This window comes from Cupressus sempervirens, chromosome 7 (genome assembly GCF_028749045.1).
Source record: "Cupressus sempervirens isolate cs-2001-9-10 chromosome 7, ASM2874904v1, whole genome shotgun sequence".
NCBI classification, from domain to species: Eukaryota; Viridiplantae; Streptophyta; class Pinopsida; order Cupressales; family Cupressaceae; genus Cupressus; species Cupressus sempervirens.
This window is the reverse complement of record NC_143124.1, coordinates 309,777,363-309,849,451: the sequence shown is the minus strand read 5'-3', so window position 1 is coordinate 309,849,451 and position 72,089 is coordinate 309,777,363.

Sequence of the window (72,089 nt, the reverse complement as noted above, 5' to 3'; positions counted from 1 at the left end):
AGGATTCAGGAGTTGGACTTGAGAATTTATCTCCCCTCTCTTACCATTGAGATAGTGCAATAGGGTACGCTCATCCTGGCAATTCAAAAAAATTGATACCTAGTACCTGCAACATGCATAACATCCATGCATGTACATACATAATATATATATATGCTAAGCTAAATAGGCAATGGAAGGAAGTGGTGCATCATGCAGATCCCGACTAGTAGGTGATTATGACTCCCTTCCTTAACCACATGAGAAATGCCATACATAAAGAAAACAAACACACACACCATACGCATGTAGTATGGGGTAAGTATCCATAAGACAACACATATACTAATCCATTTAGGCAAATATCATCAATAACTAAGAATAATATAATAATCATCATGCATACATGAAATGTAGAGTCTAAGTAATCTCATAATTTATCAACTGAATCTGTAACACAATATTTGATAATCTCAAAATAATGCTACTAACCATCAACATAAAATTGGCCTAACAGAGTTTGGCAATTATCGAAACAATGTAACTAGAAAAATGTGAACTAGGGCAAGCACTACATCCACCACCCAAGATTAGGCTTACTCCTGGAAGCCTACAAAGAAGTAGGGATATAAATCCTATAATCTAGCTGCATCCTCCCATGTAGCTAAAGAGTCATCAGTAGGGTCCCATTGGACCCTTACATGCTCAATGGTTTGAGCCCTAAGGATCAACTCCTGGTACTCCAGAATATGAATTAGCTCCAAAGCCAGCTACCTATCCTGTACCTGCAATGCATTCCAATCAAGAACATGCACTAAATTATGGATATACTGTCTAAGTACGGAAACATGGAAAACATCATGAATGTGAGCTAGGCTGGGCAGTAAAACAAGGTGATAGGCAACTGGGCCAATCCTCTCAAGAATCTCAAATGGTCCCACAAAGAAAGGTGCCAGCTTTGAACCCTTTCCATAATGGATTGAACTCTTTCATAGATGCACTCTCAAGAATACCTTGTCTCCCACAGAAAACTTCTTATCTATCCTATGTGCATCAACATACTTTTTCTGTTTATCCTATGCCGTAGTCAAGTGCTCATGGATACACACTACTTGTTGCTCCATATCACGAACCATCTTAGAACCCAATAGGATGTGATCCTGAAGACTATCCCAACACAAAGGTGTATGACAAGGACGTCCATATAAAGCTTGGAATGGTGCCATGCCAATAGAATTTTGATACCCATTGTTGTAAGAAAACTCCACCAGGTAGAGATAGTCCTCCCAATGTGTCTACCTATCCATCACATACATCCTTAACATATCTTCTAGAACCTGATTCACTCTCTCTGTCTGACCATCTATCTCTAGATGATATGCCAAACTAAAATTCAATTGTGCTCCAAGCTCCTAATGTAGCAATGTCCAGAATGAGGATGTGAATATAGGATCCCTGTCTGAAATGATCTTTTAGGGAATACCATGTAGTCTCATGATGTCACACATGAACACATTAGCTATCAAATCTATCATGTAGCAAGACCTAATTGGTGAAAAATGTGCTACCTTAGTCAATTGATCAATGGTGACCATGATAGCATTATGATGATGAGTAGTCATAGGTAATCTTACTATGAAGTTCATAGAGATGATTTCCTACTTCCATGAAGGAGTGAGATTTAGTTGCAAGAGTCTTGTTGAATGCTGGTGTTCTGCCTTAACTCTTTGACACTCAAGAGACCTAGCCACATAATAAAAAATGTCACACTTCATCCCAGACCAATAGAATAAATATCACAAATTTTCATGCACCTTCTTGACACCTGGATGTGCCGAGCAAGGTCCACAATGGGCCTATACTAGAATCAAGGTGTGAAGCTCATCCAGTAGTGGCACATAAATCCTTCCTAAATGTCTCAAATGGCCATTTGACTCTAGGACATAGCTTGAAAACTTACCCTCCAAAGGTCTTCCTGAATCTATTTCTCTGCACACCTCCTGGTACCATGATTCTATAGGAAGTGCTTGAAGAATTTGACTCCTCAAATCAACACTAAGAGTCATAGATGACATTAAATGTCTCCTGTGACTCAAAGAATCTATCACCACATTCTCCTTCCCTTGAAGGTACTTTAGCTCAAAGTCATATTCACATAGAAATTCCATCCATTGCCTCTAGTGAGCATTCAAATTAGGTTGAGTGAAAATGTACTGAAGATTTTGATGATCACTATGTAATTCAAATTTGTGCCCCAAAAAGAAATATCTCCACCTTGTCAAAGCATGAACTATCACTGCTAACTCAAATTCATGTGTAGTATAATTCAACTCATGATCCTTGAGCTTACGTGAATCATATGCAATAACTTATCCATTCTCCATCAAAATCGCTCCAATCCCCTCAAGTGAAGCATCTGTACACACCATGAAATCACCTTCTAGATCAAGCACTGCTAAGATCCTTGCACTGGTCAAAAGCTCCTTCAGCTTCCAAACTACTTCCTCACATTTCCCTGTCCATATAAACTTCTTTCCTTTCCTCTGAAGGGAAGTGATAAGATGTGCTATTTTGGAGAAGTTTTGGACAAATATTCGATAATAACCACCTAGACCCATGAAACTATGAATCTCCAACTTAGTAGCAGGTGTAGGCCTATCTACTATTGCCTAGATCTTTGTAAGATCTATAGAAATACCATCACCTGATATGACATGCCCTAAATATTGTACCTCTAATTGGAAGAATTCACACTTACCCGCATTGGCATAAAGTTGATTATCTCTCAAGCACTGCAAAACCAATTGCAGATGTTCCTCATGCTCCTTCTAAGACTTCAAATATATCAATATATAATCAAGGAACACAAGTACAAATATATCAAGATAAGATTGGAATACCCTATTCATCAAGCTCATGAAAACTTATGGAGCATTTGCTAGCCCAAAAGGTACTGCTGTGAACTCATAGTGTCCATAATGAGTTCAGAAGGTGGTATTGTGAATGCCGATTTCCTTTATGTAAAGCTAATAGTATCCTGACTTAAGGTCAATATTGAAGAATACTGTAGCTCCTTTGATTTGATCAAATAAATAATTGATCCTTGGTAGAGGTTACTTGTTATTTATTGTCACCTTATTTAGTTGTCTATAATCAATACAAAGGCACAAAAAACCATTTTTTTTTCACAAAGAGCACTGGAGTTCCCCATGGTGATACACTAGGTCGGATACTCCCTTTGGAAAAAAGTTCCTCTAGCTGAAGATGTAACTCACCCAATTCCTATGTAGTCAAATGATAAGGAGCTCTAGAGATAGGCTCCACTCCTAGAATGAGGTCAATGCTGAAATCAATGTCCCTCTTTGGGGGCGTGCCCAAAATCTCACTTGAAAAAACATCTACATACTCCTATAAAAAAGGGTGATCTAAAGTCTTTCTCATAGGATCTTCCTCATAGGGCTCATTTACCATAGTATTAAATATCTAACATCCCTTATGGAAACTCTACTTCAATTGCATAGTAAAAATCATCCATAGAGATATAGGTCTCGGTATCCCAACAATCTTCACATCCTTCCCTTGGTCATCCTAACACATAATAATCTTCTTCTTACAGTTTATACTAGCCCTATGAGAGCCAAGCAAATCCATATGTAAAACCACATCATAGGAGGCAAGAGGTATAACCCGAAGGTCAACTACAATATCAAATCCTCCTATGCTAAGCCCACACTTATGAACTACAGAATCTATATAGACCTTAGTGCTTGAGGTTAGTTCCACTTGCCAAACATGATCTTGCTTAATCGCTTCTAGCTTACACTTAGCAACTAGAGATGGAGAAATAAAAGAATTTGTAGCACCTAAATCAAACAACACTGAGAGAGATGTACGTCGAATAGCTCCTGTGGTTTCAACCATCATCCCCTAATGGTTTTCCTGATGGTGATCTATTGCTGCAAACACTCTATGAGCTCTACCTACATCTCCAACTATGGGCTTTGATGCTATTGTCCTAGGACCTAAATACTGAGGTGCTCACTATGGACAGTGAGCTAAAAAATATCCAACCTACCCACATGTGAAATATAATGTACTTCTTCTAGATCCTCTCCCTATAGGTGGCACATTTGATTACTAGTACCTATCCCTATTAGCAAAAGATTGACAGCTCTGAGCAAGCTAAGTGTGCTGATTTTTTTTATTGCATCAAGTATTGCGGTTGTTCTTAGTGTTAGAACTTTTTCCACCACCTTGAGCCTGAGGGTATGATCTCTTCTACTATGTCTGCTAAGGCTGTTGCTAATATTGTTTCCCCTTAGGAAAAGGAGTCTTCATTTTTTCACTTGAGTTGTGGTTTCCCTGTGATCTTGATGTTGTAGGCACTCCCACAAAACCTCCTTGTCCAAGGTTGACACTTTGTTCTATAAGGATGGCTCATCATGCCGCATCCTTAAGGGTTTTAGGTTCAAATACCTTAACACCCCCAATTATATGGTTGTTCAAACCTCTAATGAAGTGCTATGTCAACTGAGATGAGTTGTCACTGAATCCCAAAAAGGACATGAGCTCATAAAATTTGCAGCCATACTCTGTTATAGTCATAGAGTACTATCTAGGGTTATTGAACTCATATGCTCTTTGCTACTTCCATTCCTCTGGTAGGAAATTCTCATGGAAGCTCTCGAAGAATAGCTCCCAAGTGACAATGTTCATATCTATGCCCAACTTCTTTTTCTTAATTGTCCACCAAGTGGCCCGAAAATTCTCTAGATTAGTAATGGAAAATCTTGCTTTAACATTACTATCAAAGTCTTGCATGGAAAAAATCTTATCAAGGGCAATAAGCCACTATTTGGCCACATATCTAGAACCTTACCTGTTAAAGGGCTTGACCTTGGATCCTAAAAGGTCCTTCATCTAAGCAGATACAATAGATCTATGTCAATCCCTTTGAGGCCTCCTAGACCTAGATCTATGCTCATATTCTGACTAATGTACTCTATGTTGATCATGAATAGGAAGTAGATAATCAAGAATGGTTTGCATCATCTGTCTCAAGTCAACCTCCTCAGACTTAGCTTGGTCCCCTCTAAGGTTCTCTTCCTGCTTGTCATGCCCAAAATATGAGGGTGAAAACACAATTTCTATTTATTTTTAAATAATAATTAGGTTCACAATAGTTTAAGAGCTGATTTGCGAGTGTAAAAATAGGTTCACTACATGTCATCTAGATCTTATAGCCACAAGGAATAATATGTTAAACTTAACTCTCATTATTAAATTGACAACGACACATATTCATTATTATATTATCAATATACTTAACATTATTCAAAATTGATTTCAAAAGAACTTACTAATTAATGTGTCAATACATTCATAATAATACTTTATTTCAAATTTATATGGTTCAAATCATAATTTATTTAATCCATAATTCTAATAAAACGTTCCTAAAGACAAAATCAATATAAATTCGATTAAACATGGTTTGATGATGAAATAAAAACAAACTATCACAATCTACCAATCCAACATTAAAATTGATAGAGTCGTTAACATCACTAAATAACTCATATTTGCAACATATAATTAACCTATAACTAATACCCAAGCACATATTAAATTAATAAAACAAAAGGACGTTTAATGTGAAAACTATTTAATAATGAACTGATGCTAACCCATATAATAATCTTCATCTGAGAACATATGAATGAATTCACCTTCAATTTAAATTATCTAAATTAAAGTTCCCATTAGTAAAATTTATCATAACAATTACTAACCACTACTAAATCTAAGCTAACTACCTACAAAGATGATGCTAAAAAAAATACATATTCCTAAACTAATAGAATTTAGTAACATTAACTCATATATTTACTAACTCAACAAATTTGAAAATTTCTATTCAATTTACTTACTAACTACTATGCCTTACATAACACTCAATCATAAATAAAATTGAATCTCATTAATATAAGATAACATTAATTAAAAAAATTTAATATACATACTAATCTACAACTTAAACCCATCAACAAAACAAACTACTAGCAAAACAAACATTTCACTAACCTAGACTCCTTACCCACTCCCTATTTGCCAAGTGGCCCAGCCACCAACTTGACCTTCTCCCATGATGCCTCACACTGCCCCAAACATTAGCACGCTACCCCAAGTCTGCTGAGTGCAGAAAGTTGCCCCACCCATTGTGTGCAGGGTGAGACAAAACAGAGGGAAGTGCATTGGGAGAGGGAGTGGGAAGTTACAAGGTGACTTTGGGGATTTTTAAATTTACTTTTCTTATTTGATGCGACATGGATCCTTGTGTAGGGTTATCCATATAGTGGCAGGTGGGTGGATGATTCCCAATGCCTAGCATCCCACTTGGAAATTCAAAACAAGGGAGAGGTGGGGGAAAGAATAATCTAAAAGATGTAGTTACATAATTTTTTATTTAATAATCTTACTAGACTTGAAGCCTAAGACAAGTACCTTACCCCCTCATGATGGATGGTATTAACTGCTAACTTAATCCACTAGGTTTGCGCTTGTAATAACAAGGAGGTGATTGATAACATGAATCAATTATAGGCTAGGTAGCTATTGGAGTAATTGCCAAAAGTTTTGTTGTTGAGAGAAAAGCATTAAGGAGTGCCTTCGGGTATGTTTTTTTTTTTTTTTTTTTCGTATTAATGCATTTGTTGACACCAACAACTTATTCCTTTCTTTTATTTAAAGAATTTAGTAATCATTTTCTTAAAAAGGAATCAATATAGAATATGCTTTGTTTCTTAGTGAATTAAATCTCCCCTCCATACAAATTCCAGAGAGCATTTTTCTCCTGGGAGTATACTTTTTTTTTTGCCAATAAAATTTTTTTTAGGTGCTGGTCCTCTTCCTATTTTTTTTAAACTATATTTTTAACAAAGGGTGTATATTTTCCTTCCAAATTTGATTTTACCAATTATCTAGTTTAACAAGGGGGATTGAATAATTTAGTTTATCAACAATTTAAGATATTTTTGTTTCCAATAATCACAATATGTATCAAATTTTCAACATAACATAATTTCTTCCTTACTATAATTGAACTTTAATTTTTTTGTTATTAATCATCACCATTTAATCTATTTTTCCACAACATACACAAGAATTGAAATAACATAAGATACAATGCAAGGAGACTTTCTAAATCCTTTCTCTCTATTAATTAATCTGGTTCAAGGCTCCACCAGGAAAGAACCAATAAGAAAACCCGATGTCTTTTCCAAATACATCAAAACTTATAATACATTTTTACATAATGTTACAATTCAATTGAATTCTCTTCTAGGTCTTTCACAAGAGATCTTTTCCAATGTCTTCAATGCATCAAGGGATCCATGGGAAGACAAGAACTGACCCGAAGGTAAAACAACATATATGATGACCAATTCAAGCATGCATTCTCAACCTTATTTTGCACAATAGGTTCAGCATTGAACCAAAATAGGGGGGAGGTGGATTTTCTCAATAGGAGACATCAATCACCATATTGTATCAGAGCTTGTGTTTCAACACTAGGCATCTTAAACCATTATGCTTCTAAACTTAACTAAAACTTTAATTGTGTAGGATGCCTTTTGTTAAATGAAGCAACCGTTGAGGTAGATGTCATAGGGTGAGAGGTGGTAGAGTGGGACAAGAGGATGGGCCACCACCACTTCTACCACCACCTCCACCACTGAACCTAAATTAGGACATTTTGGATGCCCTCCAGACACTGATTGGCATAGTCCAGTAGAGGATAGCAACTATAGTACAGCCAAGGCAAAAAATTCCTGAAAGGGAAGCACAGGTTCTCAGAGGAGGTAGGGCATGAGATAAAGAGCGAGAGAGAGAGAGAGAGAGAGAGAGAGAGAGAGAGAGAGAGAGAGAGAGAGAGAGAGAGATTGGGTAATAAAAACAAAACTTCTCCAAAAAGCCTCTAAATGTGATCCTAGCTCAACTAAACGTTAGGTAACCCCAAGGTGGAGTTTGAGTCACCAAGTCATGGAGGAGACAAGTCAATTTTCGCAGTCAACCAAAAGTAGGGTTTTTGAGTGACCCTAAAAGTCAACCTAAGAGGCTAAGGGGGTGGAAAGTACTCCCAACCCATACCCTTACCCCTAGGATACTTAAATTTAATGTTTTTAGGCCTTAAAGACTTAATAGAACCCAAAAAAAAACTAGGAGAATTTTAAGACTATATAACAACCTTCAAAGAAAGACAATACAAAAATAGCACAAATTAATAAGGGGTTCCGTTCCGTCTTTCCATTAGGTTTCCCAGTTAAATATCCTACACACATCAATAGTTCAAGAATCACATGCATATATGTAAATTATGTACCAGGAAAATCATGTAAATTTAAAACATCCATCTTTCTAATAATCAATTGTTTATCTCATTCTACTCATATTTTGACCATTAAAATTGCATAATCAAAGTGTTAGTTCTGCATTCATTTACTTTGTCATTAGACATGTTCATAAAGCATTAAATGACTAAATAAAATATCTAAAAGTAAAGCATCACTCATCATAAAATAGCATAATAATATTTAGTGGATCAAATAATATCATGACATATCGAGTCATGAGTATCATAATAACAATGTATCATCTAAGCTATGATGGGTCGAGGCAAGGCCTCACATTGCTGTCACTAACATGCTCTCCTCTACTCTCTTGTTGAGTAGGCCCTTTGCGGATAGACTCATGGACACTGATAGCTCTACCATGTCCATTGTCCCTACCACAACCTCTACCATGGCCTGTAACAAAAGACCTCATCCCAAATACCATCCTACAACAATATCCAAGATGCAAAATACTATTACAACCATAAAGCATGCTACTGTAAAGCTATAGACTAAGTTCAATTTTAGTTTTTCTTACATTTAGGTTTAAGTAACATTTTCTATTTTAACAACTAAGTGTGGAAGTGTGAAACATATGCATGTAATAGTTTAAGTTCTATTTTAGTTCACCTAGTTTCAAGTTTCAGTTTAAAAGAGATACACATGATAGTTCAAAGTCCTTGTTTTTTTTCAACTAGTTGACAACTAGTGATGTTCCAATATACCAAAAGTTCCCAATTTAGAAACTTGAGCTCTAATACTAGATGAAACACACCACCAAGGGATCCAAAAGAATTAACATAAAGTCTCACAAAGTTTGGTAGCATTTTTTTTATTTTTGAAACAAGAAAGTTAAACCATTCACAACATACACATAGTAACGGAAGCAATAACAACATTGAACTGAAAGCATACATAAACATACATAACAGGTTACATTCCTTAAGGATCCCTTAATGTTGAATCACATTTAAATTAACTAATATTAATTCCATCTAATACCACATCCACAAAAAATAATAATGAAAAGTCCAACATTCCTAAACAATATACTTTTGTTCCAAATGTCCCTTAATAAATTAGTTTTTAGATTGCTCAATCATCCACTGTACATGTCATAGGGTATGAAAGGCTTAAAAGAACATACATATGTGAAAATAAAGTACATTAAAGTAAATGAAACCATCTACCATACACAAAATATCATCATAAAAGATATAACATCCATATATCATAAAACAAAATTATCTAAGTGCACGGTTCCTCCCAACCATCAATAGCATCATTAGACCATCGTGGCCCCTAGCCATCCCTCCCTGCATAACATCCCAAGTCACCAAAGAGATCATTAGTATTACAATAGTAGGAATTTCACTCCTAAAACATACTACATCATATGTAGAAAGAAATCTAACATGCTACAACATATGCATAAGAAATCTAATCATGCAAAATAAGGCATAAGATAAGTAAATAACATCATCTATCATTGCTAATCATCAATATAAGGATACATGACCATCATAATAATCCAAGAATAGAATGAAGATAAATGCCAACAAAGAATGCTCGAACCATGATGTCTTATATGGATCTCAAATGGTAAGAGTGAAAAAAGTACTACCACCCAACTGCGTATATCCTAAATGGCCCACTCCCACTGCGCTAAAGAGATAATCTCAAGTCCCAAAATAGGTTATGAAATCACATAGTTCAAGTACTCTCTAAGTCCAGGAATCCTAAAAGTATACTAACTCAAAGGTTCCAACATAAAGGGTTGACACCTATAACCAGAGGCACACAAGACACATAGGAAATCTACTATGTAAGTGGGAAAGTGTTATTGAACGAATCATGCTAGAGTTACCCTGGTAGTCTCTTAATAGACCCTGGTCCCCTAGTGATCCGTATGTGGTCACTGGTATCCTCTCATACTAATAAGACATACTACCAAATGCATGGTCACAACCAAGCATTCTCCCTATTCCCATCCTAGTCTATACTAGCACTCGAGGCATGGGCAAGAACAAACAATTATCTTATTAGGTTTATTTAAGTTAGTATTTAGTGTAATGGTTTCACTTATTAAATAATATACAATGAGTTACCCCAGTAACCACTTAGGGCCCCGACCCCCATTACAAGCCACTTCCCAACACTACATGTAGATAACCTACCCTAAGCTCATGAAATTACAAAATCACAGAATTATCTTACTCCTATACAGGAAACTAGAAGACATCATTAAGAGAATCATAATAACATATTAGTTCTCTATGAGCAACTAAAAAGCATCAAATGACAATTCACAGTCTCCATCTGTTCTTAATGAGCAACCGAAAAATATCTCAAACTAAAACAAATCAAAGACTTCCAAAATGGTCAAGTTATACATGTCACAACATGACATCATCAAGATTAAACAAACACTTCAGTGCCATCAAGGAAACTAGAAAGTAATCCAAATACAACTGATTGATTACTCAAAAGTGGTTAAATATATCATAGCTTACGCAGGAAGATTGGAAGTAATATCAATCATTAAACCACACACACCATAGAGCACACCATCACATAACCATGGTTGGGTTTAAAAAGATTGAGATCAAAATACATCATCATGACATCACAAATCATAACCCCCAAGCCTCTTGTAAATGTCCTATAATTGGTCAACAATCTACTCAACCCAAAAAAAACCAAAAAGATAGTATAAAGAAAACACAAAATGCAAGCACATGTTTTTGTTTCATTAAAATCTCATAGTTGTTTGTGGGGTTTTAGTTTTCATTTCAGATTTAGATATCAAGTGAAGGAAAATTGTTCGTCTTCCTTATAACTAACCCATCTATTAGTTTCAATAGGTTAAAGATTTTTCTCTCCTTAACTCATTTAAATCAATGTTCTAAAGTGCCCTTAGACAGTAACCCTCATCGTGTACCAATAGGACACATTACAAATCTAACATGAGCGATTATAAATTTCTCCTCATTATTATCTATCCTTCATCCTGGAAAAAATTAAATCCAATTAAATTAAATTTACATAATCTAAAATACTATAGGATAATTAATTATTAAAAGAAGCAAAAATATTAATAAAATTTCATTTATAATAAATATAATAAAGATCATGATCGAATCCAATGCATGAGTACAACATATCCCTTTTAAAATTCACCTATTTAATCCTCTAATAAGATTCATCCATAAGCATTTAAACCCTAAATCCAACAAATTCTATAGATCTACACATGATGTGGTTTTCTCATATAGAAATTTAAATATCCATGACAAGAATGCATATAATTGAAATATGAAATCCTCGGGAAGCATTCAGAAGACACAAAGAAGACAAGAAGTGGAAGAGGTGATATAACATACACAAAATCACAAGTGTCTACCTGGACACTGATGCTAATTGACTTCTCCTCAGAATTTGTATAGCAAGCCCCTTCCTTCTCCAATGTTCACCGATCCACCAAAAATGCACCTTGAGCTACTAGGAGTGCTTGAATATAAGGACCTCTCAAGAAGCACCTATAATGTCTCTAGAAACAACTAGAAGATAAGATAAGCATTGAAAACTATGCACAAGCCTTTCCAACCTTTCAAATGAGTCACAAGGTTGTAGACACCATGTGCTTAATTTTGTGTGCTAACTCCTGTGTTGTAGACATACATGCATAAAAGAGGTGCGCATACTCCTAGGTAGAGTTATGACTTTTTATTTTCACTCTTTTATTATTACTATTACTATTATTATTATTATTATTATTATTTTATTTAATTCTTTTACTTAATTATTTTCCTGTTTAATTAATTAAAATCAAAATATCATAATATTTTATTGATTTTTCCCAAAATAATTAAATCATTAATTAAATCTTTTAATTTTAGACTTAATTAATAGAAAATTCACCAAAGACCTCAAAAATAAAATATGAAAACCCATCATAGAACAATCCATACAAAATTAGTCTAAGGGGTTAAAATCACAAATTACGTCATCTAACACATTCAGAATGTAAAACATCTTAGATACTTGTCCTACCTTTCTAGGACAAATGGTTTAAGGGTTTAGTAGTTGGACTTGAGAATTTATCTCCCCCCTCTTACCATTGAGATGGTGCGATAGGGTATGCTCATCCTGGAAATTTAGGGAAGTTGATACTCAATACGTACAACCTACATAAAATCCATGCATGTACATGCATAATAAATATATGCTAAGCGAAACAAGAAATGGCAGGAACTGGTGCATCAGGTAGATCCCAACAAGTGGGTGACTATGACTCCCTCAACCACATCATAAATGCCATACATAAAGAAAATTAACATGCACACCATACACATGCAGTATGGGGTAAGTATCCATAAGACAACACATATAATAATTGATTTAGCTAAACATCATCAATAACTGACAATAATGTAATAATCATCATGCATACATAAAATGTACAGTCTAGGCAATCTCATCATTTATCAACTGAATTTGTAACACAATATCTAATAGTCTCAAAACAATGCTACTAACCATCAACATAAAATTGGCCTAATAGAGTTCTGAAATGATAGCAACAATATATCTAGAAAAATATAAACTAGGGTAGGCACTACAATTTATTCTTTATATTTTTCTAATAAGTAGATTTCCTCACATATGGATTAATGATCTTCCATTGAGCACGTAATCACCTTCTTGATATTTAAAACATATTTCCAACTTGATAAATATAGTTTACCTTTAATTTTGTGTCATTCCAAAGAAATTGTTAAACTATGTTACTCGATGATTACATAACACAAATGCTTAGCATAAAATGTTTAATCATTTTTTCCTTTAGCTTGAACTTTGGACTGAATAAATTGACCACTATATCACTTAGCATCAACTAATGTTCATAATAAACTCAATAATCATTGCGGTACCTATTAACCATTAGATCACTCGATAGTAACTACTACTTGGCACATAACTTTGAATATTTAAAAGTCTTCAATAGTTAGCTCATCCTACATAGGATGACTTGGTCATAGTAATGGTTGAATAGCTCTAACTTATGAATTACTAAGTATTTTAAAGTAATAGACAACATGACTGAGGGATTAACAATCTCACCCTTTGACATCAATGGCAAAAAAAAATTGTCATTATAAAAAATTATATGTTACTAAAATAAAACACTATTACTCCTCTTCAAGATATAATCCATACCTTAACTCAGTATAATTTGTACATGATTTGACTCTACACTTGGCATATAGATCCAAAATTTCAATTTTTCAAAATTTGGTCTCTTCTTATTCCCTCCTTTATTACATTCATCATCTATTTTTATACCTTATTTTTTTCACTCAGAGCTACAGGATTGTAGAGGTCAAACCCTAGTTGTCCAAACAAGGTTTGTGAAGATGCAATATCATGGCTAGATCATGATCCCAACTTGTCCTTATAAATTTTGAAACTTGAATCTTAATTTCTATTATATTATCTAGATCTACCATGCTATTATCCATTTAGATATTTGGATCTCTTTGCATGAGCGCCTTAGCTGATTATAACTCTCTTTGGATGATTTTTGAGTGGGGTATCAATATTTCCTAAATAAACATAAGATTAGCCATTATTTTTCCGTCTATAGCCATCAACTAAACTAACCTTGAGTGGGAAAGTGTTAACTTATTAAAATGAAATTAACTTGTACTTACATCCATGCATATTGTTCTTCTAGAATATTATATTGGAAATCTAATTGGAAAGATCATTGTTGAAGATCAAAGAGGGAGATTGGTTGATAAAGAATGTTTTCAATCATCATTTTTGTCATTGATGTCAAACCTACTACTTGTAGGTATGACATTTTCTTATAAGATCCAAGTACTATAACTTAGTTGATTGATGAAGAGGATTTGATCAACAAGATATAACAAGAACACCTAAGGGAATGGTTGAGTTATGATGTTGTAATGAAGTACAAGGATAAGTTAAGATAGTGGTTAAATGATGTAATGACAACATAATCAAAGATATAGAGGATGGTTACACTTAGAAATATTAGAGGAATAAGTTGTAACAAGGTTGACTGCAAAGCTTAAACTAAGTTCAGTAGTGGTTGCTGAGCAAGCTAGTTGAAGCCGAGCAAATTCTTAGTTGGAGCTAAGAAATAGGAGATTTTAGTGTGTACTAAGTGATCTTCAGGTGCTGAGTGAAGTTTAAGTGCCATGCAAAGTATCAGGTGCTGAGCATCTGAAAATCTTAAGTTGATGCCAAGTGAACTTCAAGTTTTGAGCATTAGTAAAAACATAGTGGATGCTGAGTAACACAATATGTGCCTAGCACCAGTATTTCAATAGTGCCAAGCTACTGTATTATTTTAAATGATGAAGATTCACCAAATCTAAGCTAACAAAGTTCTTGCATTGAATTTTTTGAACTAGTTGATGGATAAGGATGATGATCTAGTGGCACAAAATTCTATGTAAACCATTTTTGGACGAAATCAAAAGGATTATTCAATAAGTTTCTAGAGGAAACAAAATATTGGTTAGATACAATGAATCCTACCTAAACCATAAAAATTGAAATTAAAAAATTAAATAAGTGAGTAGGAAAGGATATCCAAGATGTCTATTTAAGGATTCATAGATCAAGAAGCAAATGTTGTTGATGCTGCTATTGAAGTGCCAAGTTGCAAAGTCATTAGGAGGGTGACAAGGAGAAGGAAGAACAGAGGTTCTACTTCTACAAGTGATCAAGACGAGATGATTGCACTAGTACATAGAGCATGGAGACCCAAGGAGACTAAGCTTGAAAGGAGGGAAAGCTAACAGAGTTATAGAGATTGAAGGCTAGTCAATGTGAAGAGCTGAAGAGTGAGTTGAGATCTACAAGTTGAGTTGTATGTTGTAATCATGTCAAAATCTCTAATTTTCACTCTCTAGAAATTGTATTAGTTAGGATAGAAGGAAAATCCTATGGACTTAGGTTGGCCTAATGGTCATTTATAAATCCTTTAACAGGGTGGCATTCGAAGCAAATGTTCTAAAGTCCACTAACAAGGCCCACTTCTAATAGGGTGGTTAAATCCTCTAACAATGTCACATTTAATAGTGTGTTGTAAGCCTTTAATAGAGCAGGTCTTTCATAGGGCATCACTTTAGAAGAGTGAAAATTAAGTAGCATGTTACTGGTGGTTTTTTCCAAATTGGAATTCCACATAAATCACTATGTTATGTGTTGATATTTTTTGTGTTATGCTTACATGTTGATTTACAGTAACTTGTTGAATAGGAATATTAAAACTTGGATGAATGTACGCTTGAATGGGCTCACTACACTTAGTGAAAAAGTTTGAATTGGACAAGTTGGACCTTGAATAACTGATTCACCCCCCGCCCCTCAATGATTCTAAAACATTTCTAACAATTGGTATCAGAGCCATCTGCTAATTTAGTTTCAAGGTACTAGAAGCAGGAAGATCAAGATGTCCAAGAGAAAAGTTCCCAAGATCAACAAAAATAACTTTGCTGCATGGTAGAGTCTGATGAAATTGCACCTTGGATCAATAGTTGACTATACACAAACTTCAATTGGAATATAACATGTAAATCAAACTAGACCTCTTATTGCAGATGATTTTTGGAAAAGTAAGGAGCATAATCAAGCAATGTTGAAGATTGCATCTGCACTTAGTTATGCATAATATGATGATATCAAAGATTGTGATACTACATTCAAGATGTGGAAAGTCCTATCAGATATCTATGGAGGAGATCAAAATGTTTAGAGAGCAAAGAGAGAATACCTCAAAGGAAAGTTTGATGACACGAAAATGGAGGAAGGAGAAAATGATTCTCAATATGCTACTAGAATGAAAGAAGTGGCAAGTGAAATAAGAAGTCTAGGTGGTTAATTGGAAGAAAATACTATCAACAACAAATACTTGAGAACTCTACTCCCTATCTATGCTACTAGAGTTTTGGCCATCCAAGAGCTAAGGTGTGTATAAGGGAACACACTAACCTTTGAAGGAATTATGGGAAGAGTTAATGCATTTGAATTTTCCAACTTTGATAACTATAGACCTAAGAACCTTGAATCTACTTTCAAAGCCAAGATGATAATAAAAGAGATTGAGGAGGAGACATCAAACAAGAAGAGAAGAAAATGAAAGAATGCATCCAATGATAGCAACACAAATGAGGAAGATGTTGAACAATTGGAAGCACTACTAGCTTGAAGATTTCATAGAGGCAAAGGTAAATTCAAAGGTAAGCTCCCTATGACGTAAGTCATATTGTTGCAAGGTGTACACAGAAGAAGAATTACAAGGGAGGAAACAAGTACAGGACCAAAAGAGAAGATGATATCAAAGACTACAAAGAAACATTGTTGAAGAAGATTTTGATGAGAATGATGATGAAGTAGTCTATGTGGCCATGAATGATGAATCAGATAAGGATGAAGATGAAGCAACAATATTGGTAACCTATGTGAACAAGAATGATGACAAGTGGATCATAAACAATTGTTTCTCACATCACATGACAAGAGACAAAAGTAAGTTCATTACCTTTACTCAATATGATGGAAATAGTGTTAGATTTGGTAATGATGCTCCATGTGAAATCAAAAGAAAAGGCTCTATTAAACTTACAAAGAAAATTTCATGCGATAATGCATACTATGTTGAAGGACTAAACTACAACTTGTTGAGTGTATCACAGTTAGGCAATGTAGGTTGCAAAGTAGAATTTGGAAACAAAACTACCAAGATCTATGACAGTGATGGAAATATGATAGGAAAAGGTGAAAAAACTAGGAGTAACTTATTTTACCTAGATATGGAAGATGCAACCTGTCTTTTTGTTAGACTTGATGATGTGTGGTTGTGGCATAAAAGATTGTGTCATGTTAACTTTGACAATATAATTAGTATCAGCGAAAAGGAGAAAGTCAGAGGGTTCCCTAAATTGAAGAAACTTGAAAACACAATGTTTGAACAATGTCAACTAGGGAAGATGACCAAGTCTAGCTTCAAAAGAAAAACATACACTTCCAAAGAAGTACTAGAGTTAGTCCATTTAGACTTATGTCATCCAATAGAAGTTCGAAGCTACCTAGGAGACAAATACATAATGCTATTTGTCTATGACTATTCAAGGATAATGACTACTATGTTTTTGAGGAAAATCTTGATACATTTCAAATGTTCAAGTGGTATTTGGCCAGAGTTGAGAAAGAAATATGGAAGAATTTGAAATGCCTAAGATCAGATAGAGGAGGTGAGTTTACATCAAAAGAACTTGAGATATTCTGCAATGATAAAGGTATCAAAAGGAAAACATCAACAACAAGGAATTCACCTTAGAATGGTATTGCTGAAAGAAGAAATAGATCAATGATGGACTGTGCAAGAACCTTGATGATGGAGAAAAATGTTGCACTAAAGTACTGGAGACAAGTTGTAAGCACTGTTGTTTACACCCTAAATAAAGTCCAAGTCAAGAAGGGTACAAATTCAACACCTTTTGAATTTTGTTATGGTGACTCACCTGATGTTAAACATTTCAAAGTCTTTAGTTTTAAATGTTATATTCTTAAAGATACTAGAAATGGAAAGTTTGATGCAAAGAGTGATGAAGGGATGTTCCTTAGATACTCCACTAGAAGTAAAGCATATAAGTGTTTGAACACTAACACTAGCAAAATTATGGAGAGTGCAAATGTAAATTTTGATGAGCATGCAGAAGTTTAGGTTGATGAAACTAAGAAATCAGAGGATTATAGATCCTTTGTATATTTCTATGAAGGAATGGCTGTTGAAGAAAATGTTGTAAATCAAGTTGGGAATCAACAACAAATTTTAGTATCAGCTGAGTCATACCCAATGAATGTCAAGCTGCATTTAGAAGCCAAGTTAAAAAATGTCAGAAATGTAAAGTTTAACTTTGAAATTAGTGCACATGAGAGAAATGATGAAGTGCCAAATGAAGAGGAAAGAAATGACTCTAAAACTAAAGGTTCAAACATGGAAAGAAGGACAAAACACAGATTAGCCAAGTATGTGAGAAGACATCACCCTATAGATCAAATTATTGGTGACAAGGATGCCAGACCAATGGTAGGGAATAGACTAAGGAATGAATCTTTTTTGCTAAGAAAGGTTGAGCACAAAATAGTGAAAGATGCACTATAAGATGATGGTTGGTATAAAGATATGGAAGCAGAGATAGATCAGATTGAGAAGAACAAAACCTAGACCTTAGCTCCTAGACCAGCTAATAAAAATATAATTGGTACCAAATGGGTGTTTAGAAACAAACTTGATGAGAATGGTGAGATAACATGAAACATAGATAGAATAGTTTGCAAAGGCTATGCACAAGAAGAAGGACTGGATTATGGGGAAACATTTTTCCCCTGTTGCAAGAATGGAAGGAGTAAGAACATTACTTGCATATGCTACATACAAAGGTTTCAAAGTCTACCAAATGGATGTCAGGTCTACTTTTTTGAATAGTATACTAGAAGAGGAAGTCTACATAGAACAACCAGAGGGATTTGTTAATAACAAGAACAAGAACATGGTCTACAAACTTCATAAAGCAATTTATGGTCTAAAGCAAGCACCTAGAGCATGGCATGAGAGATTGCACAAATATCTTGTAAATATAGGATTTGAGAGAACAGATGACAACATCAACTTGTATATCAAATGTGAAAAAGATAAAGACATTTTGATATCTGAAACATTTGTTGAAGATATAATATTTGGAGGAAAAGATGTTCTATGCAAATATTTTTCTGATCAAATGAACCATGAGTTTGAGATGTCAATGGTTGGAGAAATCAAGTTCTTTGTTGGATTGCAAGTACATCAATTGAAGAATGGCATATTTGTGACCCAATCCAAATGCATCAAGGAGATACTCAAAATTTTTGGATTAGAAGACTTAAAACCAGTCAGCACACCAATTCAACTAGACATAAGCTATCCAAGAATGACGATTCTATTGAAGTAAATAAGACATTGTATAGATCAATTATTGAGAAGTTGCAATATGTTATACATAGTAGACCAAACGTTGCATTAGTTCTTAGAATAGTGGTAAGATTTTTTGTAAATCCAAGAGAAAATCACCTGATGGCAGTAAGGAGAATACTAGGGTATCTAAAAGGAACTAATGACTTTTGTTTGTATTACAAGAGAAGTGAAAAGTTTGACCTGAGAGCCTACACCAATGTAGATTGGGGAGGTAACATTGATGATAGAAAAAGAACCAATGGAGGAGCACTTGTGTTAGGAAAAAGATTGATTACATGGACCAGTAAAAAGAAAAGTTGAACCTCACAATCCATAGCTGAAGTAGAATATGTTGCAGGTACTATAAATTGCAGCAATATTGTATAGATCAAACATTTTATACAAGGTATGAAGGAAGAGATAAATGAGCCTTTGATACTTTATTGTGATAACACAAGTGCTATCAACATATCAAAGAACCCTATAATGCATGTCAAAACCAAGCATATTGCAATCAAGTATCACTATGAAAGAGAATTGGTGGAAGATAAACAAGTAAAGATGGAATATGTTAGCTCAAAGGAACCGATTGTTGACATCTTCACAAAAGCACTATCTAAAGATGCTTTTGAGTATCTTAGAGGTAAGTTAGGAGTGATACCCCTAGCCAAGGCTAATTGAAGCAAAAGAAAAATTGCCCTACGTGAAATGAGCTAATTTTTGAAAATTTTACACGTTGATGCAGAGGATGCTCACTTTAGGATTCATGCCTGAAGTAATCAAAGTGTAGAAGTTCCAAATTAGTCACAAGCAAGGTGATAGAAGGAGAAATTGAAAGAACCTGAAAACGCTACACTTTCATATTAAGATGCTAATACATCTTTGGCATTGTTGTTAAAGAGGGAGAAGAGAAATTGATCAACAAAATTTGATCAAAAGTATGAGGGAGAAATATCAAGAAAATGCAGAAACTAATCAAATGAAGATAGAGGGAGAAGTAGTCAGAAATGATCAATAGTTGACAGGAGAAGATGAAGAAGATAATCGAAACATAAAATAGTAGAAGATGAGCAATTCATATAGAGGGAGAGAACAATGATTAGAGTAGAAAATAGTAGAACATGAGCAATGCATATAGAGGAGAGAACAAAAGAAAGTATACAAAAGCTAAGAGGGAGAAGCAAAAAATGATGCAATTAGGATAGTAGAGGGAGATGTGAAAATTAATGGTAACATAGTTTTCTATTTGGCATTTGACTTACTATTCTAACCTAGATAGCTTGTGGTTGAATAGTTTAATCTGATGATTGATCAGTTTGGTTTTCCATCAATTCCAAAGAGGAAGATTGTTGAGAATCTAATTGAAAAGCTCATTGTTGAAGATTAAAGAGGGAGATTGGTTGATAAGAATTTTTTCAATCATTATTTTTTCATTGATGTCGAACTTGCTACATGATAAATGGCATTTACTTATAATATCCAAGTGTTATCACTTAGTTGATTAATGAAGAGGATTTGATCAACAAGATGTAACAAGAACACCTAAGAGAAAGGTTGAGTTATGATATAATGAAGTGCAAGGATTAGTTAAGACAAGTGCAAGAATTAGATAAGACAATGGTTAAATGATGTATTGATAACATACTCAAAGATATAGAGGTTTGTCACACTCAGAAACATTGGAGGAATAAGGTTTAACAAAGTTAACTACAAAGCTTAAAATAAATTCATTAGTGGGTGCCGACCAAACTAGCTAAAGCTGAACAAATTCTCAATTGGAGGTGAGCAAGAATAAATTTTAGTGTGTGCCAAGTGATCTTTAGGTGCCAAGTGAAGTTCAAGTGATAAGAAAAGTATCAGGTGTTGAGCATCAGATAACCTTAAGTTGGTGCTGAGTGAACTTTAGGTGTCGAGCATTAGTAAAAATGTAGTGGATGCCGAGTAACACAATATGTGCCAAGTACCAATATTTCAATAGTGTTGAGCTACTACATTATTTTAAATGACAAATATTTTCCAAATCTGAGCCAACAAAGTTGTTGCCTTGAATTTTGTGAACAAGTTGAAAGATAAGGATGATGAGCTGGTGGCATATAATTCTATGAAAACTATGTTTGGATGACTTCAAGCGGATTATTCAGGAAGTTTCTAGAGGAAACAAAATATGGGTTAGATACAATGAATCCTACCTAAATCATACAAATTTAAATTGATTAATGGAAGAATCAAGTGGGAAAGGAACTCCAAGACTTCTTTTTAAGGAGTCATAGACCAAGAAGTAAATGTTTTTGATGCTATTGATGCTGAAGTTCCAAGTTGTAAAGTGGTTAGAAGAGTGTCAAGGAGAAGGAAGAATAGAGGCTCTACTTCTACAATTGGTCAAGAAGAGATGATTGCACTAGTACATTGAGCATGGAGACTCAAGGAGACTAAGCTTGAAAGGAGGGCAAGCTAATAGATTTATAGAGATTGAAGGCCAAGCAATGTAAAGAGCTAAAGAGTGATTTGAGATCTGCAAGTTGAGTTGTATGTTGTAATCAAGTCAAAATCCCTAATTGTTACTCTCTAGAAATTGTATCAATTAGGATAGAAGGAAAATCCTATGGACCTAGGCTGGCCTAATAGCTATTTGTAAATCCTTTAATAGGGTGAGATTCCAAGTGAATATTCTAAAGTCTTCTAACAAGGCCCACTTCTAATAGGGTGGTTAAATCCTCTAACAAGGTTGCATTTAACAGTGTGTTGTAAGCCTTTAACAAGGTAGGCCTTTCGTAGGGAATCACTTTAGAAGAGTGAGAATTGAGTAGCATGTTACTGGTGGTTTTTCCCAAATTGGGTTTCCATATAAATCACTATCTTATCTGATGATCTTTTATGTGTTATGCTTGCATGTTGATTTATAGTAACTTGCTGAATAGGAATATTAAAGCTTGGATGAATGTATGGTTGAATGGGTTCACTACACATAGTGAAAAAGTTTGAATTGGACAAGTTGGACCTTGAATAACTGATTCAACCCCCCCCCACCCCCCCCTCGCTCTTAGTTATTCTAAAGAATTTATAATATATTGTAAATAGGTTTTTAGCTTATCTTTAACTTCCCAATTGTAATTAGTAAAATAGGTAACATAATATAGCTTTATATACAAGTAATGAACGTTCTTAACAAATTCTTCTACAATATTTATAAGGTTTGAGAGATGAACTTGTCTTACTATAAATTTAGTAGAAACTTTCCTCAAAATTTTCTTCTCAAATTTTGTAATTGTCCATAGCATCAATTTGTCATTTGTATCAATTTTTGATTCATTGACCTTCTCCACAATCTGAACTAATTAAGCTATGAAAAGTTCTCCACAATCAAAACTGATTAAGCTTCTCCACAATCAAATTTGGAGGAAGAAATATAATTGATGAGATAGTGGTGACAAAGGCTAAGAACTCTTCTTTCTATTTATGAAATTAGAGTTTTAGCAATTCAAGAGAGGAAATGCAATCTTAAAAATAATATAACCTTGGATGTACTTGTGGTAAGGTTAAATTCTTTGGGTTGGATATCTTTGATAACTATGCTCCTATTTTTAGCAACTTTGAATATGTATTCAAAGCTAAAATAACTCTTCATAGAAAAAGGAGGAAACTCAAAAGGGAAATAGGTTGATAGTGAAGAAGAAAATGAATTATATGAAGACCTTGAAGTCATTGAAGTCCTTCTTTTAAAAGAGTATCAAACGGGAAGGGGCATTTTAGAGGAAAAATTCCATTGATTTGTTTCTCATGTGAAAATAATGGTCATATTATTGCAAGATATCCAAACACATAAGATAAAATTGAGAAAAGAAATATCATGTTCAAAGGGAAGAAAGACTTCAAGAGCTACAAGGACTACAAAGACAAAGGTAATAAATCATGTTACATTGCTAAAGATTTTGATAGTGATGATAATTAAGAAGTAGTTTACATTGTTGGTTAGGATGAATTTGATAATGAGGAAAATGAAAATATGGAACTTATTTCTTATGTTGGAAAAAATTATTAATAGATCATAGATAGTGGTTGTTCTCATCACATGACTAGTGACAAAACTAAGTTTGAACATTTATAGCAGTATGATGGTGGAAGTGTTATATTTGGAAATAATAAACCATGTTATGTAAAAGGAAAAGGAATCATAGCATTAAATGAAGAAATTAAATGTGAAAATGCCTACTAGGATGATGGATTAAGATATAGTCTACTTAGTGTAGCACACCTGAACAATGTAGGATAAAATATAGAGTTCATGAATAGAAAATCTAAACTATTAGATGGAAAATAAAACCTCATTGAGATTGGTAGTCACACAAAAGGCAATTTTTTTAAACATAGATCTCACTAGAAGTACATGCTTTTTTTAGCTCAAAAGAGGAATTTTGGCTATGGCATAAAATAATATGTCATGTTAACTCTGATAACCTTTTTAACATAAGTAAGAACAAAAGAGTAAGATGCAGACCATATTTGAAGTAACTTGAGTTTGGCATGTGCAAACAATGTCAAATTAAAAGATGAGGAAAATAAGTTTTAGAAGTAAGTCTTTGAAAACCTTTATTAATGCAAATTAGGTAGGAAGCATTAATGAAAAAAAATCATTAGTGGAAGAGCATTCCTTTTTCGAAATTGATTAGTATCTTGGACAAGAAAGAAGCAATTCATTGTATTTCTCAATCAAAAATAGAGGGAAAGTATGCTGATGCAATAGTCAATTATTCTAACATAATATGGATCAAACAATTGTTATCATGAATGAAGGAAGAAATCAAGGAACTAGTTTTTATCTATTGTGATAACGCAAGTGCAATTAATATGTCCAAAAATTCTATGATGCATACAAAGTGAAAACATATTGCAATCAAGTATCATTTCCTAAGAGAATTGATTCAAGATAAAGAAGAAATATTGGAATATATGAACACCAAGGAGAATATAGGAGACATATTTTCTAAGGCATTACCGAAGGATGCATTTAAAAATCAAAGAGGTAAAGTAGGGGTTATTACCCTATCTGATGCTCACTAAAGCACAAGATAGTGATGTATCAATCAAGTATGATTGAAGATATATCAAGTTGATGGAGATTGTCACACTTCACATGTGAAATGCAAAGAATATTGCATATGAGTCAATATAAAAGGTACATAGATGCTTCAAAGTTTGTGTCCTTTGGTAGTTGACATCAAATAGTGAGAGTTTAGTGTTAACAAGGGTGAGTTTTGTATCTTAGATAGAATCTACAATAAAGAGGGAGAAAATTACAAAAAGTATATAGATGAGTGTTGAATGATGTGAGATGAAGAATTCATTTGGAAGTAGCTAGGAAAAATTTGAGTGTAATCTCAAAAGATTTTAGTATGGATATGAATAAAAAAAAACTAAGGATATTATTTAATTGCTCATACTCTTATCAGTTTATACTAATACGTTTTATTGCCATCAATAACAAATAGTGAGTTTTTTTAGAAATAATTCTTCAAATTGTATGTTTCCATTGATGTTACACAAATATTTGTATTAAACAAGTAGTCAAGTAAAGAAGAAAATTCAATCTAAACCAAATAGTTGGTTAATGAAGGATATCATTTTGGCAGTGCTAACTGAGTGGTCGGGCATCAAAGGCCTTCTAGTGTTAATCGAGCATTCAATCTTAGTATTGCTTGAGTGAAAATAGAATACAATTGTCTAATAATTAATGAATTAAAGCTAACTATTTGGATGTTTATTGATTATTTGAAAGGGTTTTTTAAAAGGTGAACTATCAAAGCTTATGATATATAAAAGAGGCCAAGCTATGAGGAGAATGTGTGCATAAGTGGAATGTAGAATAAAATGGGGATGTGAGCAAAGGAAAAAGAACAATAATAAAGTGTGGAATATAAGTTGCAAACAATATTATGATCAATAACAATCCAAAGATCAAGCTAGAATAGAGATCTAAATCTGAAACTTCCTCCATAAAACAAATCAAATTGTTGTTACATTCTAACAATTGTAGCAGTAAAGAAATCTCTTAATGAAGCTAACTTAATAGTCATATTGTAAATCCTTTAGCAAGGTGACATTTCAATATTGAAGTGTTTGAAGACCTCTAACTAGGGCACCACTATCAAGGTGATCTAAATCCTCTAAAAGAGTCATACTTAATAGTCTATTTTGTAAACTTTAATAGGGTTGGCTCCTAATAGGGAACACTTTGGAAGAGTAAAATAAATTTTAACTAGTTGCATGGTGGTTTTGTCTAATTGGGTTTCCATGTTAAATGTTGGTGTCATCTTTGTTCATGTTTTTTTCTTTATGCTTTATATTTTTGTAACTAAGTTACTAATGTATGGGTAAAATTTGAGCACACTTCTATGAGTCATTATATCCAAGATTGCTCAAGAATGAGGTCTAAATGGCAGCTTATAGCTCTCTATTTATGTACTACAAGGATTTGTAATGGAGGCCCTTAGTTTCACCTAGTTTGTGTCCATGCAAGTACACCATGAAACGAGATATTCAAGGATCAAAATATGAATACAAATGAAGATGCAAACTAATCTAAATGATGACAATGCAAATAAATGCAAGAAAGAAAATATAATCTATGAAACCAAATATGACTCTAAGTTAATATGAAAATGCAAGGATGAAACCTCATGATGGAAGTCATGGATGCAATAGAGAATAAGAAAAGAAGATTGAAGTTCTCCACAAAAAGCTTTAATGCTTAAACTCCTCCAAAAATTGCTCTCCAATCCTATAGCATAACCATAGCATAATCATTGATGTCAAAAATGAGGAGAGGGTTTTCTCTTATAAAGAAGAATGTGGTAGTGGGAGCCTTCTCACACCCATTATGGGATAATACAGTTTGATCCATGTGAGACAAAGTTCCACCAATGAGCAAAAAGGAGGAAAATAAAATGAGGGAAGGAGAAATTTTTTAATTTAATTTTCATTTATTTCATTTCCTTTTTCACATGGGGAATTTATTTAATTAAAACAAAGTGAGTTCTTTTAATTACATAGGAAATGTTTTATGAAATTAAAAGAGGAGTCGTCCTTTCATTCGAAGGGAATTTTATTTAATTAAAAGGGAACATGTTCTTTTAATTAAAAAGGAAATATTTAATTAAATTTAAAGAGGGGTTTTTCTCTTAATTAATTAAATTTGTATTAATTATTTAATTACAAGAGAGGTTTTTCTAATTAAATAATACTTACGTTAAAATGATAAAACCTTAAGAAATATTAAATTAATTAAATTAATTACAATTTGAACAAAGAAATTTATTTGAATTATTTTTAAAAAATATTGCAAACCATTGATTCAGGAAATTTGATAAATTGAGTAATGGGGGCCCATAGTCTAGGCAACCATTTTAGGAGGCATACATTTGCCCCTCTTTGGCTAATGTCTGATCGATTTGGGAACACAAGTAGTTAAAGAAAGAAATTGAAGTGTGAGATCAATTTGTGATCACAAAACAACCTAGATGTGTTGTTGATTTAGGAACACATTAGGACAAAGAGTACAAATAAATTTTGACTTTAAAAAGTTGAGGATAAAATTGGTAAAACTAAATCAAGGATTCAAGTTGATAGATATTGCCTCCACATGATTGAAATCAAAATGAGATAGAGGAGAAACAACAAATTTATAAATTTGATCAAATCAAACAAAATATAAAGTTCTTTATGTAAGATTAAATATATAAGACTCATAGAACCAAGGTAGATCATCAAGCATGAAATATTATGCCCCAAAGGTGAAGTAGAAGAAAAGAAGTGGGGTAAAAGCAAATGGAAGGTAGAAATTTGGAAGATATGGAAAGAAATTTTTTGTAAAAATAGAATGCCTCAAAATCAATCAAGTGTGTAAGATAGAAATTTTTATTGATATCACAAAAGAAGATAAGGGAATGAAGATCAAAATTTGAACATAGTTGATTAAAAGTCCACAAGAAAGATGAAGGGAAAACCCTCTGGAACTCATAATCCAGCCTAAAAATGCAAACTAACATGAAATCTAATAATGCAAGCTACATGTAAATACAAAGATGTACTTGAAAAAGAGAAACTATAACATAGGATTTTGTTTTCATCATTCATTAGAGAATGTAAAAGAATTTATTTTCATTATTGGGCCACTATTAACAGACATCAAAAAATCACACAATCATTACTAGTTACAAGAAAATCTATGAAGATATGAATGTGATTTATATCTGATTGGAATGTGGAAAGATTCTAAGATAAGCATCAAAGACATAAAGGTCAAGATGACTTTGATGTTAGCTTACCTAATTTAGTGTAGCAAAACCATGCTTGTATTAAGGCATAAATTCTAGGATGATCATAAGCATGGTTGTGCAAAAGTAGTCAAGGATGATTTCTCAAATGTCCTAAGTGTTTCAAGGGGAAAAAAAGAGACACTCTAGAGTTTCAAGACCACACCCACAAGCAGAGAACAAATAAAACATGTCCATGCCCCAAGTTCTATAGCTATGCATCCTAGAGAGACTTATCAGACAAGGACACTCAAAAAAAATCAATAACAATTAGCACACAAAGAAAAGATCATGACATAGGTCAAACATTAACTATTTGTGTTTAAAAATTTAAGTGTGTTAACTGATATTGAGTTTTGAGGATAAGGATCAAATTTTTGTAAGTAGGTAAGATCAGATTGGGGTCGTGTTGAAAAACACCATTTGCAAGGTGTTGAAAATACTAACATAGGTAAGAGATGAAAGAAAACATAGCTATGCCCCCAGATAAAGACCAATTCCAAACCAAGGCAACAAGGACAAGGCATGATGGAGAAAGGCCAAGTTTCAAGGACACACGCAAAGAAATAGGGGTGCATAGACCTCAAGTAGCACCCATTTTTAGGTCTTCACGCTTTAATTTTTAAATTTTTAAATTTTTTTTGGAATATATTTTTTTTTTTGAAGATACATTAAAGTGCTTATTACTAAGATGATCATTTTTTCAGGACATTTTCCAATTTTTAGAACTTTGACACTATATCATTTTTTAGGATTTTTGAAATATATATATATTTTTGGATTTGTTCAAAATTAATAAATATGTACAAAGATGCCCTAGATAGAATGAGCATTATGGATAGAACTTCTTTGGGTGCAAGACATTGATAGGATTAGAGAGCTACTCTCCCTCTGCTATAGATAGTAAATAGCCACCAGACCCAAAAGTTGTAACAATGTAAGATCCAAGAAACTCAAGTTAAAATTTACCTTTTTGATCTCTATTCTATTAATTTTTAGGATTTTCACATAGTACAAGATCTCCCACCTAGAATTCTCTAGGGTGAACCCTTTTGTTGAATGCTTGTGACATGCACTTTTGGTAAACCATCATATGGTCAAATGATGCTTGGCATTTCTCATCTAAAAGTTCTGACTTTTTAAGTCTCATGGCATGCTAGTCTTCATTTGTAACCAAAAATTTGAGAGAAACTCTAAGTGAAGGAATCTTAGCCTCTAAAGGTTACACTACTTTAACACCATATGTGAGGGAAAATGAAATAGCCCCAGTAGGAGTACAAATACTCGTTCTACAGGCCCACAAAGCCAGATTTATTTGTATGTGCCAATCCCTACCATTCTTATGAACTTTTCTATGTAAGAATTTTAGAATGGTTTTATTTGACACTTTTGCTTGACCATTTCCTTGGGGGAAGTAAATGGAGGACCAATGTTTTTTAATCTTGAATTTCTTAAAAAGTTGTTTAAGGTCCTCATTTTTAAACTAGCCTCCATTGTTAGTGATAATCTTGGAAGGAACTCAGTATATATAGACAATTTGATTCAAAATAAATAAATAAAATGTCTTTCTTGAGGCAACAAAAAGTGGGATAGCTTCTACCCATTTAGTGAAGTAATCAATGGAAGTGATAATAAACTTGTGTCTACATGGTCAGTTGGGATGAATTTTCCCAACAGGATCAAAGGCCCAATGTTGAAATGGCCATTGAGAGATAGAAGGAATGAGTTCCTTGCCTAGAGCATGTATCAGGTCACCATGTTTTTGATACTTTGCACATGACTTTGCAAAAGCTACTACATCAATCTGCATTGTGGGCCAATAGTACCCTACACTAAGAAACCTTCAAGCCATGGAAAGACCATTGGAATGTCCCCCAAAGATTCCCTCATGGATGCCAAGAAATTCTTGATTAGATTCTTCCTATTGTAAGCATCTAAGAAGTATTCGGTCTAGACCCCTCTTATACAAATCTCCAGAGATAAGGGAATGATGAGAGGCCTTTTGAATAAGGTTTTTGTATTCAGATCGGTAAAGGTGTTAGGTATAATTCCATCAAGAACATATGAATAAATGGCACTATAATGGGATGACTCATGACCGACAAGGGTACAAATAACATGGCTTTCCTGGAATCATAGATAAGGTGATGTAGCTCTTCAACCAGGAATTCAAATCTTGACTTACATTTCTCGAATTGAAGAAGTGAAGCAAGTGTAGCCATAGCATTATTTGCTTTTTTTTCTACCCTAGGGTTTTGTTGAAATGAGACAAATGCAAAGTAGCATCTCAAGGAATCAACCATTTTCTTGTAAGGTACCAATTTCTCATTTTTTGTTAAATAATTATCATTGACTTTGTTTATAATTCGTTGTAAATCCCCATAGATATGTGACTCTGTAATTCTCCATTCTATAGCCATCTTAAGTCCATTTCTTAAAGCTTCATACTCAAAAATGTTATTTGTACATGGAAGTAATAACTTGTAAGATTTAGGGATTGTGTACCCATGAGGAGAAACAAACAATACACCAGCTCTAGAGCCACTTTACATAAAGGACCCATCAAAGAACATCTTCTACATTCTTGTAGTCATATACATGAGGTGATCATTTGGAAAATCAAATTGAATAAGTGCTTTATCTTGTAGTGGAAAATCAGCCAATTGATGTGCTACGACTTTCTCTTTGATTTATTTATGCTCAACATACTCTATGTCAAACTCTAAAAGGATCATTGTCCATTTAGCAAGTCTACCTATAATGACAATCTTACCTAGTTAATACTTAAGTTGATTAATTTTTGCTATGAGGTGTATATTGTGCACAAACATATGATGTCGCAACTTTTGGGAAGCAAACATAATTGTGAGGAAAGCTTTCTCAATATTGGTGTGATTAACATCATATGAAACAAGAGTATGACTAATGTAGTATATTGTTGTTTCTTTCCCATGTTCATCTAGTTGAGCTATTAATGCCCACAATGAGGACTCTATCACTAAAATGTATAGAATAATTGTTTCCCTAGGATAGGAGGTATTAAAATAGGAGGATTTGACAAGTGTTTCTTGATTTAATCTGTGCTATTTTGACACTCTTAATTCCATACACATTTGACTCCTCTATGTAAGTTCTTGTTGAAAGGCTAAGCTCTATCTACCAACTATGAAATAAACCTCCTTATAGATTAAAGATACCGTTGAGAACTCCTCATTTGATTAATATTTTTGTGAGGTAGCATATCAATCATTTCTTGAAATTTTTTAGGGTCCACCTCTATTCGTTTTGTTGAAATAATGAATCCTAGTAAATTTCTAGAGGTGACTCCAAATGCACACTTTTTAGGATTTAACCTTAGTTGAAATTGTTCCATGTTATCTAGAATGAATTTTAAATCATTTAAGTGTGTATCTCTTTTCTTAGACATGGCCAAGGTTTTTATCCACATAATCTTCCATGTTTTTATGCATCAACTCATGAAAATTTTTGTCATGGCTCATTGATAGGTGGCTCTGACATTTTTCAATCCAAAAGGCATAACATTCCAACAATAGGTTCCCCATGCACAGCTGAATGTAGTCTTTTGGTGATCTTTAGGAGCTATCTTAATCTAATTATATTTGGAAAAACCATCCATCAAGGAATAAATATCATAGCCCATAGTCATATCCACTGTCATGTCTATATTAGGAAGTGGAAAATCATCCTTTGGGCATGCTATATTAACATCTCTAAAATCTATGTAAACTTAAATGGTTTTGTCATGTTTTGAAATGGGTATAATGCTTGATATCCAATCATTGTATTTAATAGCTCTTATTATTTTTTCACCAAGGATTTTCTCTAATTCTCCCTTGACTAGGAGAGCTATGTGAGGATGCATCTTTCTAAATTTATGCTTAACTAGTTTAACACCGAAAGCTATACATAAGTGATGCATAATAAGATTAGTGTCCAACCCTAGCATATTTGAGTAAGTCCATGTAAAATTGATCATCTTTTCTTGTAAGAACATAGTGTAGGATTGTTTTTCTTGCGATGACAAAGACTGAGCCAAATGTACCATTTGTGGAGCTTCATCCATTTTCAAATTGACTACTTGTGTTGGTTCAATGAGCACTGAAGATCTATTTTGAAAATAACTAGGGAGCTGATCAAGTACCTCATCCTCAAGTGCCTTAGAGAGGTTTTCACCCTCAGATACATCCTTTCTTTTTACTTATTTTCTATTCTGACACTACCCAATAGTGGTTTTCACCATAAGAATTCCTATTCTTTTTATTTTATTTTCTTTGTATTTTGTGACTAAGGTACTTGATGTCTAGCTCTATCATGTTGGTAGCAGGTTCACTAGTGGAAGGGACTATGGTTCAATGTCATTCAAATAGCAAGCTATCTCATAATCATTTTGAGACATTAAAAGCTTAGTTTTGTGGTTGTGTTGGGACCAATAAATCAAATCAAAATGAACAAGGGGTAAATTAATGAATTTTTCAAGGTTATGAATATGAATGACATCTTTGGTGACCAAAGAGTTAGAGTTTTTCAAGTAACTTCCTAAACTACCCAAATTAGGATTCATCCTAACAAGTGAAGAATCATCCACTAAGGTAACATGTGAGTTCAAATCAATCATTTGACCCTACACATGAATTCTCAACTAACTTGGGTTGGGAACTATATTTATGAACAATGTCAATGTCCATATTAATAGTAGGAGGCTCTGAGAGGGAGTCTCATTCATACTCATTAGAATCTATTTCTAAATATTCTCAAATAAGATGCTCACACCATGAATGCTTGGGACATTTGGATGTGGAAGCCTCAATATCATCAAGGTTTATAGCCTCCTATTCTAAATTTGCAACTTTCTTATGAGATACTAGATTATCTGAGTTTCCCTAAAGGAGATTAGTAGAAGGGACCCAATCTTCACACATATCTTGTTGATTCTCCAAATTAGGTATGTACTCTTTTTCTTCTTCACTATCTAACTTATCAAGGATATGAGCAACATTATTGTGATTTGCATATCCTAGGCCAACTAGCTACTTAGACTTGCAACTAGAAAGACTATGATCAAGAGGTTCGGCTCTACCATCCAATCTATTACTAAAAGCACCATGTCTAGGATAACCCATCTTCTTGACAAAATTATACCCTCATCCATAAGCTTTAGGAGAAGGAGTGAATTTCTCATTGTGCATACACTTCTCTACTCTATAAATCTAATCTATAATAGCCACATCTTTTTTCTCATCTTGAATAGGTACTAACAACTATACAAATGTGTCAAATAATGTCATAGCTGAATAGGAAGGTTTCATCTATTGTAAAAGTTTACAATAAGACCTAGATGAAACTAGTAATGCTATGAGGGAGTTGAGTTGATATCCCCCCATGCCGAGGTCTATGGATTTGAACTTATCTTTACATTCAACTAAAGTTGCATCAAAATCATCTACTTCTATATTGAGGGGAACATTTTTACTTGCTAAAATTGAGTTAAGAGACAAAGTATTATCCCTAAGTATGAAAATAATTGTTCCATTGTAAGGTAACTTAACACACAAATGATAGGTAGATGAAACTACCTACATATCATGAATCTATGTTCTACCAAGTAAGATATTGTATGCAAGGGGTCCAACATCAACTATTTGCAATAAAATATAACTTTTAAAAGGACCAACCCTAACAGATAGGATGGTCAACCCATTTGATCTTCTCTCTACCTCATCATAGTCTTTGATGATAATATTCTTTCTACTACGAATAAATTGTTCAAAATAACCCAATATCTTTAAAAGACTCAAAGAAAAAATATTAAGCCCAACACCTCCATCTATCAACACACGCCTAACATGGGTTCTATAGTTCATGACCTCAATATGAAGGGTAAGATTGTGTGGATGGCTTAAATAATTATCACCTTCCTTTGACAAGGAAAGGTAATGAGGGATAACAATATGATTAACAATGTTCTAGAATTGATCAATATCTAAATTTTTGGGGACATTCACAATGTGCAAAGCATCCTCAAGGACTTCCTTGTGTCTTAGAGATAACTTTGAAAGCTTAAAGATCAAAATTTGAGTAGGGATTCATTCAAATTGATCAACAAGATTATAATTTCATCTAGGATTGATCACTATTTTTGAAGGAACATACTTGGATTGCACTTTTTTTGGCTTACTTGATTGATTTGAACTAGGTTCTTTGATGAAAAGAGGACCTTGACTTCACATAATAGCATTGAGGCTTTGGGAAGACACTTGTTTAGGCTTACTTGAGTGGTTGAATTGGGTCCTCTGATGACAAGGGGACCTTGAGATGACTCTCTAGAGTGAGCGCTCCTTAGCACCAAAACAAGTTTTTCACCGAGGATAGGAGAGCTCAAATTTGAGTCATAATCATTGGGATCTTTATCTTCCATCATGTTGACAATTTCTCCAACAACCTCAAGCATACTGACAACATTTTCTGCATTTTCATAAGTGTAATTTATTGTAACCTTTCCTTTCTTAGGTTGGGAAGCTTCTCCTTTCTCATATTTAGGAAAAGGCTCTTTGACTGTTGTGTGATCAACATTGGTATTTAATCCATCTATTACAAGTTTTCCATTCTCAATGAGATCTTAAATAATATGCTTAAATCTTCCAAATTTTTCAATATTGTGTCCAATGCCATTGTGAAGCTTGCAATAGGCCTTCTCATCTCACCACCATGGCTTAATTTTAGGTATGTGGAACTTTTCAGCATCATAAGGGTGCACAAGATTACAAGCAAGGAGCTTCATGAATATCTCTTCATATGACTCACCCAATTGTGTAAAGTTATGTTTCTCTCCTTTAGGCCTTTCTTGATATCTTGGCTTGTTATTTTGTTGATTAATGATAGCCAAATAGATAACAGCTTGGTCTTTAGGCTTAGAGGAATTCATAACTCCATCATTAACCACTTGTTTGTTCTTCTCCAATATGTGTTCTTTTCTTTATCCTTGTTATTGTTGTTGTTGTTTCCATTTTTTGTCAAAATACCTTGCTCTCTCAAAACATCCTCAATTCTAAATATAGATTTGACCATGGTATCAAAGGACTCAAAAATCATCTTCTTAACTTTGTACTTCATCTCAAGAACCATGTTACTAATGAGTATTTCAAACTTTTATTTCTTAGGAATAGTCCTAGAATAGTGAGAGCATGGTTGTCTCTATCCTTGCAAGAAAGTAACAAAGGATTCTCCTTGATTTTTCTTTGTGTGACATAAGACCTATAGTGAGATAGATCCTGAAAGATTGTATTTAAAGTGTTGAAAAAATCTCTAAATTAACTAAGGGAACATCTTACTATGAGGAGTTATATTGGTAAACCATTACATTTCTTGGCCCTTAAGACTCCTTAGAAATAATCTCATAAGATATGAGTTCTCATGATGAAACTTAAAACTCATAGTATAGAGCTGTTAGACATGATCATTTGGATCACCATTTCCATCATATTTGTCATACTAGGGGATGTCAATTTTTCTAGGAAAATCTTTCATGCGAACACTCTTATCAAAAACATTAGAAAAAATTGAATCAAGTCAAAAAGATCTCTTGGGTGCTGATATTTGCTTCATTTGTTTCTTCAATTTCTTTTTGTCTACATCAAATTTGTATGGGACCTTACCACTCTTGTTGATTAAATGAAAGAATGCATCTTTTTTTTGGTCCATATATGCTTCCATATGTTGCTAAAAATGTGGGTCTTGTTGCATTGCTAGGAAATTATAAGCATTATAGTCAAAGTTAGAGCTACCACCTCCATATCATGAACTATGATGAGCTTGTTGTGAAGATTGTCTTGAAACTCTAGGAGGTGTTGGTCTCCTATAATAATAATGTCTTGAAGCTTTCCTTCCTCTAGGGCTAGGAGATCGTGAAGATGTTCTTGAGTGTCTTCCACTCATTGAGTCATAGTAGGGGTGGATGGAGGACAGTTGTTTCCACCACCAATGTGCACATTTTTGAATTGATTGTCAAGTTGCAAAGCCATGAGAAGGTCTTGTGCTTCTTAATGGGATTTCCTTTCTATCTCAATAATAACTTTCCTTTCTTCCTATAGGCATCTAAATTGTTCTTCCTTCTTATCTTTTTCTTTTAGAAGGGATTTTCTCTCACACTTAAGTACTTTAAGTCCGCCACTTGCATAACATAAAGGTGTCATGAGTGGTGTATATAGTCTTGATTGTCTAAACTAGTTAATAGTAAATGTTTCATTCACATGAGCACTAGAAGGCTCACTAATTTGATCATAATATTGAGATTTCTATTCTTGAGAGGTATAACACTTACCTTTCTAAACCCTTTGGTGTGCATCCAAATATCTATCCTCAATATGGGGTGAGGTTGGTCTATTTTCATGAATGAGACCACCACTCAAAAGGTAAACATAATATTCACCACTTTGATCCTTCCTTTGTGGACTCATTGTAAAATCCATATCCATATCTAAGTGAGGTGATGCTAAGGATGTACTTAATTAAATAATATCACTACTTGGGTCAAACAAAGCTTCTAGAATATTCTCAAGTGATTGAACAAACATAAGTTCTTTTCCTTTACATCTTTGATGAGTTTAAACTAAAGGTAATTGTTTAAAGATGACTTGAGGTTGCTTTCCTTGATCTACTTGATATCTTGTTGTAACTAGCATGAAAGAAAAGGTACTACGTGATAGGATAACCCTAAGAAATATTTGTACCAAACTAGTATAGTAAAAGCACTCACTTGTCCAAAAGAGATATGATAATATAAAATTTTGCAATAGGAATAAAACAAAACTACCACAAAGGTGCCCATGAATTTGGGTAAATACCCTAGCACATATGGACTAGGAGGATGATTTACTCAAATTATAAATAATTAAAATTAAATATTTATGAAAGTGGATGGACAAGAGATTACCAAGACTCTCTAAGCATAATATTAAAGAATCCAAAGGTATATCTTTCTCCAAAAGGATGGTCTCTAACTTGCCAACTCTGAAAAAAGTCACTTGCGAAATCAATAATCACTAATTCATGGGGTCAAAGCACAATAACCCAAGGTGAAAATGAGTTTCTAATAATGTGTAAGTAGCCTAATCTAAACTAAATCACCCTAGGGAGACTAGAAATAATAGGATAGCAAAAAAGTTTGATCATAAACTCTGAACTCAAGACTCAAATTTTATTTGTTTTATAATTCAACTAGGTGTGATAAATTTTGAATCATAAACTAGGCATGGAAGATAGCAAATAGGAATTTCAAGAAAACATCTTTAAAAAATGAGAAAGGGACAAAGCAACCTTGCACATGAACAAGAATAGTGTCGTAGTATTAGCCTAATCCCTAGAACCACCACTATATATATTCTCAAAATATTTTCCAATCACACATATAGTCCTAGAAAATAAAATTTGGTAGCACTATGGTTCTTAGTAATGTTCAACTCTGTAGCAATCTAGAGTGGGTGAAATCTAATCCTAGCGCACCAAGGTTTTGACACATTCTGAGAATTTAGTCAATTGGAGATACTGAGGAGATCTGACAACCCAACAAAAGACTACACTCATGTGGATTTCCCCTACAAGGACATTTATATAATAGTTGCTACCACTACATCAAAAGTAACAATTAGTGCTTGAGGTTTTGGCCATATAGTTGAACTAATAAAGGGAATGTCCACTACAATTAACCTTCTCTAGTCAAGGAAGTCTCACAAAGTTGTACCACATTGGGACTTGGTTTGGATTCAAGGGTTCCAAGTTTTTGATGTGCCCAAAAGGGAATAGAGCATACTCCTCTACCCTCTTCACCTTACCCAAACATAGAAAACAAGATTCATTGACACGTTAATTTAAATCACATCACCAAATTTTTGGACAAGCCAAAAATAAACACCACTAATCTGAAAAGAGAAAGTACTAATGGATGTTGAGGACAAATTCAAGCATAACAGTGAGATAATAACAAATATCCCTCCCTACCTACATGGGGATCTATCATCGAGAAGTGATTCACATGTAAGGCAAGTGAATGAATTAGATTCCCTCAAAAACTCCACAAATAGTGTTCATAGGGCCTAATTACTATGTGAAGCACATATGCATGAAGGTAAATCTAGATCCTATTTTAGAGCACCAAATAAAGTGTACATCTATGAAATAATGTAAAAGAACTCAAGCCATAATCCAAATGCTATAGTTATCCAAAAAAATACCTTGTAATCTTTGCAAAATGTCATTTATCTATTGTAACTTTCATTTATGCTTGAATGCTCACTCTCAATGAACAAAGCAAGAAGAAAAATATGCAAATAAAAGATATGCAATATATATCCAACTTATTTAAAACTAGTGTTAGATATTAAAATCTAATTTTGAAGAGTGGTAATAACCAGAAAATAACCCAAATGAAAGATCACATCATGTATTGATCCATATGAAAATTAATTGTAAGCTATTCATTAAATGCCCTTTTTTGAATATTGATTTTTTACCTAGTCAATAAGATTGGACCTATATGATATTAATTCGGATCCAAGACCCTAAATGCATAAAAGAGATCCCTATGAAAAATTATATAGCTTTTAAAAAATGTTAGAATTTTGAAAAGATATTTTCATTTGTGCCCTAGAAAGCAATTTTGTGAAATTAGACCAGTTTTGAAAATCAAAATATTGAGCCCTAATATGATTGCTAAAATCAAAATACAAACAACCAAATCTATTTAGAATTTAGAGAACTTTTCGAAAATGTAGAATTTTTCAAAAAAGTTGGTAATTTTCTCCTTATAATGATTTTTCATGAAAAAGAAAGAAAAAAAAAGAAAAATTTGAAAATACCTCAAAAAAATCTTAAAATTGTACTAATGTGTTGACCAATATTTTTTATGCAAAAATTTAAACTAAACTACAAGCAGTGTCATTTATAAGGAATGTAGCATTTATTATTTATAAGGTACATGGCACTTATAATAGTGATAAAATAGCTGATAGTAGTAAGTATTCCTTGTGTCATGCCATGCTCTAAGTTTGGTTCACTTGGTAAAGAACTTGCCAGATGTCATAATCGTATGCTGGGTTTAAAATGATTATGAACTATTGTTTTTGGTTTTGGTCTTTTAAATGGATGTGTTAGTTCATTTATTTTTCATAAAACTTACAAACACTCTATCATAGCGACTGTTATGCGATACATATGGCATTAATATTTTGAAAGGTTTTTATTAGTCAAGTTGAAAATAATAGTTCTTGTGATTATCAAGGTAAAATTTTTAGTTGGTTGAGTTCTGATAGACAGAAAGTGAGAAATAATTTTTTTTTTCTTTTGATTTTTATATGCTCATTCAGAAATTTTTGTGCAAGTTTCACACGTTGAAGATACTAGAAGAACAAAGAAACTCAAAGGGGTTTTTGTTGTTTTTGTCTAATATTTTCATAGAGAAAAAGGTATGTGTATACATAGATATGGTTGAGTCATCATTTCTTGAACAGAATAGGGTTTTGGATACGATTTTTTTTCACGGGTAATGAATCACAGTCTATTATTTTGTTTGTCTAACATTACTGATGGTCAAAGAGTTTGATGAAATATCATTTTTGTGGAAGCCTATTCATGAGGGTTTGATTAAATATGAATAAAACTCAAAAACATTGTCTTGGTTTCTTATTTCAGTACATCTAAAATATTGACTATATTTTTGGAAGGAAGAAGTCTTTAACTATTTTTTGTACAATGTAAATAGTGGATACCATTTTTTTAGTCTGCATGGAATGATTTTGTGATGTGACAAGAATGGTTAACAAAACTAGTTTTGATTTGAATAGTTATAGACTTGATTCTATTTTAAGATGGCAGTTGTGTAGTTAAACAATTTTTGTAACTTCATGTCAAGGACATGTATGTCAATCTTCAAGATTTTCAAATCATTTTTGTGAAGAAACTTTTGGAGATGGAATTTTTAGTTCAGTAAAAAAATTTGAGATTTTTATTGAAATAATTGAGAATGGAGGAATGTGTTCTAAATATGTGAAAAAAGCATGTTGAACCCTGAAAAAGAGACACAAAAGCTTTTGGGATTAATTATTCAAGTTTATTTGAAAGATTCATTATGAACTTACTTACATGTATAGGTGCATAAAGATATAGTTATATGTGTATGCAAGATTGTCACTCAAATTCAAAAGAAAGAATTATGAGTTGTAGCCTTGAGAAGTTGTAGTTGTAGATGTAAAAAATTATTTAAACTCAATAAAATAGTAGGTTCATGGAGTGGTTTTTCTCCCTATGATGAAACCATAAGGATTTTCAAGGGTTTCCCACTCAGCACAAGTTTTGTGTCTCTATTTCTATGAGTTTTTATTTGTACTCTATCATCTTGCATATTGATTGTTATAAGCTACTTTTGTGTATTCATTACTTATGTAATGTTGAATTTGAAAGAGCACACTATCTTGTTAAAAGAAACATGGTTCTATTTCACCCCCCTCTCAGAACCACAATTACTTCTAATATGTGGTATAAGAGTAGAGGGTTCCTTATTAGGTCTAACTATAGGAATTGTTTCAGGGATTTTTGGAAGTAAAATGGAACAAGCTAAAGGAGCTTCTCTTAATCGAGCTCCATTATTTGGTGGCAATGATTATGTGTTTTGGAAAGTTATGATGGAAGCTTTTATACATTCTTTAGATGTTAGAATGTGGGATGTTATAATTACGAAATATACTACTCCATCAATTGTAATGCCCCAACAAGGGATTCAAAGAATTATCCTAAAGTTTTTCTAAGTTTGGTGACATTTTTTTTAATGTTTTTTGAAACATGAAAGTAAAACTATCCACAACATAGTAGTGAAAGCAATTAACAACATCCAACTGAAAGTAAACATAAATACATAACAAGTTTCATTCTTCATGGATCCCTTAACATTGAATTACATCTAAATCAACTAATATTAATGATTCCATCTATAACTTCATCCACATAAAATAATAATGGAAAGTCCAATTTTCATACATTAAATTTTTGAATGCTCAATCATTCACTGTACATGCCACAGGGTATGAAAGGCTTTAAAAGAGTATACATATGTGAGAATTAAGTACATCATCCTATTTTATACTATTCCATGATGCAAGTGTAATAAGGTAAATGAAACCACATGTCATACATGATACATCATCATAGAAGATATAAAAATCCATCATAAAAGATATCCATACATCACATAACATAACTAACTAAGTGCATGGTTCCTCCCAAATGTAAATAGAATTATTAGACCATCATGGGCCCTAGCCATTCCTCTGTGCATAACATTCCAAATTACCAAAGGGTTCATCAGTATTAACATAGTAGGAATGTCGCTCCTAAATCATACTACATCATATGCAGAAAAGAAATCTAAAATGCAAAGTAAAGCATAAGATAACATCATCCATCATATGAAAATCATCAACGTAAGGATACATGTCCACCATCAAAATCAAAGAATGCATCAGCCATGGTGTCTCAGACAGATCTCAAATGGTAAGAGTGAAAAAGCACTACTACCCGACCGTGTGAAACCTAAATGGTCCACTCCCACCACGCTGAGGAGATAATCTCAAGTCCCAAATATATTATCAAATCACATAACACAAATACTCTCTAAGTCCAAGAATCCTAAAAGTATACTAACTCAAAGGTTCCAATCACAAAATGACATCCAATCCCAGAGGCACAACAAGGACATGTAGGAAACCTACTTTACAAGTGGGAAAGTGTCATTGCACAAATCACACTAGAGTTACCCTTGTAGTCTCCCAATAGACCCCAGCCCCCTAGTGATCCCTATCCGGCCACTAGTATCCTTTCATACTGATGAGGTATACTACAGAATGCAAGGTCTCAACCAAGCATTCTCTCTACTCCCATCCTAGTATGTACTACCACTCAAGGCCTGGGCAAGAACAAATAATTATCTTATTAGGTTCATTAAGTCAGTATTAGGTGTAATGTTTTCACTTATTAAAAAAACTTACAATGAGTTACCCTGGTAGCCTCTTTGGCCCCCGACTCCAATTGCAAGCCACTTCTCAACACTACAAGTAGATAACCTACCCTAAGCTCATGGAATCATAAATCACAAAAACACCACAATCCTATACAAGCGACTAGAAAAATACAAAAGATAATCCACAAAAGAGCATAAAATCTCCATGAGAAAAAGAAAAGCATCTATAGATAATCATAACCACAACAGTTCTCTATTGGCAACTAAAGGTATCACTGATAATCACAATAGTCATTGGTTCTTAACAAGCAACCAAAAAGTGTCTCAAAAAAATAATACTGATCGAAGACTCTTAAAATGGTTGAGTCAAAACATGTCACAGCATGACATCATCAAGATTGGATAACAATTCAATCCCATCAAAGTAATTGGAAAGTAAACCAATACAACTGATTGATATCTCATAGAAAGGTTACAAAGATCACAACTTACACAACAAGGCTGAAGACAATATCAATCAGCATGCCATGACATAACCATGGTTGGGTTTAAAAGATTGAGATCAAGACATCATCATGACATCACAATCATAACCCACAAGCCTTTGGTAGATGTCCTATAACTGGTCAATAGCTAGTCAACCCAAAAACCCAAAACAAGAAGCATAGAGAAAACACAAAATGCAAGCACATGTTTGGGTTTGCTAAAATTACATAGTTGAATTAAGTGTGGAAGTCTTAGTTTTCATTTTCAATTTTAGATATCGAGTGGAGAAATTTATACATTTTACCTAATCCATGTATTTGTTGGTTAGATAAAAGTTTCTCCCTATAACTCTTTAGAAATCAATTTTCTAAATACTTAAGAATACTCATTATTTAGGTAAAGACTTTCCCTCCGTAATGCTATCTAATCTTCATTAAATTTAATTAATTATATCTAAATTAAAATTCATGTTAATAATTAAATGATTAAATCACTATACAAAAATCAATATTATTTAAACCTTAATTAATAACAACTTACATACATACATACATACATACATACATACATACATACATACATACATACATACATACATACATACATACATACATACATACATACATACATACATACATACATACATATATATATATATATATATATATATATATATATATATATATATATATATATATTTGCATAAACTTTGCAATTGATTGATTGAAGGCATGGGTTTTGGAACTGCACCCGCTCTGTGACTATGGTCAGTATCACACCTTTATGCATATCCGCGCTGCAATTTTTATTAAAGAAAGGTCACCGTGATGTGGGGAGCCATGTAGGCCTGCTGATGCAAGCCTGCGATAGCACACTGTCATAGAGCCTACGGTAGCAGTGCCGCCAATCTCTGCCATATATAAAGAGGGGTGGGGGTACGGGTTTCATCCCTCCCCGCCCCATTAAAATTTGCAAAATTTTGTGTATAAATGTTTTCTAAAATGTTTCTCCCATATTGGATTCAATTTTTTTTTTTAATAATGTTTTCAGCTGCGTTTTTAATGAACATCGTTTCAACCATCATATATATATATATATATATATATATATATATGTATGTATGTATGTATGTATGTATGTATGTATGTATGTATGTATGTATGTATGTATGTATGTATGTATGTATGTATGTATGTATGTATGTATATATATGTGTATATGTATATGGATATGTATATGTATATGTATATATGTATATATATATACATATGTAAATATATATATATATATATATATACACACATATATACATATATATATATATATATATATATATATGCACATATACACACACACACACACATATATATATATACACACATACATATATATATATACATACATACATACATACATACATATGTATGTAGATTTGCATAAATTAAAAAGAGAACATATACAGGGCTTTCTAATTCTATAAGTTAAAAATTTCTCTTTAAAATAAATGTTCCCTAGATTTACCCATTAATTTTGTTAAATAGGTTTGTCCATAAGCATCTAAAAACCCTAGCCCCATAGTTTCCTCAGATCTACGCATATAAGGTTTTCTCAAATAGAATTTAACTACCAATAACATGAAATCATACAACCAAGATATTCAACACATGAAAATCCTCAGAAAGCATTCAGAAGACATGAAGAAGACAGGAAGTGCAAGAAGCGAAATATCATATGCAAAAAATCACAAGTGTCTACCTAGACACTGATGCTAAATCACTTCTCCTCAAAATCCATAGAGCAAGCTCCTTCCTTCTCTAACATTCTCAGGTCCTCCAAATAGGCTCCCTAAGCTTCTAGGAGTGCCTGAATATAAAGAACTCTTAGGAAGCACCTAGAATATCTCTAAAAACAACCAGAAGGTGTTGACAACTAAGCACGAGTCTTTTCCAACCTTCTAGATGAGTCACAAGGTTGTAGACACCATGTGCTTAATTTGTGCACTAACTCCTGTGTTGTTGACATATGTGAAATCAAGAATTGCATTTACTCCTAGGTAGACTTATCAATTTTATTTTAATTCTTTTATTATTATTTATTTACTATTTTATTATTATTATTTTATTATTATTATTAATTTTTTATTTCTTTTATTTAATTCTTTTTCTCAATTAATTCCCATTTAATTAATAAAAATATAAATATAAAAAGATCATGATATTATATTAATTTTCCCCAAAATAATTAAATCTTTTAATTTGAGACTTAATTAATAGAAAATTCATGATAGACTTCCAAAATAAAATATGAAAACCCATCAAAGAACAATCCACATAAAATCAGTCCAAAGGGTTAAAATCACAAATATGTCATCTGACACATTTGAAAGGTAAAATATCTTAGATACTTGTCCTACCTCTCTAGGAAAAAAGGTTTAAGGGCTTAAGATTTGGACTTGAGAACTTATCTCCCCTCTCTTACCATTGGGATAGTGCGATACGGTATGCTCATCCTGGCAATTTAGGGAAGTTGATACCCGGTACCTGCAACCTCCATAAAATCCATGCATGTACATATAGTATATATATATGCTAAGCAAAATAGGCAATGGCAGCAACTGGTGCATCATGTAAATTCCGACTAGTAGGTGACTACAACTCCCTTCCTTAACCACATCAAAAATGCCATACATAAGAAACAAACACGCACACCATACACATGCAAGTATGGGGTAAGTATCCATAAGAAAACACATGTGATAATAAACCATCTAAATAATCATCATCAATAACTAGAAGCAATGTAACAATCATCATGTATAAATGAAATGTAGAGTCTAAATAATCAAATCATATATCAATTGAATCCATTGCACAATATATTATAGTCTAACATAGTCTATCAATGATAGCAACAACGTGTCTAGAAAAATGTAAACAAGGGTAGGCACTACATCAATAGTACCTAATAATTCAAATGATAAGCTTACATATGAATTAGACAAAAAGGAAAGATATGTTCTTTTGTGTGGTCTTACTAAAGACGTGTTTACCAAAGTAGTCTACTATAAATCTGCAAATGACATTTGGGTCAAATTGCAAACTATCTATCAAGGAGATAGAAAGCTTAATGAGTCAAGATTTTTAACTCTTAAAATGGAATTTAATAACCTAAAGATGAGTGAAAATGAAAACATATTCGCCCATTTTTTGAAAATTGATAAAACAGTAAGTGCTACAAAAGGTTTGGGAGAACAGATTGAAGAACATGATGTAGTTTCAAAAGTCATATGGTCTCTTTTACTAAAATTTGAAGCTAAGATTTCTACATTGGAAGAAAATAATATTTTTTCTAAAATGACTTTACATCAGCTACATGGAACCTTAATTGCTTATGAAATGAGAAAAAATAGTCAAGCTAGTTCTACATCAAAAGGGACAACCTTTAAGGCTAAAAAGAAAAAGAGAGTGATTCAGATTTAATAGATTCTTTAGAGGCATTACTAATTAGAAGAATGAAAAAAATAAACAAAGGAAAACCAAAATGTTTTAGTTGCGGCTAGTTAGGACATTTTGTAGGAAAATGTCCAAATATAGATCAAGAAGACAACGATGAGAAAATTGAAAAGTTTTCTAAAAAGAAACCTTGGAATGAAAATAAAATATTCAAAGATTTTAAAAACAAAAGTCTATTGTCAAAAGAATACTCGAATGAATAGTCAAGTGATCTAGATGAAGAAAAAGAAAGGTTTTTTATGGCTAAAATAGTTAATGTTCCAAAGTCAGAATCCAATGAATCTAAATCTTCATCTGATTCAAATGAAGAAGTTGATCTTGAAGGAGAACTTTTCCAATACTTGAAAGAACTTAAGAGATTAAAGAAATTAATCTTGAGTCATGAAATAGTCAATAAAAAACTTCAAGAAGAATTAGAAGAAGCAAATCAAATTACAGAAAATCAGAGACTTTTACTTGATGAAAAAGACAAAAAACTAATTTCCTTACAAAATTTATCTAATTTAAATAGTAATGAGCTCCCAAAACAAATGGATAAACTCTTATTTAAGGGCTATTGTTTTAAGTAAAATATCCTTGGTCATAAAGCATTTCAATGTAATATAAATAGTACTAGTCATGGTCTGAAGAAAAATATTAGATGCTTAAAATCTTTTCATTATGGTCACTTTGCTAATTAGTGCAAATTAAATTTAAAGCCTAAACAAGTATGGAAACCTATTGCAAAGACATTTGAAAACATTTCAATTGTGGAAACAACCTTATTTACTCAAAAACCTACAACCTAGGTTCTAGACAGGGACTGCTCAAACCACATGACTGGATGTAAAAGTAAGTTCAAAACTCTAGAAGGTTTTGATGGAGGGTTTGTTCATTTTGGTGATAATTCAGGAGCTTATATAATAAGACGTGGCTCAATAATTTGAAACAAAGACACACCTATTCATGATGCATATTTTGTATAAGATTTAAAGTATAATCTTTTGAGTGTTAGTCAAATCTGTGATAGTGGATAGTCGACTTCTTTTGATGCTAAAGGGTGTTCTATGAAAAAAGAAAGGAATAAAGTTATTGCTGGTGGTTTAAGGAAGGGTGAAAATATCTATAGTCTAATTGACACTATAATTCAAGAATCATCTCTAATTAATACTTGTCTTATGTGTCAAGTAGAAGAAAAATGGTTGTGGCATTAAAAGACAATATTCAATTGCTCGTACACCACAAAAAAATGATGTTGTGGATAGAAAGAATAGACCTATTAAAGAAATGGCTAGAACTATGTTGAATGAAGCCTAATTACATGATAAATTTTTGAATGAAGTTGTTCATACAACTATGTATGTTTTAAATAGAGCTCAAATAAGAGTTAGGATAACTCATACTCCTTATGAATTGTCAAATGGTAAAACAAAAAATGTAAAGAATTTTAAAATATTTAGATGTAAATATTTTATTAAGAAGAATGATGACTCTTTATAAAAATTTAATTCAAGGTTTGATGAAGGAATTTTTCTTGGGTATTCTACACATAACAATAATAAAGAGGATCTTGAAGAAATTCGATTTCAAAAACTAGAAATTTTTTATGATGATGAAAAGTTGGATAATGCTAATTCTGAAACACATAATGAAAATAAGCAAGAAAATTGTTCAAATTGTAAAATACCAAATACTGGTCTAAAAATGACTAAAAATCCATCTAGGATCATTGCTAAAATACATCCTAAATCTCAAGTTATTGGAAATGTTGGAAGTAGAATCCTAATCAGAAGAAAAGCCAAAACAAATGAGCATGCAAATATGGCTAAACATTTTTATTTGATATCATATTTTGAACCCAAAATAGTAATTGAAACTTTATTAAACTCTTCCTAGTTAAATGCTATGCAAGATGAAATAAATCATATTGAGAAATATAAAACTTGGGATCATGTTCCTAGACTTGATGACAAGAATGTCATAGGTGGAAAATGGGTGTTTCATATTAAATTGAATCAAGATGGTAAAGTAACAAGAAATAAAGGCAAATTTTTATGTAAGGGCTATGCTTAAAAAGAAGGAATTGATTTTGGTGAAAATTTTGCACCAATTGCAAGAATGGAATCCATTACATTTCTTTTTGCATATGCTAGTTATTAAAAGTGCATTGTTTATCAAATGGACATTAAAACAACAATTTTGAATGGCTATCTTGAAGAGGAAGTTTATATGGAGCAACCAAAAGGTTTTGAATCTTTTGATAAACCAAAATATGTGTATCAACTCAAAAAGGCAGTATATGGTCTAAAATAGGCTCCTAGAGCTCGGTATTGTAGGTTGGATAAACACTTGATTGCAAATGGATTTTCTCATGGAAGTGCAGATATTACTTTATACATTAAATTCATAAATGATGAAATTTTAGCAGTTGAAATTTATGTGGATGACATTATTTTTGGATCCAATAATTATGAATTGGCAAAACATTTTTCCAACATCATGGAATCTGAATTTGAGATGTCTCTTTTGGGAAAGCTTACATTCTTTCTTGGTTTACAAGACTCACAACATGAACATGGTCTATTTCTTTCTTAGAAAAAATATAGTAAAGAAATGTTGAGAAAATTTAATATGACTGATTGTAAACCAATCAGTACTCCTATGTAAATAGGTTGCAAATTAGGTAAATATGGTGATTCACCTTCATTAAATAAAACTTCATATAGGTCCATTATTTATAGTTTTCTATATCTCACAACATCTAGAACTAATATAATGCAGGTAGTTTATATGGTTTCTAGATTTCAATCTAATCCTAAACAGTCCCATCTTAATGTGATAAATCAAATTCTAAAGTACATTCAAGGTACTCTTCATTTTGGTTGATGGTAGGCACATAACGAAGATTTTATATTTTTTTGGTTCTACTAATGTAGATTAGTGGCTCTAATGATAAGAAAAGTGCTAGCGGTGTTGTATTTTTTCTTGCTGATCATTTGGTTGCTTAGCATAGTAAAAAACAAGAATGTGTTATCTTATCCACTTGTGAATCTGAATATATTGCAGCCACTACTTGTTGCACTCAGTTGATTTGGATGAATTAGAAGCTATCTAATTTAGTTATTCAAGTTTCAAAGCCTATCACTATCATGTGCAAAAATATGACTAATATCCATGCAAGTAAAAATCTAGTAATGTACTCTAGTACTAAGTATATGGCTATCAAACTTCATTTTTTACATGATAAAATTCTTAACAATGAATTTAAATTGATCTTCTTTCCAACTCAAGGATAGGTAGTAGATATTTTCACTTAAGCTCTACCTAGGGATTCTTTTGAAAGGTTAAGAACTCAATTGGGATTTTTCTCTCAATCAATGCTGACATTAACATTTTAAAAAAAAATAGTATCAGGTTTCTTCTCCTATTCACAGATATTTTAAACAAAAAGAAAAGGCAAACACGATTTTTTTTTATGCAAAAAAATTGGGGGAGATAAGTTCTTTTATGGTATAGTGGTATGCAGTATACACAGGGATCAAAGATATTTAGTATATAAGGTTAGTGAACATTTCCAATAATAGTAATATAGGGATCAGGAACTCAAATTGAAAACTATTTCATTTTGGTAAGAGTGATATCTTTATGGCATAATGGTAATGCAATACATTCTTTTATGAAAAAAATTTTATATCATTCTGCATATGTTAGATGATATATAAAGGAGGTTAAATTTTTGCCTCAAAGAAAATGAGGGAGATTGTTGACCAATATTTTTTATGTAAAAATTTAAACCAAACTGCAAACAACGTCATGTATAAGGAATGTGGAATCTTTTATTTATAAGGTACATGGCATTTATAACAATGATAAAATAGCTAACAACTATAAGTACTCCTTGTGTCGTGGCATGCAGTAAGTTTGGTTCGCTTGGTAAAGAACTTGCTAGATGTCATAATCTTATGGTACATTTGAAAAGGTTATGAAATATTTTTTTTGTTTTTGGTCTTTTGAATGTATGTTTCAGTTCTATTATTTTTCATAAAACTTGCAAATACTCTATCATGGCGATTGTTATGCGATTCCTATGGCATAAATATTTTGAAAGGTTTTTATTAGTCAAGTTGAAAATAGAAATTCTTTGATTATGAAGGTAAAATTTTTAGTTGGTCGAGTACTGATAGATAGAAAGTGAAAAATAATTTTTTGTTACTTCTAATTCTTATATGCTCATTCAAACATTTTTGTGCAAGTTTCACATGCTGAGGATACTGGAAGAAAAAGGAAAGTCAAAGGGTCTATTTTTCTTTTTGTCAAATCTTTTCACAAAGAAAAAGTTATGTATGTATATAGGTATGGATGACTCTTCATTTCTTGAAATTAACAAGGTTTCGGATATATTTTTTCTTGAAAAGTAATGGATCATAGTATATTTTTTTTTTTGTCTATCTTTATTGATGCAGAAAGGGTTTGATGAAACATTATTTTTTTGGAAGCCCATTTCTTGTGGAAGTATGGCGGTTTGATTAAATATGAATACAAGTCAAAAACATTGTCTTGGTTTCTTATTTTAGTACATCTAAAATATTGATTATATTTTTGGAAGGAAGAGGTCTTTAACTATTTTTTGTGCAACATAGATAGTGGATACTATGTTTTTAATCAGCATGGAACTATTTTGTTTTGTGACAAGAATGGTTTAAAAAACTAGTTTTGATTTCAAAAGTTATAGAATTCATTCTATTGTAAGATGGTAGTTGTGTAGTTAAATAGTTTTTGTAACTTCATGTGAGGGAGATGTATATCGATCTTCAAAATTTTCATAGCATTTTTGTGAAGAAACTTTTGAAGATGCAATTTTTAGTTGAGTAACAAATTATGAGACATTTATTGAAATAACTTAAAATGCTTCTCCATTTAAGAGAATGGACTAGTGTGTTCTAAAAATGTGAAAAAAGTGGGTTGAATTCTGAAAAAGATCCACAAAAGCTTTTGGGATAAATTATTCAAGTTGATTTGAAAGATTCATTGTGAACTCACTTACATGTATAGGTGTATAAAGATACAGTTATATGTGTATGTAAGATTCTAACTCAAATTTAAAAAAAAGAAAAGGGATTGTAGCCCTCACCAGTTGTAGCTATGGATGTAAAAAAGAGTTGAAACTCAATAAAATATTAGGTTCATGGAGTGGTTTTTCTCCCTATGAAAAAACCATAAGGATTTTTTATCGTTTTCTAATCAACACAAATTTTGTGTCTCTATTTCTATGAGTTGTTATTTTTACTCTATTATATTGCATATTGATTGATATAAGTTACTTTCTGTGTATTCATTACTTATGTAATTTTAAATTTGAAAGAGCACATTATCTTGTTAAAAGAAACATGGTTCTGATTCACACCCACCCCCCTCAAAAACACAATTACTTCCAACTTGAAGCTTGACTGATATGTCACCACCTTGCAAAACCAAATTCAGATCAAAACACCTAGTCATTTGGGAGATATACTCAAATATTTCAAATCTAGGGTTTTTTTTTGTCTCCAAAAAAATCTGCACAAGGCGGTTAACTCCAAAAATATCTAAAATGAGTAAGTAAATGTGGATTACCCCATGGTGGGTGCCAAAAATGTATGCCTAGAATGTCAGCATAGTTCTATGAGTCATTATATCTAAGATTTCTCAAGAATGAGGTCTCAAATGGTGGCTCATATCTCTCTATTCATGGAGTGCAAGGATTTATAATGGAGGCCCTTAGTTTGACATAATTTGTGCCCATGTAAGTTCATCATGAAACAAGAGATTCAAAGATAAAAATATGAATGCAAATGAAGATGCAAACTAATGTAAATAATGAGAATGCAAAGCAATGCAAGAAAGTAAATGTAATCTATTAAAGGAAATAACAATGCCATATTAATCTATGAAAACAAATATGACTCTAAGATAATATGAAAATGCAAGGATGAAACCTCATGGTAGAAGCCATGGATGCAAGAGAGAATCAAACAAGAAGATAGATGTTCTCCACAAAAATATTGAATGCTCAAACTCCTCCAAAAATTGCTCTCCAAACCTGTAGCATAACCATAGCATAATCCTAAATGTCAAAAATGAGAAAAGCTCTCCCTTATAAAGAAAAATGTGATGGTGGGAGGCTTCTAACAACCAATATGGGATAATAGAGTTTGATCCATGTGAGACAAAATTCCACCAATGATAAAAGAGGAGGAAAATTGAATGAGGTAATGAAAAAATAATTTATTTAATTTTCATTTATTTCATTTCCTTTTTCACATGTGATTTTATTTAATTATAAGAGACCAAGTTCTTTTAATTAAATAGGAAATATTTAATTAAATTAAAAGAGTAATATTCTTTTTTTTTTTAATCGGTAAATGACTGAAGCCTAAATAAATCATTATTATTTTTTGAAATTAATTATTATTATTATATGTTAATTGAAGGTAGATTTAAACCTAAGACCTCCCACATAAGAGGCTCACATGTTACCATTGCATTGTAGGCTTTTGCCCAAAGAAGAACATTCTTTTAATTGAAAAGGGATTTTATTTAATTAAAAGGCAATAGGTTCTTTTAATTAAATAAGAATTAGAATAAAATGATGAAACCTTAGGAAATATCAAAATAATTAAATTATAATTATAATTTGATGAAAGAAATTTATTTTTGTTCATTTAATGTTTTTTTTTTTTTTTTGAATGGTAAGAGGCCAAAGCCAAGGTTAATTGTTTGTTGTGATTAATTATTTCAATTATTAGTTAACCTCAAATAGATTTGAACCCAACACCTCCCAATTAAGTGGCTCACAATTTTCCATTGTGTTGTAGGCTCATGAGTTATTTAATAAAATATTGGAAACCATTGATTCAAGAAATTTGATACATTGAATAATGGGGGCCCATAGTCTAGGTGACCATTTTAGGGTGCATACAACTAAAGGTTAAAATAGATCAATATTCTTAAGATTTCTTTGTTAATTGAGTTACTGAGATATCTTAGTTTTAACTTAGATGGATAGTGTTGTATTATTGGTGAAAAAATTTATTTGACAATTAAGGACATGGAATTGTTTTTATTTTGTAACTAATTCACCCCTTCCCTCTTAGTTATGCTCTTCATTTCCAACATTTTGCTATTGTTCTATCTTTAGTTCATCTTTTTTTGTCTTCTTGACCACTAAAGCTTACAATGTTTTCATATGTTCATATGTCAAATTATTATGTCCCAATTAAGAATCAAAATAATTCCATCCAGTGTCATTGGCTTCCCAGGTGACTTCACCTTCTTCTTCTTAATGATAATTGTAAACTTTGAGTCCTGAGCTCTAGACTCAATCATTGTATAATAGTTTGTGTGTCCTCAGAATGTGTTATCTCATCTTTTGATCTCCTCTCCTCGGTTGATGTGAGTTTAATAGTTGATCTCAGTTGCATTATCTCCTTTTCTATGTAAATCTATGGTTCTGAGGAAATTGTCTTTCCATTGCTGATAGTAGATTTCTCTAAGTGTACATATTGGCTCTATTTTTCCTTGTTCTCATCTTGATTTTCCTTGATGGAAAAATATTTTTGACCTTTCTCTTCTTTGGCCAATGCACTCTATTTCTTGACTGTAGCAACATCATCTTTAGCTTCTCATGGCACTTGTACATTCATATCAACATTAACTATAGATGTATCAACTAGAATGGTTTCCTATTGTGATTATTGCTACTCACCAATCTTAGGGTATTCTTTGATTTTCACAATTGATGGATTTTGGTCCATCAATGCATCTTTTATTGATTTACAAGTTTTGTTCTTCTTTTCTTTCTATATAGATACATTCCTTTCTAAATTTTTTTGAGTAGTAGTCACATCTAGCACTTCATGTTCTCAAGTTTCATCTTTTATAGTGACTGCCTCTTTTTTTTCCTTTCTTTTCTATTTTATTTTATGTATTGTCTCTACTAATTGCTCGAAATTATCATAGATGTATTCTTTTCATATAACATTGCTTCCCTTGCATCCTTCTCTTCTTTCTCTTCTTTCTCCTCATCTATATGCATAAGGAAAAAACATTTCTTCCATATTATCTTACTATCATGTATAACTTCTTCTATTTCATTTGTCAAAACACTTTAAGACATTTTTTGGTATAAACTTCTTAGCATTATCCTTCATGGCTATTGACATGTTTCATTTTCCTAAATAGGGCATATCTTGGGATAATGTAGCATCTCTCATCTATTTTTGTGTAATTGATGCCCATTTCCATTTTTCATCTATCTTATTATGTACAACTCTTCAAATAATCCCTATCCTAATTCTATTAGTGTATACTTAAAACTCACCATCATCTCAATAATATTTTCTTCAACAATTTCTTTATCGATCTTTTCTAAGGTTTCATATTTTATATAATTAAATCCTACTAAACTTGCTGAAATTCTCATGTTTTCACACACATTATTGATATCTTGAGGTTAATTCCTTGAAACAATTTGAATTGACTTAGGTCATCAAATTTAATCCATTCTAACCCATCCTCGTCGTCATTAGGCTTAACCACTAACCTTGTCCTCAGTTTCTTCTTTTGTTGACTCTAGTTGGCCCCTATTGAATATGTTGTCCTCATCCTAGTACATTTTCATTTAATTGGCCTTACGATCTTCACAATCCCATTCCTTACTGGCTTGATAATTGTAGGATTTGCTTCCTTGGATCTTTTCCTAGTGATCCTCTTTGGTGTGGTTGTGGGATTGACTACCACCTTATTCAATCTTTTCTTGACTTTTGAATCAACCACTATATTTACTTTTCCTTTGGTCTCCTTGGATTTGAAAATAAGTAGATATTTTCCTTTTCCTTCATTTTCTTCTTCTTCGTCACCTTCATCTCCTTCTTCACTGTTGAGGTCTTCACCTTTTCCTTTAGTTATCCATAGTGTTGCTTCTCCACATTTTCTTTCTAGGTCTTGGATCATCTTCCATTTTTCTATCCATCTTGGGGACCTTTATTTACATCACCATTTTAATCTTGTCTATTTCACACTTTTTGAAGGATTTGACATTCTTTTCAATATCTTTAGCTAATAGTATTGTGATGGTAGTTGAAACTTCCTCAACTTTTATCTCATAGTGTAGAGGTCTTAACCATGAAACTCTTGGACTTATAGACTAATTATACATATAACCAGTATCAACAAGAAAATATATGTCATTATAGTATAATTCTACAACTAACTTAGGTATTTTGAATATGTTCTTCAACTTTTTCTTGAAATCCTCAAAATAACAATCCATTATGGTTTCAAAATTTTCCCCTATTTGATTGATAAACACGTTTATTTTTTTACTCACTTATCTCTTTTTGTTCCAAAATACATCTCCAAAAGAGGGAAATAAATTTTGTATGTAGAAAAATATGCATACAATGAGAGAGATAAACATACATAATTTATTCTCTGTGTTCCTTATCACTCTTAGTTTCTTTGTCATTTGGATTAGTTATAACTTGGATAGACCATAATTTTGATCCAATTTGGTAAGTTTGTATCCCATGTAAACAGATACACATAACAAGTTGTTCAGTTGGCTCAACTAATAAAACCTGTGTGTAATAACTCAAATTGTAAACTTGATCACAATGCCTTTAATGGTATTGATAAACATACCTCTACCCTTCCATTTAGCATTTGTGTTTCTCTTAATTGCATCTCTACCTTGACATTGAATGGTCTTTACCTTGTCCAAAGTGATAGATACACACTAGCTTGCTTGCACTTGCTTTATTAGGATCTCCTAAATTCCTAACTCTCACTAGACCCTAATACTTGTTTCAAGGATCTTCCAACCCTTACTAAATTTAGTTTAATACTTGTTCAATGTCCCCTCTTAAGGTTACAATAATTAGTTCTTTACTAAGGTATCTACCTTGATCTAAGTGCTCAACTTCTCTAGCCACTTGTGTTCCATACAATAGATCTTCTTCGTCAATTGGGTTGGTTCAGTGTCTTCAAGAGTTCAATTTTCATACTCTAACCTTCTCTACTCCACATTCATCCATTTTAGTAGAGAAATCAAGATATTGATTACCAATCTCAAGATTTTAGTTCATTTAGCCTATTAGGCCTACTAGGTCTAACTAGGCCTAATTAGGTGTATTTTGGCCTTTCTTGGAAGACTTATCTAAACAACCCATATATAACCTTTTTGGAGACCTTTAATATTTTCTAGGTCTCCCTCCATCAACTTTTTTATACATGTCATTTCCCATACCCTAGGGTTTATATGTTAAATTGAACTCCAAGAACCAGTATACTTCTCAAGCTTCAAAAGGCCATCAAATGAATTGGTCAAGTGTTAGTCTTCCTCCAAAGCCTCTATAAAACTTTCAAGATTTATTTCAACCTCCTTGATTCACCACAACACTTAAAATCTTGCATTCAAACACATGTTTTCAACTACAAGTTCCCTGACCTATTATATTGGACTTGTTTAGGGCTTGCTAGTAAAAATAGAATTTCATATTTTCAAAAATCCAACTTCATAATATACATTTTATAGAGCCTTTCCTACAATGTCACAAAATCTTAAAATGATTCCACAAGTGAGTTTCATGTGGGAGCCATGTCTTCACAAAATACTCTTGGAGAGGCCACTAGCTAGTTGTTACACAAAGAAATTTTACAAAACCAACAAAAATATTTACAAGAACCTTAAAAAAAATGAAAAGTGAAAGTAAACTAATTATATTTAAATTAAGAAACAACAATAAAAGAATCAATCCACTCAAGTGAGCTTTAATGTAAAACTTCCAATTGTTCATGTACATAGTCAAAACAAGATGATTTCACTAATTTAAAGACACCAGCTACGCAACCAACCTTAGGATTTTGGTTTCTTATGGTTATAAAATTTCCCTTCATAGTTGTAGGTGGTTGTGATAGTGACCACGCCTCATTTTTTTCTTTTTTCCACATCTTGTCAATGTTGTCAACCAATTTTGTAAAGTTGCAAAAGTTGTCATGACAACTTTTCTAGTTGTGTTCAAAACTATGTTTTAGGACCTCCAATATCCATGAAATGATAGGTTAGCATGTTAGAAGCCATTTTAGGCTTATTTTTACCCTTTCCTAAACTAGTTAGGTATTTTGGCCCATTTCCCAATGTCAATCATCAAAAGAGAAAAAAATACAAAAGCACAACATTTAGAACTAAAACACTCATAGATTAGATTAAGGCTAACCTAGATTCTCTAGACACACACTCTAGATCCATATAGGGTCTTATAACTACCCCTAACCTAGCTAGATCCAATATAAGCCAAAATATAGATAGGACTATGACCCAAGTTCTATATGCTCCTATACCATTCTCCCAAACAAAAGGAACCTAATTGGTCACTGAAGTGATCAAATAATGATCAATTCCTAACTTAGAAAACTTTGTCTCCTTGATCCATGTAGTTTCAACATCTCCTTTACCTTTCTATTTGATCAAATGTTCCCAATAGCTATTATGCCTAGTTTCCTTTCTTACTTTGGAAGCTATTACCTTCTCTTCCTTTGGGGGTGATATGGAAGGAAACTAAAGTGATCCTACTTCATTGATCACCTATGTAATATTTTGATTTGAATTAAGGATTGGACCTTTATATAAAGTACCAAGTCTTCTACATTTGATGTATGATAAAGTCCAATATGTTGTGGCATCTCTATCCTATAAGACTTATTTTAATATTTAGCCAATATAGTAGATGGTCCCAACCTTCTCATTTCTAACTTGTGAGGTAATCCATTCTATAGTCTTTTCTTATTCAAATGCACCATTAGAAGATCTCCTACTTGGAAGTGAAGATCTTTATTCTTTTCATCGACTTTTTAATTTTTCTAGCAATGTTCTATTTTAGTGGCTTCTTGACTAAATCATGTACTTGTTTCAATGAATGGGAAAATTCCTCAACTTATCCAATCCTTTTAGTTCCATATCTTAACTTATTGAGTTCAAAGATACCCCTAGGATGCATCCCATAAACTATTTGAAAGAGACACTTGCCAGTGGTCATTTTCACTATATCATTATAGTTGTACTCTTCCCATGCCAAGATTTGTTCCCAATTCTGACCATACACTTTAGTAAGGAATCTTAAGAGGTTACCTCATCTCCTATTTACTACCTTTATCTAGAAATGTTTTTTGGGATGGTAAGAAGACTCAAAAGATAGGTTGGTGCCAAGTTTGTGCCATAGTCTTTTCCAAAAATGACTCATGAATTTTGAGTCTCTATCTGATACAATACTAAGAGGTAAATCATGAATTCTAAAAACTTCCTTGAGTAACAACTGAGAAATCTAATAAGCATCATGGATAGTTTTGTAGGGTACAAAATGTAAAATCTTGCTAAATCTATTTACTCTTAGATAAATGCTATCAAATACTTTCTTTGTCCTTAGTAATCCTACTGAAAATTCCATGATAAGACACTCCCATGGTCTTCTTGGAATGGGAAGAGGTTTACAGAGACAAACATTGGATGTTGTGCCCTTTTCTTTTTGGAAAATAATGCAACATTCTACATATCTCCTAATATCCCTTTTTATCTAAGGCCACTAGTAGAATCTCTAGACCAACTCCTAAGTCTTATTGACCCCAAACTATCACCTAAGGACTCCATTATATTTTAATTGGATCAAATTCTCCCTCATTAACCCTATACATATCTAACTATCCCAGAACTACAACTCATTTTATAGTGTATAATTAAAGTATTCACCAAGAAAATTGTTTTGGTGCTCCTTACATACCTTCAAGGTTGCTACAAATTTTTTGTCCTCTAAGTATAGATCCTTGAAGCTATCAATTCCAATGCTTTTCAATTAAATCTCTTACACTATCAAGACCCTCGTTCTCATTGTAGCAATAACCTTTTTATGTTGCCCCTTTCTTTCCTATAGGTGAATGTATAATCTTGAAACTAATCCACCTATTTCATCTACTTCTGAATAAGCATGTCTTGGGAATTTAGGAAATTAAGTGTCTAAATAAACCAAGAAATCATTTGGTCAGAGGTAGTGCCTCCACTTCCTTAAAGCTTGGACTAGAGAATACAACTCTAAATTATAGGAAGAGTACTTCTTGTTTGTATCATTGCTTGATTATCATTGTGGAAATCTAATAGTTTTACCTCTTGGCTTAAGACAAATCATATAGCAATGTTGTGAGCATCATAGTCAAATGTTAAAAATTTTTCAAAGATATGGATAACTAGGATGGGTTTTGTAGCTATCTTTCTCTTCAATATCTCAAAACCCTAATTTTCTTGGTCATTCCACTAAAACTTGGTCTTCATTCCACCTTTTATTTTATCCAACATAGGTGTACCAATAACACTAAACCACTTGATGAATTTCCTATAGTATTAAGATAGGACTTGAAAGCTTCTCAATTTTGTGGAAGTCCTTAGCGTAGGCCTTGTGATAATACAAAGCCAAGATATGCTAATTCCTCCTTCATGAACTCATAGTTATCCAAATTTATTATTGCCTTTTCTTCATGTGGCCTTTTGAAGACTACTTGCAAATGTATAAGATGCTCTACCCTAGACTTGCTAAAGATCAAGATGTCATTAATATATGCAACTAAAAACTTATGAATGATGTCTTTCAACACCTCATTCATTAGTCTCATAAATTTTCTAGGGGCATTGGATATCCCAAATGACATGAAAATCTATTTATACAGACCCTTAGTAGTCTTTAAGGTTGTCTTCCATTCTCCACCTTCCTTGATTCTAATATGGTCCTATCTAATTTTAAGGTCTATCTTGGTGAAGTAATTGGCTTCACCTAAATAGTCAATCATATCTTCTTTTCATTAAATGGGAAATCTATACCTGATGGTGATTCTATTGATGGCTCTTGAATCAGTGGGCAATCTCCAAGTACCTTCATTCTTAGGGTCTATGATAGTAGGAAAAATATATGACCTTATACTTCTCCTAATGAACACTTGATCCATGATTTCTTATATTTTCTTAGTATTCTCCTCATTTTATTGTAGATTCATCATATATGAACCCTTATTAGGAAATTTAACTCCTAGAATAAAATCTATTTGATGGCTTATGGATCTTTTAGGGGGTAGTGTAGCTAGTTGTCCATCATTGACTATGTCCTTAAACTACTTTAACATCTCTGAAATATACATGGCTAACTATATCTTCTTCTTTTCTTCTCTTCTTTGTGCTTCACAAATAGTCCATACTCGAATCCTTCATGCTCTTCAAGAGTTTTCAAAAATTCCTTCTAGCAAACTAAGACAAAATTAGGCCATGTTGACCTTGTTTCACCTTATTCCAACAATGAATATAGCTTAAATGTAACTCATCCTCCTTCAATAAGTCAACATTCTTGGACACATCATAAATGGTTTGCCTATCAAATTTCTAAGGCATTCACAATACAAGATTATAGTGATCCATTGGTAAGACAAATCCTAATATTGTGTCCTTATACCTCCCAATGATGAGGTCTACATATGCTTGTTCATTAACTAGGAAATGTTGTCCCTTGTTCAACCAAATGACTGTGTATGGATTTTTATGAGGAGTCCTTTACATTTTAAATTTTCTTATTGCCTTCTCTAACACAATTTTTTTAGTTGAACCTAAGTTTGATGACTTTGAAAAAGCCTCCCAAGATTTTTCTCTTCACTCTAAAAAATCCCCTCCTCTAGCTAGGCTCTTCTCTAAAAGGTTCCTTGATGAGTGTTCTTATTATCATTAGCTTTCTTCCCTCTTCTAAATCCAAAGGTACCTTTGAAAATTTATTACTACTTGCCTCTTCTTGAACATAACTCACCCTTCCTTCACTTCCTTTGGATGTAGAATCCTTTTCTAGAAATCCATAAGTTGGGTGTCCTAACTTATTGTAGTGGTACTACTTCATGGTTGCTAAACATTATAATCTCCATTGTCCACTATTTCCTCTTCTTTAATTGTTATTTAAGCCCCTATGTCAGCTATAACATCCTCTACTTGAGCTACTATCATACTAATCTATCAACTTTGTCTCCACTTGTGTCATTTGTTCTATACTCTTACAACTGGAACCTCCTCTATGGCCTCTACAATCTCTTCCTTTTCCTTTGCCTCTATTATTACCTAACTCTTGGTTCTTTCTTAATTTCTCTCACATGTCAATATCTAGTTGATGAAATCTATGCACTATTGTAAGGGTTAAGAGACCAAGCTCATTTTATGCATTTCACCTTAAACCATTTAGGTACTTGGCTACTTTTACACTCACATCTTCTACCAATCTAGGCCTCACACATAATCTATACAATTCTTCTATATAAGAGCTGATATCTAGCTCTTTTTTCCTAAGACTCTATCTTCTTTTATGTAATTAGACTTAATATTCCTTAGGAATTTACAGTTCTTTGATCTTGTCCACCATTGCATTCCATGTGCCTATAGGCTTCTTAGCTTCTTTTTATCTCTCATATTGAATTAAATTCAACCAAGTGAGAGTAAATTCCTTAATTATTTCTTTATCCCCCTTCACCTTTTGGGCTTGACTTCTTCCATCACACTCAAAGTGGTCCTCAAGTCCCTCAATCCAATCCATCCCTACTTCTAGTTCCATTTTTCCACTAAAGATAGGGACACCCTCTAGTGCCTTCCTACTTAGGGATTTCAATGCTTTCAATAAATTTTCCTTATAAAAAACATGATCTAGTTTAGGGAACTCATCCTTTAGGGATACTTCCTTATGCTTTTGATCTATGTTATCCTTTACACATTCAATCTTTTTGTCCACTTGGTCTAATATCTGCTCCAATTGAACTAGTCTTCCCTTAAGTATTTAATTTTTCATTTCTTTCTCATCCATCTTCTTGGAAAACTCTAAATTATTTACCATTATTGATTCTCCAAATCTCTCTTCCGGTTTCCACATCTACCCATAAGTCTTACTTACCTTTCTCTAAAACCAGTATGATAGGTACTCACTAGCTTGGTTGCACTTTCTTAATTAGGATCCCCTAAATTCCTAACTCTCACGACACCATAATATTTACTTCTAGGATCTTCCAAGCCTTCCCCAAATGATTTCAATACTTCTTCATTTTCTCCTCTCTAGGTGAAAACCTTTAGCGCTTCACTAGTGTAGCTACCTTAGTCTAATTGTTCAATTTATCTAGCCTCTTTTGTTCCATATAATATCTCTTCCTTGTCAACTCAATTTGTTCAAATTTTTAAAGGGTTTGATTTAATTAATCCAACCTTCTCTACTCCATCTTCATCCATTTTTGTAGATAACTATAGATATTGGTTACCAATTTTAAGATTTTATTTCATTTCCAAGCCTATTAGACCTACTATGCCTAATTAGGCCTAACTAGATGCTTGATGATTTTTGGTCTTTCTTGTAAGATTTTTATAAATCACCCTTAGAATTAATTTAGTATTTTGATACCCTTATTGAATCACTTCAAGATTTTATAGGTCTCCCTCCTTCAACTTGTCTATATAGGTGATTTTCCATAAGCTAGGCTTTCTAGCTTAAATTGAACTCTATGAACTAGTCTATCTTCTCATGCTTTAAAAAGCCATCAAATGGATTTTCAAGGTTAAAATATTCCTCAAATATCTTTTAAAAATTCCAAAACTACTAAAAACCTCTTGGATTCACCACAACACTTGAACTCTTGTGTTCAAACACAAATCTTCAACTGCAAGATCCTATTTGGATTATATTGGACTCATTTAGACCTTGCTAGGAAAAATAGAATTCCACATTTCCAAAAATTTAAATTAAGAATATAAAATATAGAATGGCTCCCCTAAAATTTTCCAAAGGTCCATTATGATTCCACAGGTGGGTTTCATGTGGGATCCATGTCTTCATAATATAGTCTTGTACAGGCCAGTGGCTAGTTGTTTTACAAAGTAATTTTACAAAACTAGCAAAAATATTTATAAGAACCTTGAAAACAATGAAAAGTGAAAGGAAAGTAATTATGTTTAAATTAAACAATTCCAAAGTTTTGGACTCAATCTATTCGAGTGACTTTTAATGGAAGAACTTTCAACTGATCATGTACATAGTCAAAACAAAATAATTTCTTTAACTTGAAGTCTCAAATATGCAACTAACCTAGGGATGTGGGCTTCTTCTAGCTTATATAGTCCCTCGTCATAGTTATATATGATTTTGATACCAATCATGCCTCTAATCTTTCTTTTGTCCACAACTTGTCAATGTTGTGAAGCAACTTTGCAAAGTTGCAGAAGTTGTCATGACAATATTTGATAACTTTTGTAATTATTCTTATAGCTATGTTTTATGAACTCCAATCTTTATGAAAATATGGTTTATCATGCTAGAAATAAGTTTAAGCTTAATTCCACCCTTTCCTATCCTATTCAGGTCTATTGGCTCATTTCCCAATGCCAAGCCTCAAAAGAAGCTAAAAGATGAAAACAAAATATTTAGACCTAAAACACTCCTAGATAAGATTAAGTCTAACCTAGATTACCTAGATACACACTCTAGATCCACCTAGAATCCTTTGCCTACCCCTAACCTAGCTAAGGCTAGTACAAGAAAAAAATTTGATAGGACCATGAGAAAAGTCATAGGAGCTCTTGCACCAAAAAGTAGGGTATCCAGTAACATGATGAACAATTGACATTGTGATTCTCACTAGTCCATTTTCTAACCATAGTTTCATGTCATGTATTTAGCTTAGCACAATACTTTTGGAAATTCTAGGGAAAAAGTAAACCCTTCCTCATCCATGAGCTTGCTCTCATCTTTCAATCGTCCATTGTTCTCATATTATAGGTTTTGCTAGCTTGATAGCACTTTGATTATAACAAAATATTGTTGCTGGAAAGTCTTGTGGATGATGCAATTCTTCAAGTAACTTCGTAAGCCAAAATGCTTCTTGAGATGCCTTTGATGAAAAAATGTATTTATCTTTTGTAGATGATAATGACACTATTAATTTCTTCTTCCTGCTCCATGAGATTGCTCCATGAGATTTGAGTTTTGGTTTAGAGTTTGACTTACCAATCTTTCTCCTACAAACATTTTTTTTATGACCTAGTTTTCTAGAATGATGGCATGTGGGAATTTTCTTATTTGACTTTGTATTTGCACTCCTTTTTTCTCCTTGTTTTGATGATTTTCCTTGCTCAACACTTGACAAGAACTCAACATTGCCTATTCTAGAGGTATCATGAGGTCTCCTTGATGCATACATATGTTCATTAACAAATCTTATAGCCTCCTTCGGTATATAAAACCTTTCAATGAATTCATTTCTATCTTTCAACTCATTCACCAATATGTCATTCTTTGATTTCAAATTTTCAATGTCTAACTATTTTATTGCAATGTCATGATTTGTATTTAGTAACTTAATGATCATGTCAAATTGATTATGAATTAGCTTCTATAGTTCATTGATTCTTTCATTGAGTCTTGTAAAAAAATGTGTCTTATTTTAATCAATGATTTCCTTTCTATATTTTGTCTTTTCTTTATCTTTCTCATCCTCTTTATTTTGTTTGGTCACTTCACATTGCCTCACTACCTAATTTTTTTGTTTTCTTTTCAATTCTCTCACTTCCTCATGCAAGGTATTATTCCACTCCAATAGATCTTCTATTTTTTCATCATATTCACTCGAAATCCTTCATCAAATAGTTCTTCATCAATCTCCTCTTTGTATTGGGTATCATTTTGTTGTATTGCAATCTCCTTCCTTCTCTTCAAGGATTGGCTTAATATTTCATTCATATGATTTACTTATTCATAGATAATTAGAACATTAATCTTTTGGTTCTTAATGATCTTTCCTAGTTTGTATGGTTCCACCTTTAAGATCTTTAACTTTGAAGTGGTTAGACTTCTACCAAGAGAACTTACTCTGATACACATTATTGGAAATCTAATAGGGAAAATGAGATACTTAGATGGGGGGTAAATCAGGATCTATGAAAATTGTCTTATGTGAAACATGAAATATTTTTTATATCACCACATAAACTCTCATTTAAACATTCATCTCATATCAATGCAACCATTCACATCAACATAATATCAACATATCTTTTAGATGCATGATTGTAGACCGTAAAACATAACACATTGAAACACAAATTTGGTAATGCAAAAACACTCCAAGGTGAAAGTAAAATTGCGGTAGGAATAATAACTAGAAAATCTTTTCTACTACAACAATTTAGTTGTGTATTTTAAGGCTACAATGATTTGATCAGTTCTAGTGATCTACCCTATGAGTAGTATGCCCTATTAAAGGCTATAAGAACTACTAGGTTCTACCTTGGTTAAAGGATTTTAGATTACAATTAATCGAGTAATCAGTTAGAGATTTAAATAAGCCTATTAAAGCTAGGGTATGTGCAGGATCATGGTGTGCCAAAAAGTGGGGATCTAAAAAAATCTATAGTTATGAAATATCTAAAACCATTTCAAAATCTATTCCAACCTTTTTCCCACCCACCTTGATACTAAATGAAAACAATTAGTATCTTTATAAGGTCTACTAAATCTTTTGATAACAAACCTATATGGTCAACTTTAAAAACATCCTAAAAATGTGCTTTTGGCCTATTTTTATGTGATTTTTACTTCAAACATGTAGCCGATGACTTTTTTTCACCAAAATTTGATGAAATGAAAAGCGTTTCTTAAGAATGTTGTTATCTTTCCATAAATGTAATGTTTGTCAAATTATGAGTTTAGTAAGTAATTATTACTTATTTTGTAATAGAGTTATGTATAAAGTGCTAACTGACACACTACTTGAAAAACAACTATAACTTTCAAATGGTACTATATTTTTTAAATCCAAAAGATGCATCACATTCTATGTTTCTTCCACTATAAGGAAAAAAATGAAAAATTGAATTTTACAGAATTTTGAATTAGTTAAGGTGGTCAGATGTGAGAGTTTTCTTGTTCCAAAAATACTAAAGTAAAAAATTAATTATTTATTATTTATTTAGAATAAAAATATCCAAAAATATGTGTCACATCCAGGCATGAGTCTACTACTTATATCTAGAATATTATTTTAAAAATATTATCATTTGGTTTTGATTAAGGTGGTCAGACATATGCCTACTTCTTCTTCTTCTTCTTCTTTTGTAACATTGCATTAGAATTCAAAATTTTGATCAATCATTTTTTTTTTTTGAGATAAGTCCTAGTAGTTTAGAAACTAGATTCAATTTGCTAGAGATTATTTTCTATCAGCTTTTTGATATAAAGTTAATAAAACGTAGAAAATTGCACATCAAGTTGAAATAACCCTGATTTTCTAATTTTTTATTGCCACTTAAACGCATACTTTGGTTGACCATCATCCTACACATACCCGATACTCTATTAAGATATTTAAACCCAACAACACCTATTATAATGTTTAGTACATAATCCTTCAATTAGAACTTAAATGCTTGATAATAGATCTCCTTTATACAATATGATGTCGCATTATTGTGATAGATCTTCTTTGTCTTTGCTCAAAACTCTTCAAGGAACTACTTAGTCTTGACACACTGATTCACCTCCACAACTTCTCATGCAACTAGAATCTACACACACACACACACACACACACACACACACACACACACACACACACACACACACACACATGCCCATACATAAGAACTAGATCATAGACCCTACTTAAATAGATGTTTGGGTAGAACTTCTATGTCCAAATCAATGACCTAGAATCAATCCTTTCTCCACAAGTTACTCTTTGCATGTTTTTAATTGGTGGATTGGCTCACATAGGGATTAATGGTCTTCTTTTGAATGCATAATCACATCTTTGATTACCTCCTAGATTTTGAAAAAAACACATCCAACTCAATAAAAATGGTTCACCTTAGATTTTGTGTCATTATAATAAAAATGTTAAACTGTGTTACTCAACATTTGCAAAACACCTATGCTCATCAAAATCTATTCCATTATGTTTTCCCTTGGCCTTAATTGTTCTCAGAAAGAACTAATCAACTTGGCCTCTATATCACTTGGCATCAACTAGTATCCCTAATAAACTTAATAATCACCAATGTACTCAGTAACCATTAGCTCCATTGGCAACAACTATTGCTCGACACATAGCTTGGAATATTTACAAGACTTCAATAGTTGACTTGGCCTATATAGGATGAATCAAGTATAGTGATGACTAAATAATCTTTCCTTGTGAATGACTAAATATTTGACACTAATAGACAACATTTCTTAGGGATTAACGCATCTCACCTCTAACTTACTTTTGATTAAAATGATTTATTTTTATCAATCTTATGTTGTGTGTCTCCTCCCATTATAAAGGTATGGATGTATAAATTGTATCAAAATACATGGTTGAATCAATGTTATGGACCCAAAAATTGTAATTACTTGGCATATTTAATCAAATTCATTGAAAATCTTTATAATCAAACATTCCCTAAGATCAATTTTCTCATGAATACTTAGAATAAATTGTGCCACCTCAAATTCTCCTCAATAGTCTCTAGACATGTCGACTTGCATACTTTCAAATATAATAAATGAGAAAAGTTTGTATTCATTATGTTTTGATAAACGTTCACACCTTTTTTATTCATTGGAGGCATGGCTAGGATAATGTGGCAATTTTTATCTAAGGAAGAGTAGTGAAGAGAAAAATGTCAAAGAGCTTAATGTTGAGTTAGAAAGTGATCATGCTAGAAAATAGAACAAGGTTTTCAATATGCTCAAAGTACTCAAACCCATCAAATATTCTCCAATGGACATTAATGAAGCTTTAAATGTTACAATTCCACATCATAAATTAAAATGATTTAAATCTTTGACACAAAATTGATCTAAGACATGTCTTTAATCTCATCTAGGTACCTTTCCTTCTTTATGTTTGCTCATCCTCTTGCAAGTCATCACTACATATTAGAAAATTGATCCAAACCTTTTAATAGCCTTGGAGAGAACCTAATATTTTAAGTTTGAAATTACTTACAATTATTCCTCACATAGAGCATAAATGGGTAGATGGTTTCCTCGTTCCCTTTGGTTCTGTGTTGTGGTCATTATTACCAATAATGCTAGTCTAGTTCATTACCCTTTTAAAAAAGTTTATATGGTGTCAAATTGCTTCTCTCTTGTATTTGTTTCAACATTCTAAACCTCTTCCAATAAACACATTGTGTCATCATTGCATTCATCTAAGGTAGTTGGAAAGAAAATAGTTCAATTGCATCATTCATAATTTGATGGTATTTATCTCCACAGAAAATATTACTTTCTTCCTTATTAGCACATACCAAGTTCATTGATAGTTGACCCTTTAATAAATTTTGTGAGTTTGAAATTTGACCTATGCAAGCTTCATTTTTATTTGAAAAATGAACATTTTCACCATCATTACTATGTTTCAAGTGCCCACGTTCTAATAAAGAACTTATATCCCTATGATGTCTTCCATTTCATATTCTATATAGATTGAATAATTCTAAGGACGCAACTTTAATGTGGATGTAAAATGATTACTCGCTAAATGCATAATAAAATGCCCTCACAATTATTTTTCAATCTATAATTGATTTGGATTTTAATTTTCATTGCTATCCCACTAGCAATAATATAGTTTAAAAGTCCAAGTACATTGTAATGTAGAAAAATACCATGCCAAAGAAATCTTGGTGAAGACTATGAATGTTGAGATCCAAAAAATAAACTAGAAAGGGACATTTGTGGGATAATCTGATCTTGTTACCCCACCTAGGCATCTACCAAAAATGTCACATAGGAATAATCATCTTGAGATCCTTCTCTAGGATTCTATAGCTGAAAAAATTTCTTGGGGTTTCTATCAAAGCCTAGTGGGGACTTTTTGTCATGTACACTAACTACTAAGATGGTTGAGACATGAGTTTAAATAAAATGAAAACTCAAAGGATCAGTCGAAGTAGGAACTATTGCAGGGTCTCTCTTCTTTTTCAAATTTACTCATGATGAGGACAGAAATCACATTTAGGTAGGAACATGGAGTTATGGTAAGCATTATCTATATTTAGAAAAATTCAATGACCCTACTTTGGGTTAAGATTCACAAGATTCCCTTCAAATACTACGATGAAATTTTTTACAAAAGGATTAGAGATTCCTTCAAACATTTCATCAAGGTGGATGTTGTTACCCTTCAAAAGTCTCAACTTGGGTATACCAGATATAGTGTCTATGTGGTTATAATTTAAACCCTTTCTAGGAATTATTATTTTTAAATCCAAATGTAAAGTTTGGAAAAAAAAATATCATCTATGAGAATATGGATTTAAATTGCCAGAATTATAGGAATTATTACCATATAGTCATTGAAGGAAAATCCATTATTTTTGAAGATGAATAAATGAAACAAAAGGTTTCCTTGGTAGGGGAAATTGATCCTATAGAAAAGGTCCTAGAGTGATTCTCACAAGTAGCCCCAAAATCTCCCTTGATCCCTATGTGTGACATAAAGAGGTAGTCCAATAATATTGATGGCTACACTTTTGTGGATTATATTGAGAAGCTAGTTTATTATCCTAAGAAAAAAAGGAATGTGAAAGATTCCAATAGTCATCTTGAAGAAAGGGAGATCCATTTTCATAGTAGGGGTGGAGAGTTGGCTCAAGATTCCCCCAAGGTTAAGCATATAGTATTAATAGATGGTTGCAATGTTGATCTCATATTAGTTTTGACAAGTGAGTGTTTATACACTTAAGTCATTATAAGTCATTTACTTAGTTCATATCAAATAAGTAATCAATGTTGGGCATAACATATAAGATAGAGCATGCCTATTTAATAGTGAGTGTCGAGCCACGCAAGTTTTGAGTCACTTAGATGTCGAGTAGATAGTACGTGTTTAGTGATTCAAGTGCCAATAAAGTAGTGAATGCTGAGTCATTTAGATGTCAAGTGATAGCATTGAACTTACAATTTCTATCAAGCATAAGGGACATTAGATGTTGAGTGATATTGTTTTGACATAGTTATTTTTATTGTCACAAAATACTATGTAAACCATTTTTGAGCCAACTTAAGATATTATTTTGAGATCTTGGATGATAAGGATGACTCCTAAATGTTCACCCCTATGCATTACATGCATCCAATTAGAAAAAGGAAAGGATTAAGTGATAATATCGATGAATCTTGATCATTGGTTCATACCTAACCTTATGTCAAAAACATATTCTTATATAAGGGAAATGGTAATGAAAATAAGAAGTTGGAAGCAAAGAGGTTTGTAAGAGAAAAGAGAGTAGTAAAAGAAGTTTGCATGTAGAGCCACTGCAAATAGAGAATCTAAGTGTGAAAGCAAAGGGATAGTATTGAGGTGAAATGAATTGTAGTTCATTAGTTAGAGAAGAATAGAGGAAGAAGTGAAAGGAAAGAATAGAGAAATCTGGTCAGAGAAGGATCAAGGATGCATGCAAAGAGGTGATATGTTATCTAGTGGCAAATTGCTAACCGCGAGATCATTGTTGAGACATTCTAATAGGTGAATGAGTTAAATCTCTTAATAGAGTAGTCTTAACATGTTGTATTAAAATCCTATAACAAGGCAATTTCTTAATTGTGTGTTGAATTCATCTAATCTGGCACACTTCTAGTAGGGTGTTAAAATCATTTAATAGGGTGAGACCTAACAATCTTTGTAAGCCTTTAATAGGATAGATCATATTTTATTGTCAAATAATTGTAACCTTAATCGGATAAACTTTACAACTATAATAGTGAGCTTTTTTTGGTGTCATCCCCACCCTATTTTATGTTCTCATTGGAGGGTTTATGGGTAATTGTATCTTGTGTCTTTTATGTGTGAATGTTTACTTAGATCTATATGCATAATATGGTATTTCAATTTACTTATTGAATTGTGAGATGGATCTGAGGTGAATGATTTTATGGGTAAAAGTTTGAATCACTAACTCACCCCCACACCCCCCCTCTCAAAGTTTACTTTCCTATTGTAAATCCAACAATTGATATTAGAGCTTTGTTCTCCAAAAGGGAAAGCTTTACAGCTTTGAGGAAAGATCTTGGAAATGGAAGTCTACAAGTTGAGAAAGATTATTGAGAAATAAAAGATTAAAGTACAACTCATTCTACATCAATTTAATGAAGAAAGGGATGTTCTTATGTGTTCCCTCAAGAGAAGGAAAGATATAGCTATTGAAGAGAATGATACACATTATACAGAGATTGATACTACTAGACATTTTACTAAAGGGAACTCTAAAAAATTTGATGCAACAATCATAGAAAAGGAAAGCCATAAAATGAAAATTCATCATTAAATATGAAAAGAGGACATTGGTCAATAGACTAGAGGAGAAAACAACATAAGTACAGAGAATTTCTAGCATGCAATTAGAGACAATGAATCAAGTCATGATTACCAATCATGAGCTAAATTGCAAAGACCTTGACATCACAACATTGAAATTGAAAAGTAAACAATTGAGTAATGATCTTAAAAGGGAAAAGGAGTTTGATGAAAGTTTCAACAAACATAGTGAGGCCATCAAGTAGTTTGAGAAACTAATGAGATATCCTAGATATAATGATGATACTAGTAGATTAGGCTATACTAGCACTAAAGAAGGAGAATCATCCAAAAGTGCTGATCAAACTAACAAATGTAAGAACTCAAAACCCACTTGTCATAATTATGGAAAGTTGGGACATATTGCTAATGTTTGTAGAAGCAAGACTACAAATCATAATGTTAAGGAGAAGAACATGGATCACTACCATAAGTGCAACAAGCAAGGTCATCAAAAACATGAATGCAAAATTGACACCATGAACACTAAAAGATTTCAAGGATGTTCCTACAATTTTCAGAAGTATGGACATAGATCTTTTGAGTGTAGATCAAAACCCAGCTGGTCATCAAACATGTAGACAAAGGTAAAACACAATAGGAAATCTTATAACTAGGATTATAATACTAGCTATAGTTTTTAGTACTATCAAGAGTATGGACATATTCCTAAGAATTGTATTATAACACATTTCAAAAGTGATTATAGTAGAAGGTTGAGTGAAATGACATGTTTTAGTTATTTGATTACTAGTCACATAAGCAAACATCATCCAACAAGGTGAAAGACACCAATTAGTGATTTTAACAAAGGCATAGGAAAGGAAGATGTTAAAGATGCCATAAATTAGATGAACAAGACATGGAGTAAAAGAGAATATTGTAGTGTAGAAAATCTAAATTTGGTCACTTGATCTAATGGATCAGGTGATCACATCATCTCCAACTAGGTAA